General features: G+C 45.2%; 2 protein-coding genes across 2 annotated transcripts in view; both read right to left on the bottom strand.

The window, feature by feature from the left end:
- The window catches only part of LOC137331718 (extracellular calcium-sensing receptor-like), a 6,072-nt gene extending 333 nt beyond the window's left edge, over nucleotides 1-5,739 (bottom strand). The window contains exons 1-5 of the mRNA XM_067995705.1: nucleotides 5,470-5,739; nucleotides 4,205-5,041; nucleotides 3,758-3,991; nucleotides 741-864; nucleotides 1-584 (exon numbers count right to left, since the gene is read on the bottom strand). The exon at nucleotides 1-584 is cut by the window's left edge and continues 333 nt beyond it. Coding sequence (XP_067851806.1) covers nucleotides 1-584; nucleotides 741-864; nucleotides 3,758-3,991; nucleotides 4,205-5,041; nucleotides 5,470-5,727 — 2,037 coding nt within the window. The 5' untranslated portion in view covers nucleotides 5,728-5,739. The remainder of the gene's footprint in view (nucleotides 585-740; nucleotides 865-3,757; nucleotides 3,992-4,204; nucleotides 5,042-5,469) is intronic.
- Nucleotides 5,740-34,584: 28,845 nt separating this feature from the next.
- LOC137331717 (extracellular calcium-sensing receptor-like) lies at nucleotides 34,585-51,628 on the bottom strand. The gene is made up of 6 exons (XM_067995704.1): nucleotides 51,483-51,628; nucleotides 47,346-47,631; nucleotides 45,415-46,245; nucleotides 42,864-43,091; nucleotides 38,248-38,371; nucleotides 34,585-35,483 (listed from the first exon to the last, which is right to left on the bottom strand). Exons 1-6 carry the CDS (start codon nucleotides 51,557-51,559, stop codon nucleotides 34,585-34,587), a joined length of 2,445 nt encoding a protein of 814 aa, XP_067851805.1. The 5' UTR covers nucleotides 51,560-51,628.
- Between the last annotated feature and the right edge of the window lie 20,461 nt (nucleotides 51,629-72,089).

Genomic DNA, 72,089 nt, shown 5'->3' with positions numbered 1-72,089 from the left:
AGCAACTGTGGAACCCACATCACACTCAAGGATAATCTTTGCACTTTGATACTTCGTGTTTTTTGCTGGGAGCGGGGGAGATGTCACCAACCAGATCACACATATTATAATTTGGATCAATGTGCAGAGAAAGACAATTGATCTTTGTTGTGTGGGTCCAAACCATTTCATCACATTACTGGCCGGCAGCGTTGCTTTAAATGCCATCAGGACTACCAGAGTTTTACTAAGAATACAGGAAATGCACAGAACAAAGCTAACTCCGAACACAGTGTGACGCACCATACATGACCACGGTGATGGCTGACCAATGAATGCAATGGAGCACAGAAAGCACAGTATTAGTGAGATTAGCAGAAGGAAACTCAGTTCCGAATTGTTGGCCCTTACAATGGGAGTGTTTATGAAATATAAGAAAACAGTTGCAACAGATCCTGTGATACAAGCTCCAAACAATGAAATCGCCGTGAGGGTTATTCCCATGCCGTCTTGAAAGGAGAGGAACTCAATTTCTTTCAGAATGCATTGATCTCTTCTGTCATTGGACCAATAATCTATCGGGCATTTGATACACTCTATAGAATCTGTAGAGAAACAAAGGAAATAAATAATTCAAATACTGATTTTTGAAATTGTCTGAAGCTGCTATCATTGTTAGTCAAAAATGTGACTTGGTATTACATCTGGCCTCGTCCATATTTACTGCTGAAACATTAGCGAGATTGCTCATACATGCCTACCTGTTTGGTTACTGATCTCGCCATCAGTACATGGTAAACAATCAAAGCAGCAAATAGGCTGGCCGTTACGAGCCCCTCTTCTTGTACCTGCAAGACAACTATCACTACACGTTGAGACTGGCACCTGTGGAGATGGAATGTCTTGTTAAACTTTAACGTTTTGTGGAATTGTAACTCGTTGATCACATTGCTGGATGTACCTTTGCTCAATTGAGAACTTTCGTGTCCTCTTTCACCCTCTGCAACTCTATTGTAATTGAATATAACTAGGTTTTGCGAAGCTAATTAAGACACAAGCAAATTGACCGCTGAGACTTTATACGTCAATAGCATATTGCTAACTACGAAACTAGATTTAAAAATCTTTCCTTTGTAGCAATCAACGGAAATTTAGCATGAATAAGTTGCGGTACATACTGCATATGTTTAACAGGAGAACAGGACTTGGTGAAGCTTAAGGTGAAGCCCATAAACCATAAACCGGTGGCACATGGTAGGTCAGTGGGTAGCTTTGTTCATTGTAAGTTATTCCAGCAAATAAACAGGCAAATTAAAATGACCTGTACAGTATCACAATCGTTATTGAATTCTCTCCTTACATTTTCAGACCAGCGGATTAATTGAATTCTTGGCTCAATTCTCTCTGCTCATCAACTTAATATTAGTTACCAGAACATAGGAAAACGGACGATAAGAAAAGGCCATTCGGCCCGTTGAAGCTCATTCTTCCAGCGCAATAACTCTCCCATCAAGGATTCGAATTGTATTTTTGAATGATCCCAATGATTTTTCCTCTCCTGTCTTGCGTTGTCAATTAATCCGAACATTACTCATTCTTTGGCGAAAAAAGTCTTCCTGATATATAACGGTTTTACGTTTGCATTTCAGTAATTTCCATTAATCTCCTCTGACCCTACATTTCCTGGTGCACTTTGAAATGAACATTGGGGTTTATCTTATACATGATATTTATTATTTTTATATCTCAACCAAGTCCGCCTTCTTTAGAAGAACATAACAAATGATAGATGGGTATCAATAGGATAGTCATTTGCAATGACTGTACTCGTTAAAACTGTTTCCGTTTTGAATAATGATTGACCATAACGTTTGCTTTCCCGGAAGGATTTTTGAATTTGTTCTTAGGATGTGGTTGAACGCATTATTGTTTGCCCAACCTTAGGCACCCTGAGAACATTAAAAGTCAACCCAGCAGCGTGGGACTGGGGTCATGTATAGGTTATAGGAACATAGGAGCAGGAGTAGACCACTCAGCCCCTCGAGCCTGTTCCGCAGAGTAGGGGAGGAGGTTCCCCTCCCTGGAGGAAATGAGTGAACGTGTTGGGTTTTTACAACAATTCAGCAACTTTTGTCCTGGTGATTTCCTGGAACTCCCTACCTAACAGCACTGTGGGAGAACCTTCACCACACGGACTGCATCGGTTCAAGAAGGCGGCTCACCACCACTTTCTCAAGGGCAACTAGGGATGGGCAATAAAAGCCGGCCCCGCCAGCGACGCCCACATCCCATGAACGAATAAAAAAAAAGCACACAGATTGAATTCAGCTTCACAACTTGCCGTGAAGAAGGATTTAAACTTACCACCTTTGGGTCACTATGACGATGCCATAACTGCTACACTACCTTGCCCTATTTTTGATGGGAAATGAAATGTCAGGTTTATACTTGGGTAATAATGCTTATTTGAATATCCAACGAAAGAAAGAAAACCCTGTGATAACCAAATCATGAAATAGTAAAATCAGTAAAGAACTATCTTTTTTTTCAGAATGAAGCTTTTTTTTTGTGTTTTAGCCGCCCCCACCCCCCTGCACCCCCCCACTCACCCCCACACACTTTAATAAGAAGGTGGGGTTAGGGTGTGCTCATGTGCAGAAAAGCAATAAACCCAAAATAAGTGTCAAATTAAAATTTTATTATCTCCGTCCAGGATGCACTCCAGTCCCTGCGGTGCCCACCGGTCGCGAAAAGCCTCAAGTGTACCGGCAGACACCGCGTGCTCCCTCTCCAGGGCCACCCTGGCGTGGAGAGTTCCGCGGAAGAGAGGCAGACAGTGCGACCGCCCCCACGGGCCGCATCTAACCTGGACCTGTGGATATCCACCTTGGACAGGCCCAGGAGCAGGCCCACAAGGACATCCACCGACCTGCCTGCCCCCTCCTCACCGGGTGGCCAAGGATCAGGAGTGTGGGTCTGAAGTGCAGCCAGAACTTGAGGAGCAGCCCCCTTAAATAGTCAAACAGGGGCTGCAGCCTCCCACACCCTGTGAATAAATGAAACACGGACTCGTCCAGGCTGCAGAAATTGCAGGCGGCCTGGGAGTCCGTGAAATGGCGTAACCGCCTGTTGGTCGCGACTGCTCCGTGCAACACTCTCCACCCCAGATCCCCAATGGCACACGGGAGGATCCCCAAGTAGAGAGCCCTCCACTGGGGACCCCCGGTCCGCCAGATAGCAGGATGGTACGCCAGGGGGTGTCCGGGCGAGGGACGAGGGCGAGGAAGTGGAGAGTGTGCAGGAGCAGACCGTACAGGAAATCCCTCCGCGCAAAGTGAAATGGCACAGAGGGAATTTCCGAGAGACGGCTCAAGTTGTGAGGCACAGCCCTGTGAGGGAGGTTTTGGACCCTGACGCCGATGAGGAATTCCGTCCCAACGGGGGTCAGATCGGCCGGGATGGCTCCACACGCTTGAGCCTCCTCCACACCCCGACTTGCAGTCAGGGCCGAGTGCCACTTTCAACGCCCGGATGGCGGCGAGAACGTATCTTAAAACGAAGACACCTAGCTTGAAAAGAAAATGAAATACCTCAGCACTTTGTAAAGTTATAAACACGACATATTCAAAAAAACTCCAGAAAGTGGTGACTGGAGGCAAGAATTGCTCTGGTCACTGCCTATAGAGAAAGATTTAATTTCATCAATGGTTTACGGCATCGCTCCAGACAGGGACTGGAATCATCCTTCCTATTTTTTTTAGATAGAAAATGGGCTTACTTTCTTTTCTAGCGCCGTTCCGTGCCAAACGATTCTCCTTTCATCCAACACGAGTTCTTTCCCTGCCGGCAAGGCTGCATCGTAAAAACCAACTTTAATAAACTCAACCGACCCGTCAGAGCGCTTCTGCCAGTTTATCAGGTCATACGAAGCGATGGGATCTCCATTCTTATCAAAGCTTATTTCCTCTCCAAACTGATTGGTGAAACGCACCTCCCTCAGGTAGTGTAAAAGCTTTAGAAAAGACAAAACAATCAGATCTTCTGCAGCTTTGAGTTTATTTCACATTGTTTGCTGCAAGATCAAGACAGCATTAAATAAATTAGCAATACAAAAACATTGGAACCGGACCCCTGTACTATTATGTGTACTCTTGTCTATTTTTCGAGATGAATAACAGATTACTTTACTTTTTAGGATAAATAGTAACTTGCGACAATTCCTCACCTGCCAGGGTAGAATGTTTGATTTTTGGCCGCACGTTTCGTTGAGAAATGGACCTTTCCCATCTCCACACGATTGTAAATTTTGAAGGGCGTGAGCTACAGCGTATACCGCTTTGTACACATTGTAGGAAACTCTCAACTGTGACACATCGGTATATGTAGTCTCAATGGTCTCCAAGCTCTCTGAACCTGTGCACGGTTTGTAAGGAGACGGTGATGTGTTTTCTTCCAGACTCTGATTTGAGATTTTGACGCTACAGCCAAAAACTTCCCGCCAGAGTTCTTCTACAAACGGATTGTCTGGTGCTATTGAAGGGTGGAGTTTGACTAGAAACTCTCTCAGTCCGGGAATTTCCGCTCTCCTGATTCCAAACCCGATTGATCCAGACAATATTTCCCGAGTTTCCTCTGTCCACAGTTGGAATGATGTGACCCAGGCTTCACTCGCTATCAGCTGGATGTCAGTAATGTTCTGCAGTCTCAATTCTGTCACCAAAGACATCGTATCACTCGCTCCACTAAATATTATGGTCACTTTAGCGGAGGACTTTTTCATGGTCTCTGCAACCTGTTGTATTCTTTCCCTTGTACGACCAGGTGAAAGGAATTCAATGTACGCAATGCAAATTTCAAACTTCGCAACCTCTTCAATAAACGACCTCATCCCGAATCGGCCATAATCGTTGTCTTCAGCCACAGCGCCGACCCAAGTCCATTTAAAATGCTGTATGACCCGGACTAAAGCTTTCATCTGAACGGTGTCACTGGGAATTGTCCTGAAAAAAGTTGGGAACTCACGCTTGTCACTGAGGCACGCGCAGGAAGCGAAGTAGCTGACCTGTGGGAAAGAGAAAGTACAGCGACATTTAGAATCATAGAATCATAGAGTCGTACAGCACAGAAGGAGGCCATTCGGCCCATCGTGCCTTTGCCGGCTCTTTGAAAGAGCTATCCAATTAGTCCCACAGTCCCGCTCTTTCCCTAAAGCCCTGCAATTTTTTCCGTTTCAAATATTTATCCAATTCCAGTTCAAAAGTTGTTATTGAATATAACTGCCTTTCAGGCAGTGCATTTTGGATCATTACAACTCGCTGCGCATAAGAAATGCTCCTCATCTCCCCTCCGGCTCGTTACCCAACTACACTGAACCTGTGTCCTCTGGTTACCGACACTCCTGCCAGTGGAAACAGTTTATTGTAACTGCATGCACGTACTTGTACCTCGCCCATGTAAGCGTTTATCGCAAATGAATCGACACCTTCTTACCATACCGATGCCGAAAGGAGCCACCACTCTCGACACTGCGATAGATTGCGATGATCCTCCATCTCCCACAATCATGGGCACTGGTGGAACTCCAGCACACGTGTAATTGGAAGCGCTTCCGTCTTTCTCCTTCAGTAATTTGAAGGCTCCTTTAAGGCTTTCGGAAGGCACGTCACAGCTGTCGAAAATCTTATAGCCCAGAGTTATGTCAGGAAGCAACTCTGGGTTCCTGTTTATTTCTTCTATTGCAAACACCATGGTTACGGCCCAACGCAGACCACTTTGGCTGAATCTGTCACACAAATGGGAATAATTTGGGTGCCAGACAGCATCATTCCTTCTATACGATCAATCATTACAAAATTAAGAAAAACTTGAAAAACTTTGTCTATTTTTCTTTAGAACAATGCAGATTACGGGGCAATATAATAGACGCTTTTGAAAGGAGAATGGAACCGGGTAGATTGAAGCAGACTGTTTCTAGTAATTGGGCGGGGGGTCCAATGAAGACCATAGACACAAGATTAAAAGTAAGAGATTTAGAACAGAAGCAAGGAGAAAATTCTTTACACTGAGAGTTGTGAAACTGGAATTGATTTCCAGGGTTAGTGGTTGAGATAGAAACTATGTCAACATTCAAGATTACATTTCATATGTTGACGGGGTATTGAGGATAGGGTGGTTAAATGTGATTCGAACTATTTGCTGGTATGGAGGCTAAACTTTGACACGGACTGGTTGGGTCCAGTGGCCTGTTTCAATGAAACGTCTACCTATTTCCATGTATAACTTACACTTAAGCCAGACCAATAGTGGTTGTGTTGAATGGTAAGTGGGTTTCACCCTTTTTTTGTGATTACGTGCTGCCTAGTTATGGTATTAATAGTCTGTAGTCTCACAGGAGGAAGTAAAGACAAAGTCAGGTGTTGCCTTGTTATTGATATATCTATTCACTTGTTTTCTAAAGGTGCCGTCATATTATCTCAATGTGCCGAGGCAGGTGCAGAGTGGCAAACACTGCTCTTCACTCAGTGTTATGCTCTGGCTATAACTGGCACTCTAGCTGCCAAGGGGGAGCTCTGTATATTCACGAAATAGTCTGCTCTGGGCATGTATTGTTTAAGAAGGCATCTCCCCGCTTTGGTTGGGTTATACTGTAATTGACATACTTGGCCTCAGCACCACATTATAGTAGTTCGATCAGTTAGGAGCGGGTCTTATAAAAAATCACAATTTTGAAACAAAAATCTAAAACGTTTCCCTAAGCGGGATTACAATTGCTGCAAAAAGAGTGTTGTTGGAAACCGGTGGGTGCAATGTAACTGGAGTGTTGCTAATTGTGATTATTTTTATGGTGCTGTATCAATGTGTTTTGCTGTCAATAAGAAATGGTCTGGGCTAATGGGATGCTTTTCTACTTCTGTAAATCAATATTTTTCATTAGTTTTTCCTCTGTTTTTAAATGGCCTTAGGTTGTCCTCTGCTGGGTTTATTTATCCAGGTGATTCATATCATAGTAGGTGCAGCAGAGAAGGAGGCCATTCGGCCCATCGTGCCTGTGCCGGCTCTTTGAAAAAGCTATCCAATTAGTCCCATTCCCCTGCTTTTTCCCCATAGCCCTGTAAATGTTTTCCTTCAAATGTTTATCCAATTCCCTTTTAAAAATTACTATTGAATCTGCTTCTACCACCCTTTCAGGCAGCGCATTCTACATCATAACAACTGGCTGTGTAAAAAAATGTTGCCTAATGTCACCTCTGGCTCTTTTGCCACTCGCCTTAAATCTGTGCCCTCTGGTTACTGACCCCTCTGCCACTGGAAACAGTTTGTCAAGTTACTCTGTCAAAGTAGTCCATGATTTTGAACACCTGCTTCAAATCTCCACTTAACCTTCTCTGTTCTAAGGAGAACAACTCCAGCTTCTCCAGTCTCTCCACATAACTGAACTCCAACATCCCTGGCACCATTCTAGTAAATCTCTTCTGCACCCTCTCTAAGGCCTTGACGTCCTTCCTAAAGTGCGGTACCCAGAATTAAACACAATACTCCAGCTGAGGCCTAACCAGTGTTTTATAAAGGTTTAGCATAACTTCCTTGCTTTTGTACTCTATACCCTATTAATAAAGCCCAAAATCCCATTTGCTTTTTTAACAGCCTTCTCACCTTGTCCTGCCACCTTCAAAGATTTGTGTATGTGCACCCCAGGTCTCTCTGTTCCTGCACCCCCTTTAAAATGGTAACATTTAGTTTATTTTGCCTCTCCTCATTCTTCCTACCAAAATGCATCACTTCACACTTCTTTGCGTTAAATTTCATCTGCCATGTGTCTGTCCATTTCACCAGTTTATCTGTGTCCTCCTGAAGTCAGTTAATATCCAGCACATTGTTTACTACATTTCCGAGTTTCATATCATCTGCAAACTTTGAAATTACACCCCCAATACCCAAGTCCAGGTCATTAATATATACCAAAAAGAACAGTGGTCCCATTACTGACCACTGGGGAACATCACTGTATACTTCCCTCCATTCTAAAAAATCAACCGTTCACCACTACGCTCTGCTTTCTGTCCCCTAGTCAATTTTGTATCCACGCTGCCTCTGTCCCTTTAATCCAATGGGATTCGTGGGAGTCCACTTCATCTCATCTAACCCTACAATCTTCTCATTGCACCATCCAGCTGGTCGTCCTGACCTCAATCACCCATTGGGGTAACTCAGCTGTTGATCACCCTCTATATAAAGAAATGCTTCCTGGCGTCTGCTCCCACCTTACCTTTCCTGATAGTGAGTCTGTGCCCTCGTGTCCTGCTGCCGTGGCAACTGGAGATTCGCGGTATTAAAGCTGTTCTGCTGATCTCCACACCTGTTTTTCTGCCATTGCACATAGAATTATAGAAATCTTGCAGCCCAGAAGGAAGCCATTCGGCCCATCTTGCCAGTGTGCGCTCTTTGAAAGAGCGATCCAATGTGTCTCACGCCCCCATAATCCTGCAAAATTCCCCATACCAGCATATTCCGTCTTCAAAGTTACTATTTGAATCTGCTTCCACCACCCTTTTAGGCAATGCATTCCAGATCATAACACCTGGCTGCGTAAAAATATTCTCCACATCACCCCTCTGGTTCTTTTGCCAATTATGTTAAATCTGTGTCCCTTGGTTACCGATGCACCCGCCAGTGGAAACAGTTTCTCCTTATTTACTCTAATAAAACCGCTCATGATGTTGAACATCTCTTGTTAAATCTCCCCTTAACCCTCTCTGCTGTAAGGAGAATAATCCCAGTTTCCCTGGACGCTCCACATTTCCCGAGATTGAAGGACTGGAAAGCGTCAAAAAAAAGGTAGAGGAGGGAAGGGAAACAAAGAGGTACAAAGAATGAAAGCTCAAAAGGAAAGGGCACAACCAAAAATTAATTAAGACGCTATGTTATAGAAATGAAATTATGTTTAACAAACATTGCAACCCAGTCCGGATTATTTTCAAATTTAAATATCAATGAAGGTTGTCACTCACTCCACACAGCGTACCGGTCGAGCCTTAGATTGGAACGAGTTATAGTGCGGAGCTGCTCTTAAATGCATTGCGAATAAACCGCCCAGGACAACGTCTCCATCCTGAAACATTCCAGGCTTGAACTTTTCCCGAAGTTTGCATGTCGGATCAGCTGCGGAGCCCAACATCTGGATTGGGATCAGTAACAAAAAGCTCCAAATGGTCATCAGGAAAACCGAAAGATTTTCTCAGGAGTCACTGGGACCAAAGATTTGAATCAGCGTTTCCGCGCAAACGGCGCGCTACACCGGGATATTTAACCCTTATCTAGTCCCCTGAGGTTCAAAACTCAAACCTCGGTGGTGCTCATTAGTGTCGTGATCCAGAAAGGCTAATGTCGTGTTTTCCAACGCTCGGGGCTATTGTGTACGGGACAGTTTCGTTAGATTAAATATGGGTGCGCAGAATCGTTACCATATTAGAAATATATTGTAAATAGAAGGGAATCCAAAAGTCTTCTATAGGCATATAAACAGTAAACGGATAGTAAGAGGAGGGACCAATTAGTAGATCTGCTCATGGAGGCATAGGGCATGGCTAAAGTTGGCAGAACGCCTCATCGCCAGAGTTCTCAAACGAGCACCAAGACGTAGTTTGGCTGGCAGTGAGAAGGGCCCTTCCTGTCCGATCCTTCATGCACACCCGGTATCTCACTGCCACCGCACACTGTCCCTGAGGGACGAGACCATCACCCATTTCCTTCTGGAATGTGCCTTTCTAAAGAAGGTCTGGAGAGAGATGCAGTGGTATCTGTCCAGGTTCGTTCCTAGCAGTTCCGTAACACAGGACTCTGTGCTCTCTGGAATGTTCCCAGGGACACACACCGAGACGGACACCAACTGCTGCTGGAAGACCATCAACTCGGTGAAAGACGCTCTTTGGTCTGCCTGAAATTTACTGGTCTTCCAGTGCAAGGAGCTGTCCTCGACTGAATGCTGCAGACTAGCACATTCCAAGATCCAGGACTACATATAAGACCGTAAGACCATAAGAGATAGGAGCAGGAGTAGGCCATTCAGCCCCTTGAGCCTGCTCCACCGTTTAGTGAGATCATGGCTGATCTGATTTTTACCTCAACTCCACTTTCCCACCCTTTCCCCATATCTTTTGACTCCCTTGCTGATCAAAAATTTGTCTAACTCAGCCTTGAATGTATTCAATGACTCAGCCTCCACAGCTTTTTGGGGTGAAGAATTCCAAAGATCCACAACCCTCTGGGAGAAGAAATTCCTCCTCATTTCTGTCTTAAATGGATGACGCCTTATTCTGAGACTATGGGCTCGTTATTAGGAGGGAGGCGGGTTGGCAGTGGGGGGTCGACTGGGCACGTGGGTAACGCGCCCAGTGAATTCGGGGTGCTCCACACGCGATCGCAGGCTAATTGAAGTCACTTACCTTGGCTTCCGGGTTTCATGCTGGAAAGCTGCCGCATTGGGCGGACTGTGCACCCGCATCATAGGCTGTCAGCTGGAGGAGGCCTATTTAAAGGGGCAGTCCTCCACTGACTGATGCTGCAGAAAGGAGCCAATATTACAACATGGAGCAGCCCAGGGGGAAGGCTGCTCCCAGGTTGAATGATGCCTCACTCCAGGTCCTACTGGATGGGGTGAGGAGGAGGGGGAGGACAGAGATTTTCTCCCCGGCGGGCGGGAGGAAGTGGCCTGCCTCTGCCACCACGAAGGCCTGGCTCGAGGTGGTGGAGGAGGTCACCAGCACCACCAACATATCACGCACCTGCATCCAGTGCAGGAGGCGCTCCAATGACCTAAGTAGGTCAGCCGAAGTGAGTACACTTACTCATTCCCCTACACTCCGTCTGAACACATCACCGCCCCCACCCCACATCTCCTTCTGCACTGCCAACACTACTCTGTCACATTACCCCTCACACCCACTCAAAGCTCATCCTCATCTTACCTGCACTTACTCACCTCACCAGTATTCATCCCACCACTACCACTCAACCCAATCCTCATACAATCTCATGGCTCTGTCTCATACTCACTCTCTCATGCATCTCTTTCATGGTCAGCCTCACCCAACCTGCCACTACCTGTGCTGCAGCCACAGGGCATGCATCACATATGTGCAGTAGGAAGCGTAAGGCAAACGTGTCGTGAGCATGAAGGGGATGCACAAGGGTGTTTGAGGGTTTGTCATGGTTTTTACTTATATTTGATTTCTGATCAACTCATATTACATATTATATTGTCACCACTACTGCCACGTCTTTGCGAATCTTGTCTGGTTTGTGCAACAGCACCTCGCAAACCCGCGACCTCTACCATCTAGAAGGACAAGAGCAGCAGGCACATGGGAACAACACCACCTGCACGTTCCCCTCCAAGTCACACACCATCCCGACTTGGAAATATATCGCCGTTCCTTCATTGTCGCTGGGTCAAAATCCTGGAACTCCCTTCCTAACAGCACTGTGGGAGAACCGTCACCACACGGACTGCAGCGGTTCAAGAAGGCGGCTCACTACCACCTTCTCAAGGGCAATTAGGGATGGGCAATAAATGCTGGCCTCGCCAGCGACGCCCACATCCTGTGAACGAATAAAAAAAAAAATAATGCCCTTTCCTGAGGATCACCATGAAGACCCACAACTGATGCCACCCATTGTGTCACTGCAGAGTGGGTGTAGGTGTATTTGCAGGGCTCTTTTGTGCAGACGACTGAGAGATGTCGGCGATGTCCCCAGTGGCACCCTGGAAGGATGCAGAGGAGAAGTTGTTGAGGGCAGTGGTGACGTTGACAGCGACAGGTAAGAAGATGGTGCTCAAGCCAGCCGGGAGCAGCTCGGCACGAGGAAGGCTGCAGATGTCCAAGACTACATGTCGAGTGACTCTGAGCCTCAGTGTGCACTGCTGCTCAGAGAGGTCCAGGAAGCTGAGCCTCGGTCTGTGGACCCTGTGGCGAGGGTAGTGCCTTCTGCGATGCATCTCTCTCTTCAGTTGCCCTCCCTCCTGCTGTGCAGGTGGATGTGTCACAGCACTGTGTTGTGGAGCTCCACGTGACAGAGGTGGACGGAGTGGCCAGCGAGGCTGGTGATGCTGTTCGTCCTCCGAGGAGGTCATGACTGCAGCTACGGCAGCCCCCATCCAGAAGATATACATTTGAGGCGGTCCGCAAGGTAGGTAAATGTGTCTGCACACTGCGGTTGAGGTTCCAAGTTGGTGAATTTTATTGTTAGGAGGAGGGTGGTGGAGGCCAAACTTTGTCCAAAGGTCCCCCCCCACCCAACACCTGTCAAATGGACCTTAGCAGCTGTCACAGGCTGGTGGCTGCAACAGGTCCATTTCAACTGGGAGTGTTTCCCTCAATAGGGGAAACACGCTCAGTTGAGATGAAAATCCCATCCCTCCTAAAATATCCTACAAATCAGGTCTGCTAACGACCTGAACTATCACATTAATTGCCTTAAGTGGGATCCCAACGGCTTTAATTGCCAGCGGGAGTCCCGCATGCGGGGGTTGCACACGCATCAAAGCGCGTCACTGGGGAACCCGGAAGTGGGCGGGTTGGAGCCCGGCTCCGGGCCCACCCCGCGAATCCCCGATTTCCGGAGCCCCCCGCCACAAACCCGCCGGCTCGGACGTCCAAAAATCGAGCCCTACGTCTCCTAGTTTTAGATTCCCCCATGAGGGGTAACATCCTCTCAGCATCTACCCTATCGAGTCCCCTCAGAATCTTGTATGTTTCAATAAGATCTCCTCTCATTCTTCTAAACTCCAATGATTATAGACCCAACCTGTTCAATCTTTCCTCGTAAGACAACCCTTCCATACCCGGAATCAACCTAGTGAACCTTCTCTGAACTGCCTCCAATGTAAGTATGTCCTTCCTTAAATAAGGGCACCAGACTACATGCTGAGGGATGCACTGAAGCTGAGTCGCAAAGGCTCTGTGGGGAAAGGCCACCGTTTAGAGCCCTCCTGCCATTGTATACTGAGGGGCTGGAATCAGGGAAAAAAACCCTCGGGCAGAATGTAAAATACAAATTTATGTAATGAAATGTAATGTACCTGAAATCAATCTGTAATCAATAAGCTGTATTGATTGTAATGCAATGAGGCACCCTAGAGTGTCATGAACTGTAATTATCATGTACGATGTGTAACTGTATTGTTTGAATCATACTTGAACTGTACCTTACAGATCTTGCAAACTGTATAATCTGTATTGTCTATGTTTGAAATGTGATATGGCAAATGTATTGCATGTATTGTTACAAATTTTATGAATAATGTATATTTTTTGGGGAAAAAAATGAGTACTTTGCACCTGTCTTTACCAAGGAAGAAGATGCTGCCAGAGTCTCAGTAAAGGAAGAGATAGTTTTTTTTTATTCATTCATGGGATGTGGGCATCGCTGGCGAGGCCAGCATTTATTGCCCATCCCTAATTGCCCTTGAGAAGGTGGTGGTGAGCTGCCTTCTTGAACCGCTGCAGTCCGTGTGGTGAAGGTTCTCCCACAGTGCTGTTAGGAAGGGAGTTCCAGGATTTTAACCCAGCGATGATGAAGGAACGGCGATATATTTCCAAGTCGGGATGGTGTGTGGCTTGGAGGGGAACGTGCAGGTGGTGTTGTTCCCATGTGCCTGCTGCCCTTGTCCTTCTAGGTGGTAGAGGTCGCGGGTTTGGGAGGTGCTGTCGAAGAAGCCTTGGTGAGTTGCTGCAGTGCATCCTGTGGATGGTACACACTGCAGTCACTGTGCACCGGTGGTGAAGGGAGTGAATGTTTAGGATGGTGGATGGGGTGTCAGTCAGTTGAGATACTGGATGGGCTAAAAATTGCTAAAGAAGATGTACTAGAAAGGCTGTACTTAAAGTACATAACTCACCTGGTTTGGATGGGATGCATCCTAGTTTGCTGAGGGAAGTAAGGGTTGAAATTGCAGAGGTACTGGCCATAAACTTCCAAACATCCTTAGATACAGAGTGGTGCTAGAGGACTGGAGAATTGCAAATGTTACACCTTTGTTCAAAAAAGGCTGTAAGGATAAACCCGGCAACTACAGGCCAGTCAGTTTAACCTCAGTGGTGGGGAAACTTTTAGAAATGATAGTCAGGGACAAAATTAATAGTTATTTGGAAAAGTTTGGATTAATTAAGGAAAGCCAGCTCAGATTTGTTAAAGGCAAATCATGTTTAACTGACTTGATTGAGTTTTTTGATGAGGTAACAGAGATGGTTGATGAGGGCAATTCAGTTGAAATAGTGTATATGGACTTTCAAAAGACATTTGATAAAGTGCTGCATAATAGGCTTGTCATCAATGTTGAAGCCCATGGAATAAAAGGGGTAGTGGCAGCATGGATACGAAATTGGCTAAATGACAGAAAACAGAGAGTAGTGGTGAATGATTGCTTTTCGGACTGGAGGGAGGTGTGCAGTGGTGTTCCCCAGAGGTCAGTGATGGGACCACTGCTTTTCTTGATATATATTAATGACTTGGACTTGGGTGTAGAGAGCACAATTTCAAAATTTGCAGATGACACAAAACTTGGAAGTGTAGTGAACAGTGAGGAGGATAGTGATTGACTTCAATAAGACATAGATAGGCTGGTGGAATGGGAGGACACATGGCAGATGAAATTTAATGCAGAAAAGTGCAAAGTGATACATTTTGGTAGGAACAACGAGGAGAGGCAATATAAACTGAAGTGTACAATGCTAAAAGGGGTACAGGAACAGAGAGATCTGAGGGTATATGTGCACAAATTGTTGAAGGTGGCAGGGCAGGTTGAGAAAGTGGTTAAAAGAGCATATGGGTCCTGGGCTTTATAAATAGAGGCATAGAGTACAAAAGTATGGAAGTCATGATAAACCTTTATTAAACACTGGTTCAGCCACAACTGGAGTATTGTATCCAATTCTGGGCACAGCAATTTCGGAAGGATGTGAAGGCCTTAGAGAAGAGATTTACTAGAATAGTTCCAGGGATGAAGGACTTCAGTAACGTGGATAGACTGGAGAAGCTGGGGTTGTTCTCCTTAGAGCAGAGATGGTTGCGAGGAGATTTGATAGAGGTATTCAAAATCATGAAAGTTCCAGACACAGTAGATAGAGAAAAACTGTTCCCATTGGCAGAAAGGTCAAGAACCAGAGGACATAAATTTAAGGTGATTGGCAAAAGAACCAAACGCGACATGAGGGAATACTTTTTTACTCAGCGAGGTGCTAAGATCTGGAATGCACTGCGCGAGGGGGTGGTGGAGGCTGATTCAATTGTGGCTTTCAAAAGGGATTAGAATAAGCACTTGAAGGGAAAAAATTGCAGGGCTACGGGGAAAGGGCAGGGGAGTGGGACTGGCTGGATTGCTCTTGCAGAGAGTTGGCACAGACTCGAGGGGCTGAATGGCCTCCTTCTGTGCTGTAACCATTCTATGATTCTGTGATTCTATTCTATGTAAAGTAAAACGTTCAGTTCAGAGGAAAGGTCGAATTGTTAGTGTCACGGCATCTATTATTCCCAATCTAGATGTTGGGCTCTGTAGTTGCTCCGACATGCAAACTTGGGGAAAAGTTCAACCCGGAATGTTTCAGGGTTAGCATAGGGTCAAACGGATTAGAGATTTAAGTGCATGGCTCAATGTGTGGTGTAGGAGACAGGGGTTTTGATGGGAACCGGTGTGTAGATTCAGATGGGACAGAATCAGAACTGGAGATAAAAGGCAGAAAATTAATAAGTGAGTTTGGAAGGCAGAGGAAACAAAGGTTAGAAAATAAACAGCAATGGAGTTTGGCAGTGCTTAAACGTAAATACCTCAATGCAAGCAGTATAGTGAATAAGGCAGATGAGCTGAGAGCACAGATAGACAAGTGGCAGTACGATATCTTAGCTATTACAGAAACATGGCTTAAAGAGGGGCAGGAATGGCAGCTCACGCTCCTGGTTACAGGGTTTTCAGGCGAGATAGAGAAGGGGATAAAAAAGGAGGGGGGGTGGCAATTTTGGTTCAAGAAACAATTACAGCTGTGAGGAGGGATGAAATGTTAGAAGGATCAACAAATGAGGCCATATGAGTTGAGCTAAGGAACAAAAAAGGGGCAGACCCACTACCGGGAGTGTACTATAGACTCCCAAAAGGGTGGGACTGCCAAATCTAGAGCCCCCTCGGATGTCAAGGAGCATACAGGGTAAGATAAGGCAGAAAAGGAAAGCTTATGTCAGACACTGAGAACTCAATACTACAGAAAGCCTAGAGGAGCATAAAAAGTGCAGGGGTGAAATTAAAAAGGAAATTAGGAAAGCAAAGAGAGGGCATGAAAAAATATTGGCAAGTAAAATCAAGGAAAACCCAAAGATGTTTTATAAATACATTAAGAGCAAGAGGATAACTAAGGAAAGAGTAGTGCCTATTAGAGACCAAAAAGGTAAGCTATGTGTGGAGGTGGAAGATTTTGGTATGGTTCTTAATGAATACTTTGTGTCTGTCTTCACAAAAGAGAGGGACTGTAGTTAAGGAGGAGGAGTGTGAAATATTGGATGGGATAAACTTAGTGAGAGAGGAAGTATTAAGGGGATTAGCATCTTTGAAAGTAGAAAAATCACCAGGGCCAGATGAAATGTATCCCAGGCTGTTAAAAGAAGAAAGGGAGAAATAGTGGAAGCTCTGACCATCATTTTCCAATCCTCACTGGATACAGGCGTGGTGCTGGAGGATTGGAGGGCTGCTAACGTTGTACCATTCTTTAAAAAGGGAGCGAGGGATAGACCGAGTAATTATAGGCCAGTCAGTCTAACCTGGGTGGTGGGCAAATTATTGGAATTAATTCTGAGGGACAGGATAAACCGTCACTTAGAAAGGCAGGGAGTAATCAAGGTCAGTCAACATGGATTGGTTAAGGGAAGGTCGTGTCTGACTAAATTGATTGAATTTTTTGTGGAAGTAACAAGGAGGCTCGATGAGGGTAGTGAATTTGATGTAGTCTACATGGATTTTAGCAAGGCTTTTGACAAGGTCCCACATGGCAGACTGGTCAAAAAAGTACAAGCCCATGGGATCCAAGGGAAAGTGGCTAGTTGGATCCAAAATTGACTCGGTGGCAGGAAGCAAAGGGTAATGGTCGATGGGTGTTTTTGTGACTGGAAAGCTGTTTACAGTGGGGTTCCATAGGACTCAGTACTAGGTCCCTTGCTTTTTGTGATATATATTAATGATTTGGACTTAAGTGTAGGGAGCATGATTAAGAAGTTTGCAGATGATATAAAAATTGACTGTGTGGTTGATAGTGAGGAGGAAAGCTGTAGACTGCAGAAAGATATCAATGGACTGGTCAGGTGGGTAGAAAAGTGGCAAATGGAATTCAATCCGGAGAAGTGTGAGGTAATGTATTTTGGGAAGGCAAACAAGACAAGGGAGTACACAATAAATGGGAGGATACTGAAAGGTGTAGAGGAAGTGAGGGAACTTGGAATGCATGTCCACAGATCCCTGAAGATAACAGGACAGGTAGATAAGGTGGTTAAGAAGGCATATGGAATACTTTCCTTTATTAGCTGAGGCATAGAATATAAAAGCAGGGAGGTTATGCTGGAACTGTATAAAAGATTGGTTAGCTTGAGTACTGTGCACAGTTCTGGTCACCGCATTACAGGAAGGATGTAATTGCACTCGAGAGGGTACAGAGGAGATTTACGAGGATGTTGCCAGGATTGGAGAATTTTAGCTATGAGGAAAGATTGGATAGGAAGGACCTATTTCCCTCAGCAGAGAGGTCAATAACCAGAGTGCATGGATTTAAAGTGATTGGTAGAAGGATTGGAGGGGAGCTGAGGAAAAGCTTTTCACCCAGAGTGGGGTGGGGGTCTGGAACTCACTGCCTGGTAGAAACAGAAACCCTCAACTCATTTAAAAAGTACCAGGATGTGCACCTGAAATGCCGTGACCTACAGGGCAACGGACCAAGTGCTGGAAAGTGGGATTAGGCTGGGTGACTCATTTTCAACCATCGCAGACATAATGGGCTGAATGGCCTCCTTCTGTGCCATAAATTTTCTATGATTCTATTATTCGTCTATGTGCCACTGGCACTAATACTGGGGAAAGGGGGAGCTGTTCCATTGGGATGGTCTGTACTTAAACTGGGCTGGGGCCAGTGTCCAGGCAAATTGAAATACTAGGGAGGTAGATAGGGCTTTAAACTGAAAAGGGGGTGGGGGGATTCAGGTAAAGGGTAAATTTATAAATCTAAAGAGAAAAGTCAAGGCCATAAAACAGTGTAGCGATTTGGGTAAAGATAAACAGACTGTGTCAGGAAGGGACAGAGCATTCAACAGTAATAGTGCATCATTGAACAAGGTCAAATCAGGGTAAAATAGTAAAAAGTTAAAAATAAATGTGGTTTATCTGAATGCAAGAAGCATTCATAACAAGATAGATGAATTAATGGCACAAATAGAATAAATGGGATTGATCTCGCAGACATTACAGAGACATTGCAGGGTGACCAAGTTTGTGAACTAAATATTCAAGGGTACTTGACTTTTCGAAAAGACAGACAAAATGGAAAAGGAGGTGGAGGTAGCGCTCATAATAGAGGATGACATAAGGACAGTGGCGAGAAAGGATTTTGGCTCGGAAGATCAGGAAGTAGAATCAGTCTGGGTGGAGATAAGAAATAACAAGGGGCAGAAAACATTGGTGGGAGTAGTTTATAGGCCCCCTGACAGTAGTTATACTGTTGGACAGTGTATTAATCAAGAAATATGAGGAGCTTGTAACAAAGGTAATGCAATAATCATGGGGGACTTTAATCTTTATAGACTGGGCAAATCAAATTGGCAAAAGTAGTCTGAAGGACGAGTTTATGAAATGCATTTGACACAGTTCTCGAGAACAATATGTCAAGGAACCAACCACGGAACAGGCTATTTTAGATCTTGTCTTGTGTAATGAGACAGGGTTAATTAGTACTCTCATAGTAAGGGATCCTCCAGGGAAGAGTGATCATAATATGATAGAATTTCACATTGAGTTCGAGAGTGGCCTACTTACGTCCAAAACAAGGGTCTTAAATTTAAACAAAACCAATTACATAGGTATGAGGGACGAGTTGCCTAAGGTTGATTGGGAAATTAGATTGAATGATAAGCAACTGCAAACTTTTAAAGAAATATTTCTTAATTCTCAATGAATATACATTCCATTGAGGAGTAAAAATTCCATAGTAAAAGTGATCCATCTGTAGCTAAGTAAAGAAGTTATGTATAGTATTAGGTTAAAATAAGTGGCTTATAATGTTACCAAAAAGAGTAGTAAGCCTGAGGATTGGGAGAGTTTTTGAAACCTGCAAAGGATGACCAAAAGATTGATAAAGAGGGAGAAAATAGAATATGAGAGTAAACTAGCAAGAAATATAAAAACAGATTGTAACTTGCTTCTACAAGTATGTAAAAAGGAAGAGAGTAGCGAAAGTAAACATGGGTCCCTTAGAGGCTGAGACAGGAGAAATTATAACGGGAAATAAGGAAATGACAGAGACATTAAACAAATATTTTGTATCTGTCTTCACAGTAGAGGACAGAAAAAAATACCAGTAAGTGTAGAGAACCAAGGGTCTACAAGAGTGAGGAACTTAAAGTGATTAATATTAGTAAAGAAAAAGTGCTAGAGAAATTAATGGGACTAAAAGCCAACAAATCGCCTGGATCTGATGGCCTACATCCTAGAGTTTTAAAAGAGGTGGTTGCAGAGATAGTGGATTCATTGCTTGTGACCTTCCGAAATTCCCTTAATTCTAGAACGGTCCCAGCGGATTGGAAGGTAGCAAATGGAGCCCCGCTATTCAAGAAAGGAGGGAGAGAGAACACAGGGAACTATAGGCCAGTTAACCCGACATCAGTCGGTGGGAAAAGGCTGGAATCCATTATTAAGAAAGAAGTAACAGGGCACTTAGAAAATCATAATATGATTAGGCAGAATCAACATGGTTTTATGAAAGGGAAATCGTGTTTGACAAATTTCTTAGAGTTCTTTGAGGATGTAACTAGCAGGGTAGATAAGGGGAACCAGTGGATGTAATATATTTGGATTTTCAAAAGGCATTCAATAAGGTGCCACATAAAAGGCTGCTAGGCAAGATAAGGGCTCATATGGTTGGGGGTAATATATTAGCATAGATAGAGGATTGGTTAACGGACAGAAAACAGAGAGTAGGAATAAACGGGTCATTTTCAGTTTGGCAGGCTGTAACTAGTGGGATAATGCAAGGATCAGTGCTTGGGCCTCAGCTATTTACAATCTATATTATTGACTTAGATGAAGGGACTGAGTGTAATGTATCCAGGTTTGCTGATGATACAAAGCTAGGTGGGAAAGTAAGCTGTGAGGAGGACACAAAGAGTCTGCAAAGGGATATAGACTGGTTAAGTGAGTGGGCAAGAAGGTGGCAGATGGAGTATAATGTGGGGGAATGTAGGGTTATTCACTTTGGTAGGCAGAATACAAATGCAGAACATTTTTTAAATGCTGAGAAAATATTAAATGTTGGTGTTCAGAGAGATCTGGACGTCCTTCTACAAAAAACACAGAAAGTTAACATGCAGGTACAGCGAGCAATTAGCAAGTGGCATGTTGGCCTTTATTGCAAGGGGGTCGGAGTATAAGAGCAAAGAAGTCTTGCTACAGTTGTACAGGGGTTTGATGAGACCACTTATGGAGTATTGTGTACAGTTTTGGTCTCCTTATCTAAGGAAGGATATGCTTGCCTTAGAGGTGGTGCAACGGAAGTTCACTAGATTGATTCCTGGGATGAGAGGGTTGTCCTATGAGGAGAGATTGAGTGGAATGGGCCTATACACTCTGGAGTTTAGAAGAATGAGAGGCAATCTCATTGAAACATATGAGATTCTGAGGGGGTTTGACAGATTAGATGCTGAGAGGCTGTTTCCTTTGGCTAGCGAGTCTAGAACCATAGGACATAGTCTCAGGATAAGGGGTCGGCCATTTAAAACTGAGATGAGGAGGAATTTCTTCACTCGGGATTGTGAATCTTTGGAATTATCTACCCTAGGTGGATGTGAATGCTCAGTCGTTGAGTTTATTCAAGGTTGAGATAGGTAGATTTTTGGACTATAGGGGAATCAAGGCATATGGGGATCGGGCAGGAAAGTGGAGTTGAGGCCAAGGTGAGCCATAATCTTATCGAATGGCGGAACAGGCTCGAGGGGCCGTATGGTCTACTCCTGCTCCTATTTCTTATGTTCTTATGTTCTTATATTCTTCGATTAGGTACCGCATAGTGAACTCATGACTAAGGTCAGAGCATGTGGGGTCAGGGGACAAGTAGCAGAATGGATTGCAAGCTGGCTACAAAACAGAAAACAGAGACTAGGGGTTAAAGGTAGTTATTCAGACTGGCAAAAGGTGAAAATGGTGATCCACAGGGATCAGTGCTGGGACCACTGTTGTTCACCATTTACATAAACGATTTGGACTCAAGAATCGGAAGTACAATTTCAAAATTTGCAGACGTCATCAAATTGCAGGGTATAGTTAACAATGAGGAGGTTCATTTCTAGAGTGCTTGGGCCCCAGCAATTCACAATATATATCAATGATTTGGATGAGGAAACTAAATGTAACATTTCCAAGTTTGCAGACGACACAAAGCTGGGGTGGAATGTGAGCTGTGAGGAGGATGCAAAGAGGCTCCAATGTGATTTGGACAAGTTGGGTGAGTGGGCAAGAACATGGCAGTATAACGTGGATAAATGTGAGGTTATCCACTTTGGTTGTAAAAACAGAAAAGCAGATTATTATCTGAATGGTGATAGATTGGGAAAAGGGGAGGTGCAACGAGACCTGGGTGTCCTTGTACACCAGTCGCTGAAAGCGAGCATTCAGGTGCAGCAAGCAGTTAGGAAGGTGAATGGTATGTTGGCCTTCATTGCAAGAGGATTTGAGTACAGGAGCAGGGATGTCTTACTGCAGTTATACAGGGCCTTGGTGAGACCACATCTGGAGTATTGTGTGCAGTTTTGGTCTCCTTATCTGAGGAAGGATGTCCTTGCCATGGAGGCAGTGCAACAAAGGTTTACCAGATTAATTCCTTGGATGGCAGGACTGACTTATGTGGAGAGATTGGGTCGACTAGGCCTATATTCACTTGAATTTAGAAGAATGAGAGGTGATCTCATCGAAACATATAAAATTCTAACAGGACTAGACAGACTAGATGCAGGGAGGATGTTCCCGATGGCTGGGGAGTCCAGAACCAGGGGTCACAGTCTCAGGATACGGGATACGCCATTTAGAACCAAGATGAGGAGAAATTTCTTCACTCAGAGGGTGGTGAATCTGTGGAATTCTCTACCACAGAAGGCAGTGGAGGCCAAGTCATTAGATGTATTCAAGAAGGAGATAGATTTATTTCTTAATGCTAAAGGGATTAAAGGTTATGGGGAAAAAGCGGGAACAGGGTACTGAGTTAGACAATCAACCATGATCATTTTGAATGGTGGAGCAGGCCCGAAGGGCCGAATGGCCTACTCTTGCTCCTATTTTCTATTTTCTATGAAAGAATTGAAACGCAGAGAGGTTATGATAAATTTGTGTACAACTTTGGTTGGACCACACTTGGAGTACTGTGAACAGTTCTGATCTCCATATTATAAGAAGGATATAGAGGCACTGGAGAAGGCGCAAAAAAGATTTGTTAGGATGATACCAGAACTGAGAGATTATAACTATCAGGTAAGATTGAGCAGGCTGGGGCACTTTTCTTTAGAAAAGGGAAGACTGAGGGGTGACCTAATAGAGGTCTTTAAGATTATGAAAGGGTTTGATGGGGTAGATGTAGAGAAGATGTTTCCACTTGTGGGGGACGCCATAAATATAAAATAGTCACTAATAAATCCAATAGGGAAGTCAGGATAAACTTCTTAACAACAACAACAACAACAACAACACCTCGCAATTATATAGCGCCTTTTACGTCATAACCTCAAGGCGCTTCACAGGAGCGATTTTTCAAACAAAATTTGACACCGAGTCACATAAGGAGATATTAGGACAGGTGACCAAAAGCTTGGTCAAAGACGTAGGTTTTAAGGAGCATCTCAAAGGAAGAGAGAGAGGAAGAGAGGCGGAGAGGTTTAGGGAGGAAATTCCAGAGCTTAGGGCCTAGGCAGCTGAAGGCACGGCTGCCAATTGTGAAGTGATTAAAATTGGGGATGGACAAGTGTCAAGAATTGGAGGGGCACAGAGAACTCGGAGGGTTGTAGGGCTGGAGGAGGTTACTGAGATAGGGAGGGGCGAGACCATGGAGGGATTTAAAAACATGAATAAGAATTTTAAAATTCCTGGACTGGGAGCCAGTGTAGCACAGGGGGTGATGGGTGAATGGGACTTGGTGAGAGTTAGGATATGGGCAGCAGAGGTTTGGATGAGCTCAAGTTTATGGAGGGTGCAAAGTGGGATGCCGACCAGAAGACCATTGGAATACTTGAGCATGGATGAGAGTTTCAGCAGTAGATGAGCTGAAGCAGGGGCGGAGATGGGCGATGTTATGGAGGTGGAAGTTGGTGGTCTTGGCGATAGAGCGGATATGCGGTCGGATGTTCACCTCAGAGTCAAATATGATGCCAAGGTTGCGAACGCTCTGGTTCAGCCTCAAACAGCGGCCAGGGAGAGGGATGGAGTCGGTGGCTGGGGAACAGAGTTTGTTGCCGGGACCGAAGACAATGGCTTCAGTCTTCCCAATATTTAGTTGGAGGAAATTTTTACTCATCAAATACTGGATGTTGGATAAGCAGTGTGACAAATCAGAGACAGTGGAGAAGTTGAGGGTGGTGGTTGTGGGGTAGAGCTGGGTGTCGTCAGCGTACATGTGGAACCTGATTGTATTTTCGGATGATGTCACCGAGGGTCAGCATGTAGATGAGAAATAGGAGGGGGGCAAGGATAGATCCTTGCGGGACTCCAGATGTTACAGTGCAGGAGCGGGAAGAGAAGCCATTGCAGGTGATTCTCTGGCCACGACTGGATAGATAAGAATGGTACAAGACAAGTGCAGTCCCGCCCAGCTGGATGATGGAGGAGAGGCATTGGAGGAGGATGGTGTGGTCAACCGTGTCAAAGGCTGTAGACAGGTCAAGAAGCATGAGGAGGGATAGTTTTCCACGGTCACGTCACATAGGATGTCATTTGTGTCTTTGATAAGGGCTGTTTCAGTACTGTGCAGGGACGGAAACCTGATTGGAGGGATTCAAATATGGAGTTGAGGGTAAGGTGGGCATGGATTTGGGAGATGACAACATGTTGAAGGACTTTGGAGAGGAAAGGGAGGTTGGAGATGGGATGGTAGTTTGCAAGGACAGTGGGGTCAAAGGTGGGTTTTTTGAGGAGGGGGTAATGAGGGCAGATTTAAAGGGGAGGGGGACAATACCTGAGGAGAGGGAAATGTTAGCAATATCAGCTAACATGGAGGCTGGGATGGCAAGTTTGATGGTCAGCAGTTTGGTAGGACTAGGGTCGAGGGAGCAGAAGTTGGGTCTCATGGTCAAGATGAGATTAGTTAGAATGTGGAATTCACTACCACAAGGAATAGTTGAGGTTAATAGCATAGATGCATTTAAGGTGAAGCTAAATAAACACATGAGAGAGAAAGGAATAGAAGGATATGCTGATAAGGTCAGATGAAATAGGGAGGGAGGAGGTTCATATGGAGCGTAAACTGAGCATAGACAAGTTGGGCTAAATGTCCTGTTTCTGTGCAGTGCATACTATGTAAACCTATGTATTTCTCCACTCTTCTGACTCAGGCCTCCATTGCACTCTTTCTCTCTGCTTCACCTTCAACGGGAAGCCTCTGCCCTCTGGGCCCACATTCTGGAACACTCTCCCAAAAATCCCTCCACCTTTCCACTTCAATCTCCTCCTTCACAAGCTTCCTTAAAACTGATCCTAGTAATCTTGTCTTCAATCACCACCCTTTCTCCCACCACCACTTGATGTCTGGTTATTTTCATGTGAAATGCAAATTGTTGTCTTTGCTCCTTTTCTTGTAAAAGCTAGAAGCTCTGCTGGGTCAGGTGGCCTATAACCTAAATTAATGAAGCAAACCAGGAAGAAAACTTTATGGGCAATGGATATCATCATTGAAGAATCACCAAGGAATCGAGAATGTCCACAGGACCAGAAATAAGCAAACACAGAGGTAGAATTTTGACTTCACTGCCTGAGTGGTAATCACGGCCTGTATAGAACCTGCCTGATTTCCATTCCATGCTGAAAGACTGGGATAGATGTTGATTGGAATCCTGCAAGGATGGGTATTCGGACACCTTGGCACTTTGGATACAAAACTGGCTTAGTGGCAGAAGGCAGAGGGTGATGGTCGAAGGTTGTTTTTGTGACTGGAAGCCTGTGGCCAGTGGGGTACCACAGGGATCGGTGCTGGGTCCCTTGCTGTTTGTGGTCTACATTAATGACTTGGATATGAATGTAAAAGGTATGATCAGTAAGTTCGCTGATGATACAAAAATTGGTAGGGTGGTAAATAGCGAGGAGGATAGCCTCAGTCTGCAGGACGATATAGATGGGTTGGTCAGATGGGCGGAACAGTGGCAAATGGAATTTAACCCGGAAAAGTGCGAGGTGATGCACTTTGGAGGGACTAACAAGGCAAGGGAATACACAATGAATGGGAGGACCCTAGGCAAGACAGAGGGTCAGAGGGATCTTGGTGTGCAAGTTCACAGATCCCTGAAGGCGGCGGAACAGGTAGATAAGGTGGTAAAGAAGGCATATGGGATACTTGCCTTTATTAGCCGAGGCATAGAATACAAGAGCAAGGAGGTTATGATGGAGCTGTATAAAACACTGGTTAGGCCACAGCTGGAGTACTGTGTGCAGTTCTGGTCGCCACACTACAGGAAGGATGTGATCGCTTTGGAGAGGGTGCAGAGGAGATTCACCAGGATGTTACCAGGGCTGGAGCGCTTCAGCTATGAAGAGAGACTGGGAAGATTGGGTTTGTTTTCCTTGGAGCAGAGGAGGCTGAGGGGGGACATGATTGAGGTGTACAAAATTATGAGGGGCACAGATAGGATGGATACTAAGGAGCTTTTTCCCTTCGTTGAGGGTTCTATAACAAGGGGACATAGATTCAAGGTAAAAGGCGGGAGGTTTAGAGGGGATTTGAGAAAGAACTTTTTCACCCAGAGGGTGGTTGGAGTCTGGAACTCACTGCCTGAAAGGGTTGTGGAGGCAGGAACCCTCACAACATTCAAGAAGCATTTGGATGAGCACTTGAAATGCCATAGCATACAAGGCTACGGACCAAATGCTGGAATATGGGATTAGAGTAGACAGGGCTGATGGCCGGCACGGACACGATGGACCGAAGGGCCTCTATCCGTGCTGTATAACTCTATGACTCTATGACTCTATATTTCTAATGCCCAGAAATGACAACAGTAAAACAACGGTAAGGTGGTGTAAATGGTGATGGCACAGAAGTGGGTATGACAACCTAGGTTATGTTACTGGATTAGCAATCCAAAGCCTTTGCCTAATATTCTGCAGAACGGATGTTCAAAACCCACCATAACACATTGAGAATTCGAATTCATTTTTTCTTAAATCTGGAAATAAAAGGCTGGTATCAGTGACCGTGAAGCTGTCGGGTTGTGGTAAAAACCCAACTGGTTCAATAATGTCCTTTAGGGAAGGAAACCTGCCGTCCTTACCCGGCCTGGGCCTATATGTGACTCCAGTCCCACACCAACATGGTTGACTCTTAACTGCCCTCTGAAGTGGCCTAGCAAGACACTCAGTTTTACCAAACTACTGTCAGGGGTTTAAGTAGAAGGCCCACCACTACCTTCTCAGGGCAACTGGGGATGGGCAATAAATGCCGGCCTTTCCAGTGATGCGCACATCCCGAGAATGAAAAGGAAAAAAAAACTTATTGTGATCGCCTGATAAGCATAAAATCAGAACAATATTATTTTAATATAAATATTAGACAATATATCAAGGGTGTGATTTGATTGTGATTCATCGTGTATTATATTACATCGTTCTGTTCTGAATTTCACTTCCATTGTTCTAGAATATAAGAACATGTACATTTTTAAGAAAAGCCCATTAGGCCCAAAAGCCTGACCCCTTTATGATTGATTTCAACTCCATCTATCCACGTGTATATCACATCCCTCAAACCCTTCTCTTTCTAGAGAAACATGTACTTGCCTCCTGGACCCATTTATACTTTTTGATTCACTGTACTTCCCTTGTAACTTATTCATTAAGTCTATAACCTTTGGTTAAAAAGGTGGACATGACTTTCTTCCTTACTCCTAACTTCCTAATGTTTTAATTGATATTGGCATGGGTATGGTCGCATCAGGATTGTGTTACTGGACTAATAATCCAGAGATCATGGGCCCGATATTAGGAGAACGGCAGGTTCGCAGCGGGGGGTCGACTGGGCGCATGGGTAAGGGGCCCAGTGAATTCTGGGTGCTCAGCACGCGATTGCAGCTTGATTGAAGGCTCTTACCTTTGCTTTCGGGTTTCACGCTGGAAAGCTGCGCAGCGGGCGGACTGCGCATGTGCAGCATAGGCTGTCAGCTGGAGGAGCCCTATTTAAAGGGGCAGTCCTCCACTGACTGATGCTGCAGAAAATAGGAAAAATTACAGCATGGAGCAGCCCAGGGGGAAGGCTGCTCCCAGGTTTAATGATGCCTCACTCCAGGTCTTATTGGATGGGGTGAGGAGGAGGGGGAACCAGAGATCTTCCCCCTGGTGGGCAGGAGGAAGTGGCCTGCCTCTGCCACCAAAAGGCCAAGCTCGAGGTGGCAGAGGAGGTCACCAGCACCACCAACATATCACGCACCTGCATACAGAGCAGGAGGCGCTTCAATGACCTAAGTAGGTCAGCCAAAGTGAGTACACGTAGTCTTTCCCCTACACTCCGTCTGAACACATCACCGCCCCCACCCCACATCTCCTTCTGCACTGCCAACACTACTCTGTCACATCACCCCTCACACCCACTCAAAGCTCATCCTCATCTTACCTGCACTTACTCACCTCGCCAGTATTCATCCCACCACTACCACTCAACCCAATCCACATACAATCTCATGGCTCCATCTCATACTCACCCACTCATGCATCTCTTTCAAAGTCAGCCTCACTCAACCTGCCACTACCTGTGCTGCAGCCACAGGGCATGCATCACATATGTGCAGTAGGCAGCGTAAGGTAAACGTGTCGTGAGCATGAAGGGGATGCACAAGGGTGTTTGAGGGTTTGTCATGCTTTTTACTTATATTTAATTTCTGATCAACTCACATCACATATTATATTGGCACCACTACTGCCACGTCTTTGCGAATCTTCTCTGGTTTGTGCAATAATGCCCTTTCCTGAGGATCACCATGAAGACCCACAACTGATGCCACCCACTGTGTCACTGCAGAGTGGGTGTAGGTGTATTTGCAGGGCTCCTATGTGCAGACGACTGAGAGACGTCGGCGATGTCCCCGGTGGCACCCTGGAAGGATGCGGAGGAGAAGTTGTTGAGGGCAGTGGTGACTTTGACAGTGACAGGTAAGAAGATGGTGCTCGGGCCAGCCGGGAGCAGCTCGGCATGAAGGAGGCTGCAGATGTCCACGACTACATGTCGAGTGACTCTGAACCTCCATGTGCACTGCTGCTCAGAGAGGTCCAGGAAGCTGAGCCTCGGTCTGTAGACCCTGTGGCGAGGGTAGTGCCTTCTGCGATGCATCTCTCTCTGCCGTTGCCTTCCCTCCTGCTGTGCAGATGGATGTGTCACAGCACTGTGTTGTGGAGCTCCACGTGTCAGAGGTGGACGGCGTGGCTGGTGAGGCTGGTGATGCTGTTCATCCTCCGAGGAGGTCATGACTGCAGCTACGGCGACCCCCATCTGGAAGATGTACATTTGAAGGGGGTCCGCAAGGTAGGTAAATGTGTCTGGACCCAGGGGTAAGTGTGCAAGTTGGTGAATTTTATTGTTAGGAGGAGGGTGGTGGAGGCCAAACTTTGTCCAAAGAGACAGAGTGGCCTCCTGCAATGAGTGAGGGTCTCCCCCACCCCACGTGTCAAATGGACCTTTGCAGCTGCCACAGGCTGATAGCTGCAACACGTCCATTTCAACTGGGAGTGTCTCCCCCAGTACAGGAAACAGTCCCAGTTGACTTGAAAATCCCACCCCTCCTAAAATATCAGGTCAATCAGGTCTGTAGATGACCTGAAGTACCTGGTTAATTACTTTAAGTGGCACCCTGCCGGCTTTAATTGCCGGCGGGAGTCCCGCATGCGGGGGCTGTGTGCGCATGTCAGCGCGTCACTGGGGAACCCGGAAGTGGGCGGGTTGGAGCCGGGCTCCGGACCCGCCCCGGGAATCCCCGATTTTCGCAGCCCCCCCCGCCACAAACGCACCCGCTCGGGGGTGCGAAAATCGAGTCCCATGAGTTCAAATCCCACCACGGCAGTTTGAGAACTCAATTTAACAATAAAATCTGGAAATAAAAAGCTGGCACCAGTAAAAGTGACCGTGAAGCTATCGGATTGTCATTAATAAAAATCCAACTTGTTCACTAATGTTCTTTAGGAAAGGAAACCTGCATTTGTGTAACGCCCTTAATAACCCCAGGGTATCCCAAAGTACTTCACAGCCAATGAAGAACTTTTGAAGTGTGGTCACAGTTTCAATGTGGGAAACGCAGCAGCTGATTTGCGCACAGCAAGGTCCCATAAACAGCAATGAGATAAATGACCAGATAATCTGTTTTCTTGAATTTGTTTGAGGGATAAATATTGGCCAGGACACCAGGAGAACTCCCCTGCTCTTCTTCGAATAGTGCAATGGGATCATTAACGCCCACCTGAGAGGGCAGACGGGGCCTCGGTTTAACGTCTCATCCGAAAGATGGCGCCTCTGACAGTCGCATCCTAGATTATGGTTTAAGTGTCTAGAATGGGACTTGAACCTACAGCTTTCTAATTCAAAGGTAAGAGTGCTAGCACTGAACCAAGACTGACACCTATAATCGAATAACAGTGTTTTTTATTTTGATTAAATTAAAATTGATATTCAACATTACATTAACTTCTTCCAGTCGTTCTGTCAGTACCATTGAACCATGTTTCAGAATTGTAAGAGTATTCTTTTTTAAGTGAACTGGTTTGAGAGGAAACACATCATGCTGAATATTTAACAACATTATATTAGAGTTTACAACAGCGGCAAGAGTAGTAAGTATGACAGTGCTTCGAAATGCTTAAAAAAATGTAAGATACCGAGAGGAGGAAGACTGGTTACATAGGGTGTAATTGTCAACTTCTCCATTGGGGCAATAACCTAGCAGAGCAGATCACCCACCCTTTATAGAACCAGCCTGATTTTCATTCCATTGATTTTAACCGAACGAAGATTGGGCGACCATATGACCATAAAACCATAAGAGATAGCAGCAGGAGTAGGCCATTCGGCCCCTTGAGCCTGCTCCGCCAATCATGGCTGATCTGATTTTTACCTCAACTCCACTTTTCCACCTTTTCCCCATATCCTTTGACTCCCTTGCTGATCAAAAAATTGTCTAACTCAGCCTTGAGTGTATTCAATGACTCAGCCTCCACAGCTTTTTGGGGTAAAGAATTCCAAAGATTCACGACCCTCTGGGAGAAGAAATTCCTCCTCATTTCCGTCTTAAATGGGCGACCCCTTATTCTGAGACTATGCCCCCTAGTTTTAGATTCCCCCATGAGGGGTAACATCCTCTCAGCATCTACCCTATCAAGTCCCCTCAGAATCTTTTATGTTTCAATAAGATCTCCTCTCATTCTTCTAAACTCCAATGAGTATAGACCCAACCTGTTCAATCTTTCCTCATAAGACAACACTTCCATACCCGGAATCAACCTAGTGAACCTTCTCTGAACTGCCTCCAATGCAAGTATGTCCTTCCTTAAATAAGGGCACCAGAACTGTACGTAGTACTCCAGGTGTGGTCTCACCAGCACCTTGTACAGTAGTAGCATGACTTCCCTGCTTTTATACATCATCCCCCTAGAAATAAAGGCCAATGTTCCGTTTGCCTTCCGGATTACCTGCTGCACCTGTATGTTGACTTTTTGTGTTTCATGTACGAGGACACCCAGATCCCTCTGTACCGCAGCATTTTGTAGTATTTCTCCATTCAAATAATATTTTGCTTTTTTATTTTTCCTCCCAAAGTGGATGACTTCACATTTTCCCTCATTATATTCCATCTGCCAAATTTTTGCCCATTCACTTAACCTGTCAATATCCCTTTGCACACACTTTGTGTCCTCATCGCAACTTGCTTTTACACCTATCTTTGTATCATCAGCAAATTTGGCCACAAGACACTCTGTTCCTTCATCCAAGTCATTGATATATATTGTAAATAGTTGAGGCCCCAGCACTGATCCCTGTGGCACCCCACTAGTTACAGATTGCCATTTTGAAAATGACCCTTTTATCCCAACTCTTTGTTTTCTATTAGTTAGCCAATCCTCTATCCATGCCAGTATATTACCCCCAACACCATGAGCTCTTATCTTGTGCAGTAATCTTTTATGTGGCACTTTATCGAATGCCTTTTGGAAATCCAAATATACTGCATCCATTGGTTCCCCTTTATCCACCCTGCTCGTTACTTCCTCAAAGAACTCTAATAAATTTGTCAGAAATGATTTCCCCTTCATAAAACCATGTTGACTCTCCTTGATTGTATTATGAGTCTCCAAATGTCCTGCTACTACTTCCTTAAGAATGGATTCTAGCATTTTCCCAATGACAGATGTTAGGCTAACTGGTCTATAGTTACCTGCTTTCTGTCTCACTCCCTTCTTGAATAGGGGTGTTACGTTTGCGGTTTTCCAATCCGTTGGGACCTTTCCAGAATCTAGTGAATTCTGGAAGATTACAACCAATGCATCCACTATCTTTGTAGCCACTTCCTTTAAGACCCTCGGATGCAAGCCATCAGGTCCAGGGGATTTGTCAGCCTTTAGACCCATTAGTTTACCTAGTACTTTTTTTCTAGTGATAGTGATTGTTTTTAGTTCCTCCCTCCCCTTTGACCCTTGATTTTCTACTGTTATTGGTATTTTATTAGTGTCTTCTACTGTGAAGACAGATACAAAATATCTGTTCAATTCCTCTGCCATTTCCTTGTTTTCCATTATTTCCCCAGTTTCATCCTCTAAGGGACCAATGTTTACTTTAGCTACCCTCCTCCTTTTCAAATACTTGTAGAAGCTTTTACTGTCAGTGTTTATATTTCTTGCTAGTTTACTCTCATAATTTATTTTCTCCCTCTTTATTATTCTTTTAGTCATCCTTTGCTGGTTTTTAAAGTTTTCCCAATCTTCGGGCTTACCAGTAATCTTTGCCATGTTGTATGCTTTTTCTTTTAACCTGATACCATCCTTTACTTCCTTAGCCAGCCACGGTTGGTTCACCCTTTTAGTGGAGTCTTTCCTCCTCACAGGGATATATTTTTGTTGCGAGTCATAAAATATCTCTTTAAATGTTTGCCACTGCTTATCCACCATCATACCATCTAATCTGTTTACCCAGTCCACTTTAGCCAATTCCGCCCTCATTCCTTTATAATTGCCCTTATTTAAGTTTAATACAGTATGTTCAGACCCAAGATCCTCGCGGGTTCTACAATGGCCGTTGGATCCACTCACTATGTTACTGCCCAGGTGGTGCAGTTGAAAATTACCACCATAGACGTTAACAAGCTGATTACAAACCGTCATGTTCATCAATTTACATTACGCTCTTGTTAACCAGAGATATCTTGAGTTTCAAAAGTCTTCGACCCACCCGGCCCTTTGGAACATGCTCTTCCATCTGTTTTTTTTTAAAACTTTTTCTGGTGAATTTTGTGGTCATTGAGCAGAAGGATGTTATGTTTGGGAAATGGAACACGTTATTTCCAGGACCGCTGTCAGCATCAAGCACTCCCGGGTCAGATATACTAAGGGCTGCATGCAGCCTCCTGGCTCCCATCACTCATAGAATCATACAATTATACAGCACAGATGGAGGCCATTCAGCCAACCATGACTGTGCCAGCTCTTTAAAAGAGATATCCAATCAGTCCCACTCCCCCTGCTCTTTCCCCATAGCCCAGCAAATTTCTCCTTTTCAAGTATTTATCCTTTTGAAAGTTACTATTGAATTTGCTTCCACCGCCCTTTCAAGCAGCACATTCCAGATCGTAACAACTCGCTGCGTAAACAAAATTCTCCTCATCTTAACTCTGGTTCTTTTGCCAATTATCTTAAATCTGTGTTTTCTGGTTATCGACCCTCTTGCCAGTGGAAACAATTTCTTTCCAGCTACTCTATCAAAAACTTTCATAATTTTTCACACCTCTATCTAATCTCTCCTTGACTTTCTCTGCTCTAAGGAAAACAATCCCAGCTTTTCTTGTCTCTCCACATAACTGAAGTCCCTCATCCCTAGTACCATTCTGGTAAATCTCCACTGCACCTTCTCCAAGGCTTTGACATCCTTCCTAAAGTGTGGTGCCAGAACTAGACACAATACCCCAGCTGAGTCCTAACCAATGATTTATGTTGGTATCATAAATCCCTTCGCACACATTTCCTCTACTTAGTTTTTCCAGCAAAATCATAAACAAGTGATTTCACTGGAAACATTGGTCAGAGGAAACCTTCATGAATGCATTTACAGCACCTGGTCACAGAGGGTGACATTTTCCAAGACCCAATGCTATTGGTTGGACCTCACACACAAGGGGGTAGATGTTGACTTTGTACGATGGTGTAAAATGAGTCTGCAATCCGTTTTACCTCTCTCCCCATTTTTATTTCAGCTGACTTCAATGATAATGAAAACCAGGAGAGATATTAAACAGACTGCCAACTCGTTTGACACAATCGCACAAAGTTAAGATCTACCCCAAGGGACAGCTTATCGGAAAATCACTGCTTGCGATTTTCCATCTATTGATTGCAAATTGCAAGCAATGCACCCACGGCTTTCTGCTGGTTCAAGGTCCCGGAAAATGTTGCCCATTCTGACCAGAGCAACCCTTCCCCAAAGTGCCTCAACCCTAACCTCAGAAGACCGCCCTTTGCTCCACCAGTGTGACACTTCTGCATCTTCCTCTCTGAAGAGATTTGCCAAATTATTGCTGATCATTGGCTAATTCGGCAATCTTTGGCTGTTGAACCAAATCCATTGGGAACTAGAACTCCTTTCCTTGCAGCCAACAGCGAGTAGAGACTTTTATCCCTTCAGTCTGGATTTAAACCCACATTCTAGAGTTAAGAATCTATGTTCCTTGTGGTAAATGCAATACAGTCTATTCAAAATCATTTCCATATGAAGCCAGTCTAGAAGAAAGAAAACAGAGAAGGGTCATACTTTATAAAGAGTAATTTTAACTTAACTTGCCCGGTGGGAGATTGACGCCTTTAGATTGGCCGCCCGCTTTACACGCCGTCTGACTTCCACCGGGCGGATGAGGTTAAAATGAGCATATTTTAACGTGCGAGTGCTAACGTTTACCCATGAGTACTTTCTTCGTATTCTTCTCTGGTTTGAGCAGTATTATGTAGCACTTAGGGGCAAAAATACACAGAAGGAGCCCAAAGCTTGATGACAAAATGGCAAAGATCTCCACCGCTACCGTGTATTTGCCGGGTGAGCTGATGTAGGCAGGTATAAAGGCCACCCACACTGCAAAAAATATCAACATGCTGAAGGTTATGAATTTAGCCTCATTGAATTTGTCGGGCAATTTCCTTGCCAGAAAAGCCAACACAAAACAGATACAAGACAAGAAGCTAATGTACCCTAACACGGTATAGAAGGCCACCGCCGAGCCAACGTTACATTCTAGGATGGTTTTAGCACTTTGGTAGGTGGTATTTTTAAATGGGAACGGGGGTGACCTGGCTAGCCATGTGGCACAGATCCCAATCTGGACACAGGTGCAGAGAAAGATCACAGCCCGCTGTTGGGTGGCTCCAAACCATCTCATCATGTTGCTTTGGGGAAGCGTCGCCCTGAATGCCATCAGCACCACCACAGTTTTGGCGAGTAGGCAAGAGATGCAAAGCACGAAGATTACCCCAAAAGCAGTGTGCCTCAGCATACATGACCAGGCCGTTGGCCGGCCAATAAATGTCATGGAACACAGGAAGCACAGGACTAAGGAGCTCAGGAGAAGAAAGCTCAGCTCGGAATTGTTGGCTTTTACAATGGGGGTATTCCTGTATTGAAAGAAAATGGCCATAACTGCGACTGTTAGACAGGCTCCCAACAATGCAATTATCGTCAATGTAATGCCTGTTCCATCTTCAAAGGAAAGGTACTCGATTTCCCTTGGGATGCACGTGGTCCTTTCATCATCTGACCAGTCATCTGAAGAGCATTTCGTGCACCCCACTGAATCTGTGGATGGAAAAACCATGCTGGTCAGAGGTGGATTAACAATCTTTAGCACAACCTCAAAACTACAGAACCCATCACTTCCCTTAATCTTCATTTCCTCCAGGAACAAAATATTCTAGGCTCCTTTAAGAAACAGCTATTTGCTGCAATGAGAAGATGGTAGGGTTGGTATTTTGGAAGGAATGGGCCAAAGATCTTTCTTCGTCCAAATCCGTCTTGTGATCCTAAAATCTGAAGGCTTTCATGATCCAAGCTTGGTGTCACAAATCACTGCTTCCTAATCTTTTCCCTTACTCTTTGCGAATCTGGTGGTGTTTTTTACTATGGGCCTTTACGCAGCGAGTTGTTATGATCTGGAATGCACTGTCTGAAAGGGTGGTGGAAGCAAATTTAATAGTAACTTTCAAAAGGGAATTGGGTATATACTTGAAAAGGAAAAGAATTGCAGGGCTATGGGGAAAGAGCAGAGGAGTGGGATTAATTGCATAGGTATTTCAAAGAGCCAGCACAGATTAAATGGGCCGAATGGCCTCCTTCTGAGCTGTAAGGTTCTATGATTCTTTACACAGGTCTTTCAAAAATAAACTTTGAATGGGCGGCCTTTAAGGAAAAGATGGTTCAGGTTCAGTCTCGGTATATTCCCATGAGGGAGAAAGGTAGGGCAATTAAAGCCAGAGCTCCCTGGATGACAAAAGAGATAGTGAGTAAGATGAAGCAGAAAAAAGGGGCATATGACAGATGTCAGGTTGATAACACAAGTGAGAATCAGGCTGAATATAGAAAGTTCAGAGGGGAAGTGAAAAAGGAAATAAGAGGGGCAAAGAGAAAGTATGAGAATAGACTGGAGGCCAACATAAAAGGGAATCCAAACATCTTCTATAGGCATATAAAGAGTAAACGGGTAGTAAGAGGAGCAGTGGGTCCAATCAGGGACCAAAAAGGAGATCTACTCATGGAGGCAGAGGGCAAGGCCAAGGTACTAAATGAGGACTTTGCATCTGTCTTTACCAAGGAAGAAGATGCTGCCAGAGTCTCAGTAAAGGAAGATGTAGTTGAGATACTAGATGGGCTAATAATTGATAAAGAGGAGGGACTAGAAAGACTAGCTGTACTTAAAGTAGATAAGTCACCCGGTCTGGATGGGATGCATCCTAGGTTGCTGAGGGAAGTAAGGATGGGAATTGCGGAGATTCTGGCTACAATCTTCCAAACATCATTACATACGGGGATGGATCCAGAGGACTGGAGAATTGCAAATGTTACACCCTTGTTCAAAAAAGGGTGTAAGGGTAAACCCAGCAACGATAGGCCAGTCAGTTTAACCTCGGTGGTGGGGAAACTTTTAGAAACGATAATCCGGGACAGAATTAGCAGTCACTTGGATGAGTGTGGATTGATTAGGGAAAACCAGAACGGATTTGTTAAAGGCCAATCATGTTTAACTAACTTGATAGAGTTTTTTGATGAGGTAACGGAGAGGGTAGATGAAGGCAATGCATTTGATGTGGTGTATATGGACTTTCAAAAGGCGTTTGATAAAGTGCCACATAATAGGCTTCTCATCAAGACTGAAGCCCATGGAATAAAGGGGGTAGTAGCAGCAATGGATACAAAATTGGCTAAGTAACAGGAAGCAGAGTAGTGGTGAACAGTTGATTTTCGGATTGGAGGGAGGTGCACAGTGGTGTTCCCCAGGGGTCGATGCTGGGACCACTGCTTTTCTTGATAAATATTAGTGACTTGGACTTGGGTGTACAGGGCACAATTTCAAAATTTGCAGATGAAACAAAACTTGGAAATGCAGTGAACAGTGAGGAGGATAGTGATAGACTTCAAGAGGAAATAGACAGTCTGGTGGAATGAACAGACACTTGGCAGGTGAAATTTAACGCAGAAAAATGCCAAGTGGTACATTTTGGTAGGAAGAACAGGGAGAGACAATATAAACTAGAGGGCACAATTCTAAAAGGGGTACAGGAACAGAGAGATCTGCGGGTACAAGTGCACAAATCGTTGAAAGTGGCAGGGCAGGTTGAGAAAGCGTTTAAAAAAGCATACGGGATCCTGGGCTTTATAAATAGAGGCAGAGAGGACAAAAGCAAAGAAGTCATGATGAACCTTTATAAAGCTCTGGTTCGACCATAACTGGAGTATTGTGTCCAGTTCTGGGCACTTTAGGAAAGATGTGATGGCCTTAGAGACGGTGCAGAAAAGAATTACTAGAATGATTCCAGGGATGAGGGACTTTAGTTACGTGGATAGACAGGAGAAACTGGGGTTGATCTCCTTGGAACAAAGAAGGTTGAGAGGAGATTTGATAGAGGTATTTAAAATCATGAAGGGTCTAGACAGAATAGATAGAGAGAAACTGTTCCCATTGGCGGAAGGGTCAAGAACCAGAGGACATGGATTAAAGGTGACTGGCAAAAGAACCAAAGGTGACATGAGGGAAAACTTTTTAAGCAGCGAGTGATTAGGATCTGGAATGCACTGCCCGAGGGGATGGTGGTGGCAGATTCAATCATGGCTTTCAAAAGGGAACTGGATAAGTACCTGAAAGGAAAAAAATGTGCAGGGCTACGGGGAAAGGGCGGGGGAGTGGGACTAGCTGGATTGCTCTTGCATAGAGCCTGCATGGACTCGATGGACCGAATGGCCTCCTTCCGCACTGTAACCTTTCTATGATTCTGGTGTTCATATTTGTATTATTACAACAACGGTGAAAGCAAGCATTTCACATCAAACTTGCATGAGTGAGCATTACCTGTTTCATTACTAATCTCCCCATCGGCACATGGCACACAGTCAAAGCAACAAAGAGGTTCACCATTACGAGATGCTTTCCTCATCCCAGGGGGGCAGCTTTCACTGCACGTTGACCGAGGAGGCTATGCACAAGAACACAAGACAAAATAGCCCAGTGATGCAATCAGCCCTCAATGTTTAACATGAAAAAGCCAATAATAATGGACAGACAAAAATAAAGGGTGATAAACTTAGCCTTGAGTCTTTCTAACTGGCTGATATTTAAGTTCTGATGATAGGCCTTCGACCTGAAACGTTAACTCTGTTTCTTTCTCCACAGATGCTGCCTCACTTGCTGAGCTTTTCCAGCATTTTCTGTTTTTATTTCAGTTTTCCAGCATCCACAGTATTTTGCTTTTGATATTTAAGAGGGTTCCCTCTTTCTAATCCCCTCCACCAATTCTCTATCAGTCTCTCCAGAATGATGGGATACGGTTCCAGAACCATGGCTGCCCTCTCATACCTCACCCAACTGCCCATTCTTCATGTGTAAACGTTGACTATTGAACAGTTATTTGATCGCAGAGGGCATCAAAGCTGAACACAACCCTAGCCTCAACCAACGTCCAATCACATTTGCTTTCCAGCGGGAGATAGTCCACTGGAAACACATGGACTGAAAATGGTGGTGTGTCCAGCAGTAATCAAATTAACTATTGAGCATATGGTAATTAATTAACCATTCAGCACATTGTGACTGATTAAGAATTGAGCATATTGTGACTAACTATTGATCACATTGTGACCAATTAACCATTGAGCACATCGTGACTAATTAACTACTGAGTACATAGTGTCTGATTAACCATTGAGCACATAGACTATAAGAACATAGTTATATCACATCAGAAATAGGAGCAGGAGTAGGCCATACGGCCCCTCGACCCTGCTCCACCATTCAATAAGATCATGGCTGATCTTTGACCTCAAATCCACTTTCTTGACTGATCCCTATATCCCTTGATTCCTCAGTCTTGAATATACTCAATGATTGAGCATCCACAGCCCTCTGGGGTAGAGAATTCCAAATATTCACAAGCCTCTGAGTGAAGAAATTCCTCCTCATCTCAGTCCTAAATGTCTGATCCCTTATCCTGAGACTGTCTCCAAGTTCTAGACTCTGCAGCCAAGGGAAACATCCTCTCAGAATCTACCCCCTCTTAGAATCTTATATGTTTCAATGAGATCACCTCTCATTCTTCTAAACTACAGAGAGTATTGGCCAATTTCACTCAATCTCTCCTCATAGTACAACCCTCTCATCCCAGGAATTAATCTAGTGAACCTTTGTTGCACCGCCTCTAAGGCAAGCATATCCTTCCTTAGGTGAGGAGATCAAAACAGTACACAGTACTCCAGGTGTGGAGTCCACCAAAGACCTGTACAAATGCAGCAAGATTTCCTTACTCTTGTACTCCAACCCCCTTGCCATAAAGGCCAACATATCATTTGCCTTCCTAATTGCTCGCTGTACATTCATGTTAACTTGTTGTGTTTCATGTACAAGGATGCCCAAATCCCTCTGAACACCAACATTTAAAAGTTTTTCACCATTTAAAAAATATTCTGTTTTTCTATTCTTCCTACCAAAGTGAATAACCTCACATTTCCCCACATTATACTCCATCTGACACCTTCTTGCCCATTCACTTAACCTGCCTACATCCCTTTGCAGACTCTTTGTGTCCTCCTCACAGCTTACTTTCCCACCTAGCTTTTTATCATCAGCAAACTTGCATACACTACACTCAGTCCCTTCATCTAATTCATTAATATAGATTGTAAATAGCTGAGGCCCAAGCACTGATCCTTGTGGCACCCCACTAGTTACAGCCTGCCAACCTGAAAATGACCCGTTTAATCCTACTCTCTGTTTTCTGTCTGTTAAACAATCCTCAATCCATGCTAATATATTACCCCAAATCTCATGAGCCCTTACCTGGTGTAACAACGTCTTTTGTGCCACCGTATCGAATGCCTTTTGAAAATCGAAATATACTATATCCACTGGTTTCCCCCTTAACTATCCTGCTAGTTATACCCCCAAAAAAGCTCTAATAGATTTGTCAAACATGATTCCCTTCTTAAAACCATGTTGACTCTGCCTAATCATATTATGATTTTCTAAGTGGCATGTTACTAGGTCCTTAATAATAGATTCTAGCATATTCCCTACTACTGATGTCAGGCTGCATGGCCTATAGTTCCCTGTTTTCTCATCCCTCCTTTCTTGAATAGTGGGGTTACATTTTCTACCTTCCAATCCACAGGGTCCATTCTAGAATCTAGGGAATTCTGGAAGATCAAAACCAATGCATCCACTATCTCTGCAGCCACCTCTTAAAACCCTAGGGTGTAGGGGATTTGTCGGCTTTTAGTCCCTTTAATTTTTCTAAAACATTTTCTTTACTAATCTTAATTACTTTAACTTCCTCCATCTCATTGGATCCTTGGTTCCCCAATATTTCCGATATGTTTTTTGTGTCTTCTACCGTGAAGACAGATAGAAAATGTTTGTTTAACGTTGCTGCCATTTCCTTATTCCCTTTTATAATTTCTCCTGTCTCAGCCTCGAAGGGACCCAAATTTTCTTTCGCTAATCTCTTCCTTTTTATATACTTGTAGAAGCTCTTACAATCTGTTTTTACATTTCTTGTTGGTTTACTCTCATATTCAATTTTCTCCTTCTTTACCAATTTCTTGGTTATCCTTTGCTGATTTGTAAAACCCTCCCAATCCTCAAGCTTTCTACTCTTTTTGGCAACATTGTAAGCCTCTTCTTTTAATCTAATACTATGCTTAACTTCTCTAGTTAGCCATGGTTGGATCACTTTTCCAGTGGAGTTTTTATTCCTCAAGGGTATGTATATTCGCTGGGAATTATAAATTATTTCTTTACATGTTCGCCATTGCTTATCTACCGTCGTATCTTTTAATCTAATTTCCCATTCTACCTTAGCCAACCCGCCCCTCATACCTATATAATTGGCCTTGCTAAATTTAACATGCTAGTTTCGGACTTAACTATATCACTCTCAAACTCAATATAAAATTCTTTTTTTTTTATATTCGTTCACGGGATGTGGGCGTCGCTGGCAAGGCCGGCATTTATTGCCCATCCCTAATTGCCCTCGAGAAGGTGGTGGTGAGCCGCCTTCTTGAACCGCTGCAGTCCGTGTGGTGACGGTTCTCCCACAGTGCTGTTAGGAAGGGAGTTCCAGGATTTTGACCCAGCGACAATGAAGGAACGGCGATATATTTCCAAGTCGGGATGGTGTGTGACTTGGAGGGGAACGTGCAGGTGGTGTTGTTCCCATGCGCCTGCTGCCCTTGTCCTTCTAGGTGGTAGAGGTCGCGGGTTTGGGAGGTGCTGTCGAAGAAGCCTTGGCGAGTTGCTGCAGTGCATCCTGTGGATGGTTCACACTGCAGCCACAGTGCGCCGGTGGTGAAGGGAGTGAATGTTTAGGGTGGTGGATGGGGTGCCAATCAAGCGGGCTGCTTTATCTTGGATGGTGTCGAGCTTCTTGAGTGTTGTTGGAGCTGCACTCATCCAGGCAAGTGGAGAGTATTCCATCACACTCCTGACTTGTGCCTTGTAGATGGTGGAAAGGCTTTGGGGAGTCAGGAGGTGAGTCACTCGCCGCAGAATACCCAGCCTCTGACCTGCTCTCGTAGCCACAGTATTTATATGGCTGGTCCAGTTAAGTTTCTGGTCAATGGTGACCCCCAGGATGTTGATGGTGGGGGTTTTGGCGATGGTAATGCCGTTGAATGTCAAGGGGAGGTGGTTAGACTCTCTCTTGTTGGAGATGGTCATTGCCTGGCACTTATCTGGCGCAAATGTTACTTGCCACTTATGAGCCCAAGCCTGGATGTTGTCCAGGTCTTGCTGCATGCAGGCTCGGACTGCTTCATTATTTGAGGGGTTGCGAATGGAACTCGGTCAAATGCTGCCTTGATGTCAAGGGCAGTCACTCTCACCTCACCTCTGGAATTCAGCTCTTTTGTCCATGTTTGGACCAAGGCTGTAATGAGGTCTGGAGCCGAGTGGTCCTGGCGGAACCCAAACTGAGCATCGGTGAGCAGGTTATTGGTGAGTAAGTGCCGCTTGATAGCACTGTCGACGACACCTTCCATCACTTTGCTGATGATTGAGAGTAGACTGATGGGGCGGTAATTGGCCGGATTGGATTTGTCCTGCTTTTTGTGGACAGTACATACCTGGGCAATTTTCCACATTGTCGGGTGGATGCCAGTGTTGTAGCTGTACTGGAACAGCTTGGCTAGAGGCGCAGCTAGTTCTGGAGCACAAGTCTTCAGCACTACAGCTGGGATGTTGTCAGGGCCCATAGCCTTTGCTATATTCTATCATATTATGATCACTCTTCCCCAGAGGATCCTAATTAACTATTTAAACACATGGTGACTAATTAACTTTTGAGCACATTATAACCAATTAACCATTGAGCACTCCATGACCAATTAAACAATTAGCACATTGTGACCAATTAACTATTGAGTTCATTGTGGTTCTTTTAGATATTGGACAAAAGGTTTCCACTGTCCTCCTCACACCTGAATTTTGCCACCAGTCCAAACAATGGAATGTTCCTCCAGAGAAAGTTCCTGTCCTGGGGGTGCGAACGCATCAAAACGACCAACTTGGACATACTCAACATTACCACTGGCACCTCTCTGACAGTTAATCATGTCATATGATGCAATAGCATCTCCATTTTCATCAAAACCTACTTCTCCTCCAAACTGGTCGGTGAATCTGACTTCTTTCAGATAATGCAGGAGCTGAATGAGCAGAACAGGATAATGTGTCAAAAATGCAGAAAACAAGGCCATTTTAATACATATGACTCCATACTTTATTTTTATTATTTGCTCATATCCATCCTCTTTCTTTCATCATCACTCTCAATCTATCTCTTTCTTCTCCATCTGACCAAGCCATTTTTAAATTAATCCTCAAGATGTGAGTGTTACTGGCAAGGCCAGCATTTATTGCCCGTCCCTAGTTGTCCTGAAAAGGCGGTGGGCCTTCTTCTTGAACCACTGGGTAGTGGTTTGATGCAACTGATTGACTTGCCAGGCCACTTCAGAGTGCTGTTAAGGCACAACCACATTGGTATGGGACTAGGAGTCACATATAGGCCCAGACTGGGTAAAGATGGCAGATTTCCTTCCCTGAAGGATATTAGTAAATTAGTTGTTTTTTTTATGACAATCCAATAACTTCATGGTCACTTTTACTGATATCAGATTTTTATTTCCAGAATTCTCAAACTGCTACGGTGGGATTTCAACTCATGTTCTCTGGATTACTAGTCCAGTAACATAACTATTATACTACCATACCCATGAAAGCTAGGAAGCAGATTGAAACGTCCTGAACTTCTGATGCTGTTGGTCCCTCAAGACCAGTCATTCCTTCCTTCCTTCAGTCTTCCCTTCATCCTACAGCCTAATGGCATTTAAAACCCCTAAGCTGGTGTCCATTATCCATTCCCTCTTGATAATAAGATAATTGTGGATGAGGGAGGCCATTCCGTCCATCTTAATTTATCCACCTGGAGAGGTTTCAACGTTCCTGATTCCCATTGCAATCTATAATTTATTCTTACATGATTCCAGGATCTTTACCTCACTATCTATCTATCAGTAAATGTACTGCACACATTGATCACTCTTTGTGTGAAGAAAAATGTTACAATAAACCAAAAATTATCTTTTATCAGCTTGAATCTGCATCCCTTAGTTCTAATCTCACAAATTAATTTAAAGTAATATTCCAGGTTAACTTTTTCCATATCCTTAACAATCTTAGACAGCTTTATAAATCACTTCTCAGACGCTTCCTTTCCAGGCTGAAAAGCCCAATTCTATCCAATCTTTGCTCATTTTTCCTTTCAAGTACTTATCCAGTTCCCTTTTGAAGGCTACGATTGAATCTGCCTCCACCACCCCCTCGGGCAGTGCATTCCAGATCATAACCACTCGCTGTGTAAAAAAGTTTTTCCTCATGTCACCTTTGGTTCTTTTGCCAATCACCTTAAATCTATGTCCTCTGGTTCTTGACCCTTCTGCCAATGGGAACAGTTTCTCTCCATCTACTCTGTCTAGACCCTTCATGATTTTAAATACCTCTATCAAATTTCCTCTAAATCTTCTCTGTTCCAAGGAGAATAACCCCAGCTTCTCCAGTCTATCCATGTAACTAAAGTCCCTCATCCCTGCAATCATTCTAGTAAATCTTTTCTGCACTCTCTCTAAGGCCTTTGCATCTTTCCTAAAGTGCGGTGCCCAGAACTGGACACAATAATCCAGTTGTGGTCGAACCAGTGTTTTGTAAAGGTTCATTATGACTTCCTTGCTTTTGTACTCTATGCCTCTATTTATAAAGCCCAGGATCCCGTATGCTTTTTTAACTGCTTTCACAACCTGCCCTGCCACTTTCATCGATTTGTGCACTTATACCCGCAGATCTCTCTGTTCCTGCACCCCTTTTAGAATTGTACCCTCTAGTTTATATTGCCTCTCCTGATTCTTCCGACTGAAATGTGACACTTGGTATTTTTCTGTGTTAAATTTCATCAGCCTCGTGTCAGCCCATTCCACCAGCCTGCCTATATCCTCCTCACTGTTCACTACACTTCCAAGTTTTGTGTCACTTGTTCGATCACAACCCCTCATTTGGTCCATAACCCCTCCATTAGGTCTCCCCTTAACCGTCTCCACTCTAAGGGAGACCAGAGAAGCCTACTGGAACTTCGGGGCCCAGTCTTTGAGCACTAGGGAGCAGGAAAAGTCCCATTGAGCGAACATGCTCTTTTTTTGATAGATTTACATAAGAACATAAGAAATAGGAGCAGGAGTAGGCCAATCGGCCCCTCGAGCCTGCTCCGCCATTCAATAAGATCATGGCTGATCTGATCCTAACCTCAAATCTAAATTCATGTCCAATTTCCTGCCCGCTCCCCGTAACCCCTAATTCCCTTTACTTCTAGGAAACTGTCTATTTCTGTTTTAAATTTATTTAATGATGTCGACTCATCTTCTCAGCCAATGTCCAATAAAAAAGGAGCTTTTCTCGAGGCATTTTACATAAGATGCTCACCTGCCACGGTTCAAAGTTGTGTATACTTGCACAACTGTTGTTCACGAAAGGTCCCTTACCACTCTCACATAAGTTTAAACGACTCAGTGCGTGGGCAATGGCATATATTCCTTTGTACACGTTGTACGAGACCCTCAGTTGTGAGGTATCAGAATATATGGTATTCACTCCTTCCAGACTCTCTGATCCTGTGCATAAACGGGCTCCTAAAGTTTCACCTTCGGTGATATTTTCCGGCCCTTTAAACTTACAGTCAAACAGCTCCTCCCAGAACACGTTAACATAGTTGTCGCTTTCATGCGGGGAAGGTTTCACTCGGAGAAGGAATTCTCGGAGCCCAGGAATTTCCGCTCTGCGAAACGAAAAGCCAATCGCTCCTTCCAAGTATGGTAGGAACTGGTCGGTAAAAAGCACAGCTCCAGTGACCCACGCTTCACTGGCGAGCCACTGGATTCCAGTGACATTCTGCCGGGCGATCTCTTCTATCAACTGAAGCATTTCCCTCTCGGGGGTGAACACGACAATGACCTTAGCAGATGATCTTTTTATAGCATTCACCATTTGGGATATCTTCTCCGCGTTGTAAATCTTGGGCACAATGTATGAGAAAGCGATACAAGCGCCAAAGTTAGTGACTTGTTGGATGAATTGCTGAATTCCAAATCTCCCGTAGTCATCGTCATTACCAAGAGCTCCAATCCAGGTCCAGCCAAAGTGTTTCACAAGTTGCGCCAAGGCCTTGGTCTGAAAGTAATCGCTGGGCGCTGTTCGGAAAAATGCCGGATATTTACGCTTGTCGCTCAAACAGGTACAAGTAGAGAAGTAACTGATCTGGGAGAAAGGAAAGGATGTGACTTTATTTTTCATTGAGAGGCCACGGTGAAGACCCATGCGCATAGTCTAGGAGTGGAGTAAGAGTCCAGGACTGGGGTCAATCGTCCAGGACACCGGCCCATCGTCCAGGACCATGGTCCATAGTTGAGGAGTGGGGCCAATCATGCAGAACCCAGCCAGACCCATGGTGCGGAATTGAGGTTCACTAATGCAGGGCCGATCAATGATCAATGGAAATAACATTGGGGAAATGTGAAACGGGCTGCCGATTCGCTATCACCCGTTTTACACTATCGCACGAAGTCAACATCTACCCCAGTCTGTTTCTCTCTATTCTGTCCCATCCCTTTATATTTTTAAATAATTCTACCAAATAAATCTGCTCTGTCCTAATGAAAACTGCTGCTTTCCTATATCCTTATTATTCAGCCCTGGTCCGTTACTATCCACAAACAGTTCACCCAGCCTCCCCCAAACCCAACAGTACAGGAGCTCCCCTTTCCCCTAGAGTATTTGGTTATCTCGGCATATAACCACCAACCTGATACCCAATCAGACATTTATCAAGTTCCCTTTTGGTGGAGTTATTGTGTGTGTGTGTTGACATCAGGTGAGGAGGAGGCCAGGCTTGACTGTGACACCTACCATAGTTAAATAGTCTAAAACACACAGTTGAATAACTATCACTTGGGTGACATATAGGAAGGTCACCAGTGCCTAAGGAATCATGCCCAATTCTGGCCTCTTGTGCATCTCCGATTTTCATCCCTCATTATTGGCAGCCATGTTTTCAGCAGCCTAGGCCCTAAGCTCAGGAATTCCCTCTCTAAACCTCTTTACCTTTCTCGCTTCCTTTAAGACCCTCCTTAAAACCTACCTCTTTAATATCTCTTTATGCGGTTTGGTGCCAATGTTTTGTCTGATAATCGCACCTGTGAAGCGCCTTGGGACGGTTTAACCACCTTAAAGGAGCTCTATAAATGCACGTTGCTGCCACAACAATGCGTTAATACACACAGTAGAGCAAGAGAGAAAATTGGCATAGAAAAAAAAGAAAAAGATAAAGGGGAAAGAGATGAAAAGCGGGAAAAGCTTACAATGGGAATCTGGAACGGTCCTGTTGTGCTCGCAATGATACTGGACTGAAGAGATCCGGCTTCACCGATTATTGCTGGAACAGATTCCGCTCCACGGCAGGTGCTCGTGGAAATTTCCTCTTCACCGCCACTGAGAAATGTCATAGCTGCTCTCAGGGAGTAGATATCACAAGTGTCGTATACCTTATAGCCCAGAGTGATATTGGGCAAAATCGTCGGCTCTTTGTTTATTTCCTCAATGGTAAAGATCATCGTCTGTAACCAGCGAAAGGCTCTGAAATCAAACCTGTCCGACAAACATTAATCCCGGTATCACAGGCACAGATATCCATCCGTTGATTGATTTTTAAGCATTTGTTGTTTGATTAATGATTTGAAACCAGAAATTGCCAATATTTTAAGCAACTACACAGCAATAATTTTTTACAATGTTCCTGTAGTCCTTTTGAAGCGTGGAGCTAATTGTCTATTATATATTTGAGAACGCCTTAAATACAATGGAATGATTTGAATGAATTGGTACTCGCGGTGGCCAACCTTGTTTGATGGGACAACCGGGCGATTAATTATTAATCGGAAAATCGGACGCACAGCAAATCAGCCCCCTGACCTCCGATCCGATCAGCGTCAGAAGCAGTGACTCCGATAATTTACCCCAATATGTTTCTGCGTAAATCAACCGTAGGACAAATGTCAGTGACGTATCACTGGGAGTTACATAATTGAAGCAAACGCCTTATTTGGAACCTTCAACCTAGTCAGTAAAATGAGGTGTCTCACTCTGTGACCGTGTCTGTGCTCTTGTCTGACTCTTTTTATGTAATTCATTTTCGGAATGTGAGCGTCAACTGCAAGTTTGTCTTTTATTCCCTACCTGTAGTTGCCCTGAGTTTGATACAATTGAGTGACATTCTAGGCCACTTCAGAGGCACTGAGTGGGATAAAGTCAACCTCACCCAATAACTTTAAATACTCCAGGGCAACGGGAGAAGGGAGCAGAGGCTCGGAGTGGGAAGGGTAGATTTAGGACAGAGAAGAAGTATTTATCTACACAAAGGTTTATCGATCGCTGGAACAGATGGGATTGAGTTGGTCAAAGGGTCTTCTTCATGCCAAAACTATCCTACGATCTCATTGTTTCTGTGCCTCGCTGTCTGTCTCTATGGTTGTGTGTACCTCTCTCACTCTTTGTTTTACTCTCTCATTGCCTCTCACTCTCTCCGACTGTGTGTGTCATTCTCTTTTTTGTCTCTTTTTCTGTGTCTCTTCATTCATCTCACTGACGCTGTGTGATTTTATCTCTCAATCTCTCTCTTCTCGTTTTCTCTATCTCTCTATCTCTCCCTTTTTCTTCTATTTGTCTCTCTCTCTCTGGCTGTTTCTGTCTCTGTTTCTATTCTCTCCCTTCAATCTGATTAGAGGAGATCTGGCAGAACAAAGTAAACATTAGCTTCTGCCATCAACACAATGAAAATAACCTTCAGCTCCTTCAGACAGTCCATCGATGAGTAGCTTCCTGCTGACTTTCACAACTTTAATTTTCTGCTTTTAACTCTTGAATATTTTAATGTTGTAACTTCCAAATGAAGTGCTTTATCTAACTTAGATCACCTGATACATGGGCTTCCCATGCATTCTCATACTGATCATCAGAAAGCACAAAGTGTAAGGGACCACAGCACATCTCATTTGGGAGGTTTTTCTGAATAACTTGAATATGTTTGTTTATCAAGGAGTTCGGCCTCCAAATCTGGGCAGATTATAGATCATGGCCTTGGATATTTATTTTCAATTTCTGTTAGTGACTATCCACTCTGTTGGCTAGGGGCTGCGGTAACCTGAGACGTCGGCTGCTGATACACACAAGCAGGAACGACTTTTGAGCTAAAGTAACCTGAGTTCAGTCCTGGCCTCAGCTGCCTGGAACCGGTTTGAATTAACCAAGTTTTGTGAAAGACAAAGGAAATGTGATAAGACACAAGTCCTTATTTAGAAAAGGAGTAATGAGGTAATGCTACCTAAGTCCTTGGGACAGAGCCAATGAGGAGAAGACCCAGGCAAAAGCGAGCAGGCCTAAACCAAAGGGAGAGAGACAGCACAGCCTGAAGAGATAAGATTCGGAATAAGAATGAAGGATCTGGGGCATGGAGCCAGAGCGAAGACTCTGGAGACCAACCATCGCAGAAGTGGAAGACCCTTCGTCAGGGATGTAGAGACGACGTCGAGAGAGAGAGAAAACAGTACGCCTGGCCAGTGTCAGCTCTCCTTCTCGGGTATTATCCTTTATATTCTGTGACCACTCAGGGAGTGTCAGAGAAACCTAGTGGGTGTGCGTTTAGATCTTAGTTTGGGTATAAGACTGTATAACCTGGTGTAAACTGTATGCCTATATCTAACCAGATGTATAAGCTATATGTATATGATCTAAAGGTGTGAATAAAGTGAATTGAGAGTTAAGAGAGAATTGACTCTTCTCCTCTGTGTACTAAGCCAGTAACCGTAACCGGTGACCTCCGGTCAACAACTCTGTTTTTCTTAGGTTTCTCCCGTTGTCTCTCCAAAGTGCTAACTGTTGCTTGGACATCAGTTCACTTGTCTCCACTACACCATTGAAATGATCATTCTTCACGTACGAAGCTGAACAGGGAAGTGGAGCTGGTGGATTGGTTGTAGGGGAGGAAATTCAAGCCCCGGTTTTAACCTAACATGCCCGGTGGGAACAGGATGGGTTCGGGTCGGATGCCCATTTTACACCCCATGTAAAATCAGGCGGGACTTAAAATGACCATCTGTCCAGCACCCATCTCATTCCCGCTGGGTGGGTTAGATTAAAATTGCAGCTTGGGACACAGCTATCCACTGCCGCCCTCACACACCACCGAACACCCGGGCGCTAGAGAGTCGAGAGGAGGTCACCCACCTGTCAGATGGGTGTATTATGCAGGTTGATAAAGCAAGGGGAGACAAAGGGGGTAAAATTAAAGCTTACGTAGGGTGTAAAACGACCAGTAGTGGATTGGCCGCCAGTTATACACCGCCTGGTTTCCCTTTCTATTGAAGTCAACAGAAAGAAATAATGAGCGGGCGTGTAACGGGCAATTGTGCGGACGAGTAGGTGTGTAACAGACGATCGTGCGGTCGAGTAGGTGTGTAACAGACGATCGTGCAGGCGAGTAGGTGTGTAACAGACGATCGTGCAGGCGAGTGGGTGTGTAACAGACGATCGTGCGGGCGAGTAGGTGTGTAACAGACGATCGTGCAGGCGAGTAGGTGTGTAACAGACGATCGTGCGGGCGAGTAGGTGTGTAACAGACGATCGTGCGGGCGAGTAGGTGTGTAACAGACGATCGTGCGGGCGAGTAGGTGTGTAACGAGTGATTGGTACTTTACCATTTGATTTGCGCCCCACTGATGCTGAATTTTACCCCCGCAATCTCACTATCAATAATCACACAGATTAAATATACTACCCCTGAGTTAGGGAATAGTTTACACACTCTTCCCGATATATTCTTCCAGACAGCCAATCACTGTATCTCTGTCCTCTGGACTTTGAAAGAAAAAGCAACAATATTAATACATTACAAATATATAACAGAAAATAATTAATAGCCGATTTTTGTCAGAAAAGAAAATTTACGTAATTGTGACTGAAACTGAAAATCACATTTTTCAGAGAATGAATTGAAACTCATTCATTAAATATTAGTATCTTCTCTCTCCCTATTTTATCAGTACCATTATGCTCATCACTCCTCAGAAGTTTCCTCCCATGTCCGTCCTAGGCTCCAAATATCTTGTCCCATACTCTTCCTTCTCCCTGTATCCTCACATGTAAAAATCAAATCTCCTCACACAGTCTCTTACTCTAACTCATTCCCAGGATCCTAAAGCTGGAGAACTCCTTGCCTGTCCCAATTTTCGCTTCCGTCCAAATACTATGGGGGTAAAATTCAACTTCCGATCCACGCCACTTCTCCTGATTTATTTAGTCTTCTCTCCTACTCTTCCCAACCCTGGTGCTGCCCTGCATTGTGGATCTTGTCCCTTCATCAATAATAAAAAATGTGTTGTTTCCCAGGTGAGCCAGTGAAGAAACTATAAAGTATATGCACCATCAAACGTACATTGACTCACCCTGTGCAGCGTAGCTGGTCAGGCTTTGTCGTGTAGTGAAGATTTGGCACATTAACATACAAACTAACAGGGAACATTCCTCCAATTGTTATGTCGCTGTCCTGTGCTATCCCCGGCGAAACAAAGTGTTCTTGTAGCTTGCATACTCCAGTTGCTTTGGATCGGGGCACGAGTATAGCGTGCAGAATGACTAAAGAGAATTGCCAATACATTGCATGACCCATAAAGGCAAGCAACCTGTTAAAATGGATACATTATCTTATATATCTGGCGCTTATACAGACCCAATAGATAGATGAGACAGTGGGGATTTCAAAGTACAGTTTGGTTCAATCCCAAATGATCTACTTCTAGCCCCTGAGACAGAAATACATAAAAATATATTTTCCCCTCTCTCATCGATCTTCTTGTGTACCATACTAGGGAGTTTGTGAGATGATTACCATAAAGTATTATTTCTACCTGAGTAATTCCAGGTAAATATTTTTGTCCAATGGGTATAGGATGTTCTTCTGGGTTTTTGGACACAGCAAACTGAAGGGATTTCCACCTGACCACATTCAGATGACAATAAACAGCTTCTGTAAACTGGGAGGTACCAGATTCAATCCAGGTTAAAGTGCTCTCATTGAATAGTTTCCTACATAAGGTACAGTAGTAAATCTCTGAATTGGTTCTCAGTCTGTAAATTTACTGGTGGTCTCAATCTTTCAAATGCATTTGTATCTTTTGGGGTGAAATTGGTCTTGGGCAGTAGAGCAAAATGGGTGATAGCGAATCAAATTCCCGTGTTATACCCCAACAGATTTTCTTTTCCACTGACTTCAATGCAGAACAAGATTGGGAAAGGGGTAAAACGGGCAGGGTGTAAAACGGGCAGGGTGTAAAACGGGCAGGGTGTAAAACGGGTGGTGTAAATAGGGCGGGGTGTAAAATGGGCAACTGATTCGTTATTGTCCATTTTGTGCCACCGCCCGAGATCAGTTTCAGTCCATCGACTCCCACACCTACCTTGATAACACTTCCTCCCACCCCATTTGCTGTAAGGACTCGATTCCATTCTCCCAGTTTCTCCATCTCTGTCGCATCTGTTCTGACAATGCCACTTTCCACACCTAATATGTTTTCCTTTTTCCTCAACCGAGGATTCCCCTCCACACTAGTTGACAGGGCCCTCAACCACATCCGTCCCATTTCCCACATTTCTGACCTCAGCCCTTCTCCTCCCTCATAGAACCATGATAGGGTCCCACTTGTCCGCACCTTCCACCCCACCAGCCTCCACATTCAACGTATCATCCTCTGCCATTTCCGCCACCTCCAGCGCGATCCCACCACTAAACACATCTTCCCCTCCCCTTTCAGCATTCTGAAGGGGCCGCTCCCTCTGCAACACCCTGGTCCACTCTTCCATCATCGTCAACACCCACCCTCCTCCCCACGGCACCTTCCCATACAAGCACTGGAGATGCTACACCTGCTTTTTCACCTCTTTCCTTTCCACCATCCAGAACCCCAAACACTCCTTCTAGGTGAAACAGCAATTTACTTGTACTTCTTTCAATTTAGTTATACTCTATTCGCTGCTCACGATCCTCTACATTGGAGAAACCAAATGCCGAATGGGTGATCGCTTTGCTGAACACCTCCATTCAGTCCACAAGCGTGACCCTGAGCTTCTGGTCACTTGCCAGTTTAATTCTCCATCCCAGTCCCACTCCGACCTCCCTGTTCTCGGCCTCCTACACTGTTTCAATGTAAGCTCGAGGAACAGCACCTCATCTTTCGATTAGACACTTTACAACCTTCTGGACTCAACATTGATTTCAATAACTTCAGATCATAACCATTGCTCCCATTTTTTTGAACAGCAGGTGCTGGTAATGGTTCTGTTGTTGCCATTTACAGCTCCTCTAGACCCATCTTTTGTTTCTTTACTTAGACTCATAGAATCATAGAATTGTTACAGCACAGGAGGCCATTCGGCCCATCGAACCTGTGCCGGCTCTTCATAAGAGCAATCCAGTTAGTCGCATTCCCCTGCTCTTTACCCGTAGCCCTCCAAATTTTTTCCCTTCAAGTATTTATCCAATTCCGTTTTGAAAGCCACAATGGAATCTGCTTCCACCATCCTTTCAGTCAGTGCTTTCCAGATCATAAAGAAGTTTTTCCTCATGTACCACCCTCCTTGCCTTGAACCATCATCCCTTTTGTCATTTAATCACTCCTGTCCTCCATTCTATCACAGACCTTCCCTTTTGCTCTTTCCTCCCCTTCCTCTAACACCACCCCGTTAACTCCCCCCGCCCACAACCCCCTTTCCCTGGCTCTGTACTCACTTAAAAATTATTAAATCTTTAACTTCTTCCAGTTCTGACGAAAGGTCATCGACCTGGAACATTAACTCTGTTTCTTTCTTTCTCCACAGATGCTGCCTGACTTACTGAGTATTTCCAGCATTTTTTGTTTTTATTACCAATATCACCCCGTTTCTTCTTTTTAGGTCGCGCAGTTGTTAGATATGTGTCCAATGGCCCTGCGGGTAACTGGGTGGTGGTGTAGTGCCAAGTCACAAAGGCCACAAGATGCCAGGCTTGATCCCTGGTCCATGCCGAGTTAGCTGATCTCAACTGAGGCCGTACTTGGGGTAATACAGTTTGCCTCAGTGGCCCTGGGCCTAAGGAGAGAAAAAATTAACCGGCCTTCCCACTCCTAATCACTGTCCAATGACGTCACCTGGAATCTGCATGTGTGGGGAAGTCCAGTTGTGTAATGACAGGTTCATCTGCGATTACCCCCACAGTCGAATATCAACATTCACTCTCTAGACTCACTCAACACACACTGCCTCGGCTCACTGAACACTTACCGTCTAAAGTTCACTCAACTCTCTGGGATAGAATTTCCGCAGGGGTTACATAGGTACATAGGAACAAGAGGAGGCCATTCAGCCCCTCGAGCCTATTCCACTATTCAATTAGATCATGGCTGATCTCTACCTCAACTCCATACCCTTGATAGTCTTACCCAACAAATATCTATTGATCTCAGTCTTGAAAATTTCTATTGACCCCCAGCGTCCACAACCTTTTGAGGGAGAGAGTTCCATATTTCCACCACTCTTTGTGTGGAAAAGTGCTTCCTGATTTCACTCCTGAATGGCCTGGTTCTAATTTTAAGATTGTGCCCCCTTGTTCTGGATTCCACCACCAGTGGAAATAGTTTCTCTGTACCTACCCTGTCGAATCCCGTTATCATTTTAAAGACCTTGATTAGATCACCCCTCAACCTTTTAAATTCTTTAAGGGATGCAAAGCAAGTTTATGCAACCTGTCCTTAGAATTTAGCTCTTTAAGCTCTGGTGTAATTCTGAGGAATCTGTATTGTAAGCTCTCCGAGGCTAATAGAACGGGTAAATTGTTTTCTGGTAAGTTCAGCAATCCCTGCAGAAATAGTTGGTGTTAGCATGGCAGGTGGGCAATCAGGCTACACTGGCTATCGATCATCCTGACATGGTTCTTTCATGCTGCTCCATTTCAAGCATGACATATCCTGATTGGGAAACTTCTGAGGAAGGATCCAATATTATGGTTCAACAGACATAGATGTATCTTCACGGGTCTGGCATCACAGCCTCCTTTAGGAATGAAAATTTCCACATGCACTAATTGCCAGCCATAGTGGGGTCTGTAGAGGCAGGTGTGCAGGTATCTGATAACGGGCACAGAACACCTCTCATTTAGTCTGACCTGTCTGACATTAATCCATTGTTACTTTCTTCTTCTTTTTCTTCTTCTGTTGATGTTGGAGGTCAATTGAAAAATTCAAAACTGAGATCGCTAGATTTTTGTTGGGTAAGGGTATTAAGGGATATGGAGCAAAGGTGGGTAAATGGAGCTGAGCTACAGATCAGCCATGATCTCGTTGAATGATGGAACTGGCTCAATGGCTGAATGGCCTCCTCCTTTCCTATTTTCTTCTTCCAAACACTTCAGATAAGGGGATTCCTGTTGGAAAGCCCATTGGTAGCAGTTGCAAGAAGCGACTGAAGGACACTTAGCTTAACATGGCTTTGTCCTCTGCATGACTTTCTGTATATTTACCATTACCTAGCAACCCTGATGCCCATCTCACATGGGCATGATTACTTGTCCTACATGCCCAACCATAGAATAATGGTGTGAATGAAACTGCCACCTGTTTGAGGCCGGCACATCCAATGCCAGTGTTCCCCACTCACAGGAAATTTCATGTGATGTAAAGTAGGTTGAGATCCAACATTACAAGCTTCCATCCACCTTTCCTAAGAGCATTGCCCAATTTATGCCTGTAAATCAGACAGACCTGATCATAAAATCCAGGCCATTGAATAGTTTATCTACTTAAAGCCCTAAGATCTCTTCCCACTTCATCCTCTGCTATTTTAACTCCGTTTATGGAGTACACATGTCACCCATTTTTTTCTCCCAATGTGCGGTACTTTACGCTTGCCCATACTAAATTTTACTCCCATTTTTCTGCACACCTAGATTATTTTTTATTCTCGGGTTATGGGCATCACTGGCAAGGCTTGCATTAATTGTCCATCCCAAGTTGCCCTGAGAGGTGGTGGTGGGCCTTCTTCTTGAACTGCTGGTACAACTGAATGTCTTGCTAAGCCACTTCATAGAATAATTAAGAGTCAACCACGTTGGTGTGGGACTGGAGTCACAAATGGGTAAGGACTGACGCATTTTAAAGTTCTCAGGCTGGCTCCTCAGATTCAACTGCCCCTCCAAATGGATAAAGAATCACAACAAAAAGTGAGCTCTTCCAATGGCTCGACCAGTTCATAGACTGAGTAGTTGAGCCATACTTGACCAGGAAGGCCCCCGGTTTAATCCTGCATGTGTGCTGGTTTCAGCTACAATGGGTGCTATAATTGGCCTCATCACCTCTGCATCAGGAAATAGCATATCGGCCAAGGCTCCTGTCTTGTTCACTATACAGCAGATCCTGTTAGAAGTGTACAGGTGACCATCAGCAATTGTGGAGATCCCAGCCCTGATCACTGGGGTTCTTCAATTAGTACTCCCCCCACCCCCCACCCCCAAACCCTGAAAGAACTTTCCTAATAAGTACTTTCATTTGGCCAATTTCTTAACCACACCTGAACGCCCACTGTTTTCAGTTTGAGTAGCAGGCCTTTTATGAGGGGCCTAGATAAAGTGGATAGGGAGGACCTATTACCCTTAGCAGAGAAGTCAATAACCAGGAGGCATAGATTTAAAGTGATTGGTAGAAGGATTAGAGGGGAGTTGAGGAGAATTTTTTTCACCCAGAGGTTGGTGGGAGTCTGGAACTCACTGCCTGAAAGGGTGGTAGAGGCAGAAACCCTCAACTCATTTAAAAAGTACTTGGATGTGCATTTGAAGTGCCGTGACCTAAAAGGCTACAACCAAGAGCTGGAAAGTGGGATTAGGCTGGATAGCTCTTTTTCAGCTGGCCCATACACGATGGGCCAAATGGCCTCCTTCTGTGCCGTAAATTTCTATGATTCTGTGATTCTATGAGATGTCACTTCGACAGCACCTCCCTCCCCTGCGGCCTCTATCACTATGATGGACAAGAGCAGCAATATCGTGGGAACACCATCATCTCCAAGTTCCCCTCCAGCTCACATGCCACCCTGACTGGGACCGATGTTGCCATTCTATCATTGTTGGTGAGTCAATACACGAATAGTGGAAGCACTATCATGACATTGAACAGTAGCACCACTGAAGCTGTGCCTTGCACCAGTAGGCCACAAAGAGTGGCCATAGATGTTGCTGTCTCTCATGATAGTGAGGATGTGCTTACTTCTCCAAGGCCACCTCCAATGCCAGCACCTGAGGGAACGTCAGACCTGGGTCAAACCTCCTTTCACAATGCAAGAGAATGGCCATCAGTAGCTGGTTCTTCCCGGACAACAGCTTCACTGAGATGGCAGACATCTCAGTCCTCGAAGGCTCCAAAGGAATCTTCCCAGCCACTCACAGTTTGGCAGGCTATAACTATTGGGATGCCATAAGGATCAGTGCTTGGGCCTCAGCTATTTACAACCTATATTAATGACTTAGATGAAGGGACCGAATGTAATGCATCCAAGTTTGCTGACAATACAGAGCTAGGTGGGAAAGTAAGCTGTGAGGAGGACACAAAGAGTCTGCAAAGGGATATAGACAGGTTAAGTGAGTGGGCAAGAAGGTGACAGATGAAGTATAATGTGGGGAAATGTGAGGTTATACACTTTGGTTGGAAGAATAGAAAAACAATATATTTGTTAAATGGTGAAAAACTTTTAAACGTTGGTGTTCAGAGGGATTTAGGTGTCCTTGTACTTGAAACATGGAATGTTAACATACAACTACAGCAGGAAATTAGGAAAGCAAATGGCATGTTGGCGTTTATTGCAAGGGGGTTGGAGTACAAGAGTAAGGAAGTCTTTCTACGATTGTACAGGGCTTTGGTGAGACCACAGCTGGAGTACTGTGTACAGTATTGATCTCCTTACCTAAAGAAGGATATACTTGCCTTAGAGGCGGAGCAATGAATGTTCACCAGATTGATTTGTGGGATGAGAGGGTTGTCCTATGAGGAGAGATTGAGTAGAATGGGTCAATATTCTCTGGAATTTAAAAGAATGAGAGGTGATCTCATTAAAATATATAAGATTCTTAGAGAGCTTGACAGGGAAGATGCTGAGAGTCTGTTTCCCCTGGCTGGAGAGTTTAGAACTAAGGGGCATAGTGTCAGGATAGGGGGTCGGCCATTTAGGACTGAAACAAGGAGGAATTTCTTCACTCAGAGGGTGGTGAATCTTTGGAATTCTCTACCCCAGAGGGCTGAGGATGTTCTGTCGTTCAGTATATTCAAGGCTGAGATCGATAGGTTTTTGGACTTTAACAGAATCAAGTGATATGGGGATTGGGCGGGAAAGTCGAGTTGAGGTAGAAGATCAGCCATGATCATTTTTATTTTATTGGTTCATGGGATGTGGGCGTCGCTGGCGAGGCCGGCATTTATTGCCGATCCCTAATAGCCCTTGAGAAGGTGGTGGTGAGCCGCCTTCTTGAACCGTTGCAGTCTGTGTGGTGAAGGTTCTCCCACAGTGCTGTTAGGAAGGGAGTTCCAGGATTTTGACCCAGCGACGATGAAGGAACGGCGATATATTTCCAAGTCAGGATGGTGTGTGACTTGAAGGGGAATGTGCAGGTGGTGTTGTTCCCATGTGCCTGCTGCTCTTGTCCTTCTAGGTGGTAGAGGTCACGGGTTTGGGAGGTGCTGTCGAAGAAGCCTTGGCGAGTTGCTGCAGTGCATCCTGCGGATGGTACACACTGCAGCCACTGTGCGCCGGTGGTGAAGGGAGTGAATGTTTAGGGTGGTGGATGGGGTGCCAATCAAGCAAGCTGCTTTGTCCTGGATAGTGTCGAGCTTCTTGAGTGTTGTTGGAGCTGCACTCATCCAGGCAAGTGGAGAGTATTCCATCACACTCCTGACTTGAGCCTTGTAGATGGTGGAAAGGCTTTGGGGAGTCAGGAGGTGAGTCACTCGCCGCAGAATACCCAGCCTCTGACCTGCTCTTGTAGCCACAGTATTTATATGGCTGGTCCAGTTAAGTTTCTGGTCAATGGTGACCCCCAGGATGTTGATGGTGGGGGATTTGGCGATGGTAGTACCGTTGAATGTCAAGGGGAGGTGGTTAGACTCTCTCTTGTTGGAGATGGTCATTGCCTGGCACTTGTGTGGCATGAATGTTACTTGCCACTTATCAGTCCAAGCCTGGATGTTGTCCAGGTCTTGCTGCATGTGGGCTCGGACTGCTTCATTATCTGAGAGGTTGCGAATGGAACTGAACACTGTGCAATCATCAGTGAACATCCCCGTTTCTGACCTTATGATGAAGGGAAGATCATTGATGAAGCAGCTGGAGATGGTTGGGCCTAGGACACTGCTCTGAGGAACTCCTGCAGCTGAGATGATTGGCCTCCAACAACCACTACCATCTTCCTTTGTGCTAGGTATGACTCCAGCCACTGGAGAGTTTTCCACCTGATTCCCATTGACTTCAATTTTACTAGGGCTCCTTGGTGCCACACTCGGTCAAATGCTGCCTTGATGTCAAGGGCAGTCACTCTCACCTCACCTCTGGAATTCAGCTCTTTTGTCCATGTTTGGACCAAGGCTGTAATGAGGTCTGGAGCCGAGTGGTCCTGGCGGAATCCAAACTGAGCATCGGTGAGCAGGTTATTGGTGAGTAAGTGCCGCTTGATAGCACTGTTGACGACACCTTCCATCACTTTGTTGATGATTGAGAGTAGACTGATGGGACGGTAATTGGCCGGATTGGATTTGTCCTGCTTTTTGTGGACAGGACATATCTGGGCAATTTTCCATATTGTCGGGTAGATGCCAGTGTTGTAGCTGTAGGGGAACAGCTTGGCTAGAGGCGCAGCTAGTTCTGGAGCACAAATCTTCAGCACTACAGCCGGGATGTTGTCGGGGCCCATCGCCTTTGCTGCATCCAGTGCACTCAGCCATTTCTTGAATCAAATTGGCTGAAGACTGGCTTCTGTGATGGTGGGGATATCGGGAGGAGGCCAAGATGGATCATCCAGCCGGCACTTCTGGCTGAAGATGGTTGCAAACGCTTCAGCCTTGTCTTTTGCACTCACGTGCTGGACTCCGCCATCATTGAGGATGGGGATGTTCACAGAGCCTCCTCCTCTCATTCGTGGTTTAATTGTCCACCACCATTCACGACTGGACGTGGCAGGACTGCATAGCTTTGATCTGATCCGTTGGTTGTGGAATCGCTTAGCTCTGTCTATAGCATGTTGCTTCCGCTGTTTAGCATGCATGTATTCCTGAGTTGTAGCTTCACCAGGTTGACATCTCATTTTTTGGTATGCCTGGTGCTGCTCCTGGCATGCTCTTCTACATTCCTCATTGAACAGGGGTTGATCCCCTGGCTTGTTGGTAATGGTAGAGTGAGGAATATGTCGGGCCATGAGGTTACAGATTGTGGTGGAATACAATTCTGCTGCTGCTGATGGCCCACAGCGCCTCATGGATGCCCGGTTTTGAGCTGCTAGATCTGTTCTGAATCTATCCCATTTAGCATGGTGGTAGTGCCACACAACACGTTGGATGGTGTCCTCAGTGCGAAGACGGGGCTTCATCTCCGTGAGGACTGTGCGGTGGTCACTCCTACCAATACTGTCATGGACAGATGCATCTGCGACAGGTAGATTGGTGAGGACGAGGTCAAGTAAGTTTTTCCCTCGTGTTGGTTCGCAGTTATGTCCTTTAGGACTCGGTCAGCTCAGTCAGTAGATCATATTGAATGGCGGAACAGGCCCGTGGGGCCGTATGGCCTACTCCTGCTCCTGTTTCTTTTATTCTTATGTTCACCTCTCAACCTCCAATCACTCATGGAGTGCCTCATAGAAGCAGGAGATTAGGAGCTAGCGCAAGGAAAGTAACTAAAAGGGCTAAATTATGAGGACAGGTTGCATAGACTAGAATCATAGAATCATAGAAACGTTACAGCACGGAAGGAGGCCATTCAGCCTATCGAGTCCGCACTGGCTCTATGCAAGGCTAGGCTTGTATTCCCTCGCGTATGGAAGATTAATGGATGATCTAATTGAGGAGTTTAAGATGATTAAAGGATTTGATGGGGTAGATAGAGAGAAAATATTTCCTCTGGTGGTGGGGGGGGAGGTCCACAACAAGTGGGCATAACCTTAAAATTAGAGCTCGGCCATTCAGGGGTGATGTCATGAAGCATTTCTTCACACAAAGGGGAGTGGAAATCTGGAACTCTCTCCCCCAAAAAGCAGTTGATGCTGGGAGTCAATTGAAAATGTCAAAACTGACATTGATAGATTTTTGTTGGGTATTAGGAGTTATGGAAACAAGGCAGGTAGATGAAGTTAAGGTACAGACCAACCATGATCTGATTGAATGGCGGAACAGACTCGAGGGGCTGAATGGCCAAGTCCTGATCCTATGTTCTCAGAAAGCACAAAGGGCAGACAAAGTGTAAGAAATAGCTATGGTTCGAGTGCGTAAATTTATTGGAAGTTTTTGTTGAATTTTGCTGTGGAAAGTAAAAATTATTTGACTGCATAGAGTTCAGAGTTCATTTCTCTGGATGTTTAGAACACAATGCATATGTAAAAGTGTGACTTCTGTATTATGGAGGCACCGCTCAGAAGCCTTTGGGAATGCAAGTCTTTGTGAGACATTTGGGGCTGGGAGGGAAGATCAGTTGGGGTGGGAATTTTATTCAGTTTCATAACTTTTATTTACTGAAAGCACTGGGCGATAAGTTGCTTCCTCCTATCTCTGGCTGCAGCCTGATGGCTCTCCAGCTACACCTCCTTATTCTGGACCATTCTTCTGATGTGTCTCTCTGTATCTTCATCTTCATCATCCCCTTCAGGATGTCCTAACCCTTTCTGCAAGGCAGTGTTATGCTGAAAGTAACAAGCAACAATGATTCCCGAGTCTCTCACTGGGCTGTACTAGACCTCCACCAGATTTATGTAGGCACCTAAAACAAGACTTCAAAATGCCCACTGTCTGCTCTATGACCATTCTTGTGATCCCATGGGCCTCATTATACTTGTTCTCCCCTCTGCCTGCAGATGTCTAACTGGAGTCATTAGCCATGGCTGCAGGGGATATCCCTGTTATCCAATCAATCATCTGGCTACATAGAATCATAGAGAATCATACAGCACAGAAGGAGGCCATTCAGCCCCAGCTCTCTGAAAGACTTATCCAATCAGTCCCACTCCCCTGCACTTTTCACATAGTCCTGCAAATTTTTCCTTTTTAAGTAAATATCCAATTCACTTTTGAAAGTTACTATTGAATCTGCTTCCTCCACCCTTTCAAGCAATGCATTCCTCGTCCTCACCAATCTACCAGTTGCGGATGCATCTGCCCATGCCAGCATTGGTAGGAGTGACCACCACGCAGTCCTTGTGGAGACAAAGTCCCATCTTCACACTGAGGATACCATCCAACGTGTTGTGTGGCACTACCACCGTGCTAAATGGGATAGATTCAGAATAGATCTGGCATCTCAAAACTGGGCATCCATGAGGCAATGTGGACCATCAGCTGCAGCAGAATTGTATTCCACCACAATCTGTAACCTCATGGTGCAGGATATCCCTCACTCTACCATTGCCATCAAGCCAGGGGATCAACCCTGGTTCAATGAGGAGTGTAGAAAAGCATGCCAGGAGCAGCACCAGGCGTACCTAAAAATGAGGTGCCAACCTGTTGAAGCTACAACTCAGGACGACATGCATGCTAAACAGTGGAAGCAGCATGCTATAGACAGAGCTAAGTGATTCCACAACCAACAGATCAGATCAAAGCTCTGCAGTCCTGCCACATCCAGTCATGAACGCTGGTGGACAATTAAACCACTAATGAGAGGAGGAGGCTCCGTGAACATCCCCATCCTCAATGATGGCGGAGTCCAGCACGTGAGTGCAAAAGACAAGGCTGAAGCGTTTGCAACCATCTTCAGCCAGAAGTGCCGAGTGGATGATCCATCTTGGCCTCCTCCCGATATCCCCACCATCACAGAAGCCAGTCTTCAGCCAATTCAACTCACTCCACGTGATGTCAAGAAACAGCTGAGTGCACTAGATACAGCAAAGGCTGTGGGCCCCGACAACATCCCGGCTGTAGTGCTGAAGACATGTGCTCCAGAACTAGCCGTGCCTCTGGCCCAACTGTTCGAGTACAGCTACAACACTGGCATCTACCTGACAATGTGGAAAATTGCCCAGGTATGTGCTGTCCGCAAAAAGCAGGACAAATCCAATCCGGCCAATTACCGCCCCATCAGTCTACTCTCAATCATCAGCAAAGTGATGGAAGGTGTCGTCGACAGTGCTATCAAGCGGCACTTACTCACCAATAACCTGCTCACCGATGCTCAGTTTGGGTTCCGCCAGGATCACTCGGCTCCAGACCTCATTACAGCCTTGGTCCAAACATGGACAAAAGAGCTGAATTCCAGAGGTGAGGTGAGAGCGACTGCCCTTGACATCAAGGCAGCATTTGACCGAGTGTGGCACCAAGGAGCCCTAGTAAAATTGAAGTCAATGGGAATCATGGGGAAAACTCTCCAGTGGCTGGTGTCATACCTGACAAACAGGAAGATGTCATGATGTGGAGATGCCGGTGATGGACTGGGGTTGATAAATGTAAGGAATCTTACAACACCAGGTTATAGTCCAACTGTTTTATTTGAAAATCACAAGCTTTCGGAGGCTTTCTCCTTCGTCAGGTGAAGTGTGGGATTCCCTGAAGGTTACCGTATTTATAGTCAGAGAACAATACCTGATGATTACAGATAATCTTTCCAACTGCCCGTTGTCAAGGCAATCAAAGTGTTCAGACAGAGAGATGTTACATACAGGACCACCGAATATACAAACGGCCAGAACAAAAGACAGAGAGAGAGAGAGAGAAACATCCAAAAGGAAGAGAAAGAGAGAGAATGAACCATTGTATTAAAAACAGATAACTTTTTTTCGCTGGTGGGGTTACGTGTAGCATGACATGAACCCAAGATCCCGGTTGAGGCCGTCCTCATGGGTGTGGAACTTGGCTATCAATTTCTGCTCGACGATTTTGCGTTGTCGTGTGTCTCGAAGGCCGCCTTGGAGAACGCTTACCCGAAGATCGGTGGCTGAATGTCCTTGACTGCTGAAGTGTTCCCCGACTGGGAGGGAACCCTCCTGTCTGGCGATTGTTGCGCGGTGTCCGTTCATCCGTTGTCGCAGTGTCTGCATGTTCTCGCCAATGTACCATGCTCCGGGGCGTCCTTTCCTGCAATGTATGAGGTAGACAACGTTGGCCGAGTCACAGGAGTATGAACCATGCACCTGGTGGGTGGTGTCCTCTCGTGTGATGGTGGTATCTGTGTCGATGATCTGGCATGTCTTGCAGAGGTTGCTGTGGCAGGGTTGTGTGGTGTCGTGGGCGCTGTTCTCCTGAAAGCTGGGTAATTTGCTGCGAACGATGGTCTGTTTGGAGTTGGGTGGCTGTTTGAAGGCGAGTAGTGGAGGTGTGGGAATGGCCTTAGCGAGGTGTTCGTCGTCATCGATGACATGTTGAAGGCTGCGGAGAACATGGCGTAGTTTCTCCGCTCCGGGGAAGCACTGTACGGTGAAGGGTACTCTGTTGGTTGCGTCCCGTGTTAGTCTTCTGAGGAGGTCTATGCGATTTTTCGCTGTGGGCACGTCGAAACTGTCGATCGCCGAGTCGAGCGTCATATCCCGTTCTTACGAGGGCGTCTTTCAGCATCTGTAGGTGTTCATCGCGTTCCTCCTCGTCTGAGCAGATCCTGTGTATTCGCAGGGCCTGTCCATAGGGGATGGCCTCTTTGACGTGGTTAGGGTGGAAGCTGGAAAAGTGGAGCATCGTGAGGTTGGCCGTGGGCTTGCGGTAGAGTGAGGTGCAGAGGTGCCCGTCTTTGATGGAGATTCGTGTGTCCAAGAAAGAAACCGATTCTGAGGAGTAGTTCATGGTGAGCTTGATGGTGGGATGGAACTTGTTGATGTTATCGTGTAGTCTCTTCAGTGATTCTTCGCCGTGGGTCCATAGGAAGAAAATGTCGTCGATGTATCTGGTGTATAGTGTTGGTTGGAGGTCTTGTGCAGTGAAGAAGTCCTGCTCGAATTTGTGCATGAAAATGTTGGCCTATTGGGGTGCGAATTTGGTCCCCATGGCTGTTCTGTGTGTTTGGGTAAAGAACTGGTTATCGAAGGTGAAGACATTGTGATCCAGGATGAAGCGGATGAAGGTATTGTTCTCTGACTATAAACGCGGTAACCTTCAGGGAATCCCACACTTCACCTGACGAAGGAGAAAGCCTCCGAAAGCTTGTGATTTTCAAATAAAACTGTTGGACTATAACCTGGTGTTGTAAGATTCCTTACATAAAGGAAGATGGTAGTGGTTGTTGGAGGCCAATCATCTCAGCCCCAGGACATTGCTGCAGGAGTTCCTCAGGGCAGTGTCCTAGGCCCAACCATCTTCAGCTGCTTCATCAATGACCTTCCCTCCATCATAAGGTCCAAAATGGGGATGTTCGCTGATGATTGCACAGTGCTCAGTTCCATTCGCAATCCCTCAGATAATGAAGCAGTCCGAGCCCGCATGCAGCAAGACCTGGACAACATCCAGGCTTGGACTGATAAGTGGCAAGTAACATTCGCACCAGACAAGTACCAGGCAATGACCATCTCCAAAAAGAGAGAGTCTAACCACCTCCCCTTGACATTTAATGGCACTACCTTGCCGAATCTCCCATCATCAACATCCTGGGGGTCACCATTGACCAGAAACTTAACCGGACGAGCCACATAAATACTGTGGCTACAAGAGCAGGTCAGAGGCTGGGTATTCTGCAGCGAGTGACTCACCTCCTGACTCCCCAAAGCCTTTCCACCATCTACAAGGCACAAGTCAGGAGTGTGATGGAATACTCTCCACTTGCCTGGATGAGTGCAGCTCCAACAACACTCAAGAAGCTTGACACCATCCAGGTCAAAGCAGCCCACTTGATTGGCACCCCATCCACCACCCTAAACATTTACTCCCTTCATCACTGGCGCACCGTGGCTGCAGTGTGTACCATCCACAGGATGCACTGCAGCAACTCGCCAAGGCTTCTTCAGCAACACCTCCGAAACCTCCAACCTCTACCACCTAGAAGGGCAAGGGCAGCAGGTGCATGGGAACACCACCACCTGCACATTCCCCTCCATGTCACACATCATCCTGACATGGAAATATATCGCCATTCCTTCATCGTCACTGGGTCAAAATCCCGGAACTTCCTACCGAACAGCACTGTGGGAGCACCTTCGCCACACGGACTTTTTTTTCATTCGTTCATGGGATGTGGCGTCATTGGCAAGGCCACCATTTATTGCCCATCCCTAATTGCCCTTGAGAAGGTGGTGGTGAGCCGCCTTCTTGAACCGTTGCAGTCCGTGTGGTGAAGTTTCTCCCACGGTGATGTTAGGAAGGGAGTTCCAGGATTTTGACCCAGTGATGATGAAGGAACAGTGATATAATTCCAAGTCGGGATGGTGTGTGACTTGGAGGGGAACGTGCAGGTGGTGTTGTTCCCATGTGCCTGCTGCCCATGTTCTTCTAAGTGGTAGAGGTCGCGGGTTTGGGAGGTGCTGTCGAAGAAGCCTTGGCGAGTTGCTGCAGTGCATCCTGTGGATGGTACACACTGCAGCCACAGTGCGCCGGTGGTGAAGGGAGTGAATGTTTGTGGTGGTGGATGGGGTGTCAATCAAGTGGGCTGCTTTGTCTTGGATGTTGTCGAACTTCTTGAGTGTTGTTAGAGCTGCACTCATCCAGGCAAGTGGAGAGTATTCCATCACACTCCTGACTTGTGCCTTGTAGATGGTGGCAAGGCTTTGGGGAGTCAGCAGGTGAGTCACTCGCCGCAGAATACCCAGCCTCTGACCTGCTCTTGTAGCCACAGTATTTATGTGGCTGGTCCAGTTAAGTTTCTGGCCAATAGTGACCCCTAGGATGTTGCTGTTGGGAGATTTGGCAAGATAGTGCCATTAAATGTCAAGGGGAGGTGGTTAGACTCTCTCTTGTTGGAGATGGTCACTGCCTGGCACTTGTCTGGCGTGAATGTTACTTGCCACTTATCAGCCCATGTCTGGATGTTGTCCAGGTCCTGCTGCATGCGGGCACAGACTGCTTCATTATCTGAGGGGTTGTGAATGGAATTGAACACTGTGCAATCATCAGTGAAAATCCCCATTTGTGAAGTTCTGATGGAGGGAAGGTCATTGATGAAGCAGCTGAAGATGGTTGGGCCTAGGACACTGCCCTGAGGAACTCCTGCAGCAATGTCCTGGGGCTGAGATGATTGGCCTCCAACAACCACTACCATCTTCCTTTTTGCTGGGTGTGACTCCAGCCACTGGAGAGTTTACCCCCTGATTCCCATTAACTTCAATTTTACTAGGGCTCCTTGGTGCCACACTCGGTCAAATGCTGCCTTGATGTCAAGGGCAGTCACTCTCACCTCACCTCTGGAATTCAGCTCTTTTGTCCATGTTTGGACCAAGGCTGTAGTGAGATCTGGAGCCGAGTGGTCCTGGCTGAACCCAAACTGAGCATCGGTGAGCAGGTTATTGGTGAGTAAGTGCTGCTTGATAGCACTGTCGACAACACCTTCCATCACTTTGCTGATGATTGAGTGTAGACTGATGGGGCAGTAATTGGCCGGATTGGATTTGTCCTGCTTTTTGGGGACAGGACATACCTGGGCAATTTTCCACATTGTCGGGTAGATGCCAGTGTTGTAGCTGTACTGGAACCGTTTGGCTAGAGGCACAGCTAGTTCTGGAGCACAAGCCTTCAGCCCTACAGCCAGGATGTTGTCGGGGACCATAGCCTTTGTTGTATCCAGCGCACTCAGCCGTGATATCACTGCAGTGGTTCAAGAAGGCGGCTGACCACCACCTTCTCAAAGGCAATTAGGGATGGGCAATAAATACTGATCTTGCCAGCGAAACCCACATCCCATGAATGAATTTTTAAAAATTCCAGATCATAACAACTCATTGCGTAACAAAAATTCTCCTCACCAACCTTCACCAATTATTTTAAATCTGTGTCCTTTGGTTACTGACCCTATTGCCAGTGGAAACAGTTTCTCCCTATATACTCTATCAAAACCCCTCTTAATTTTGAACACCTCTATTAAATCTCCCCTTAACCTTCTCTGCTCAAAAGAGAACAATCCCAGCTTCTCTCGTTTCTTCAGATAACTGAAACCCCTCATCCCTGGCAACATTCCGGTGAATACATGGTTCTGAGTAATCAAGGTAAAATGATTAGCATCACATCCTAGCTGGACATTTATTAACTGAAAGTCTTTTCTGTTAATGAAAATACTCATCCTTGTTTTCAAATCTCCCCATGGCCTCGCCCCTCCCTATCTCTGGAACCTTCTCCAGCCCTACAACCCTCCGACATCTCTGCGTTCCTTCAATTCTGGCCTCTTGCGCATTCCTGAATTTAATCAATCCACCATTGGCGGTCGTGCCTTCAGTTGCCTCGGCCCTAAGCTCTGGAATTTCCTCCCTAAACCTCTCCACCTCTCTACCTCTCTCTCCACCTTTAAGACGCTCCTTAAAACCTACTTCTTTGACCAAGCTTTTAGTCACCTGTCCTAATATTTCCTTATGTGACTTGGTTTGACAATGCTCCATGGGACGTTTTTCTACATTAAAGGCTCTGTATAAATGCAAGTTGTTGTTGTTGTTGGTTGCGGTATGGGGTTTTCAATGTTCTGTCAATTTCTTGTTACGCCCCTGGGATCCCTGCCAATCTATAGATTGAAAGACCCACTCTCTTTGTTTCACATGTTCCATTGAGAACATCTTTCGGATGTCGTTAAACCGAGGCCCCGTCTGCCCTCTCGGTTGGATATAAAAGATTCCATGGCACTATTTCAAAGAAGAGCAGGGGAATTCTCCCCAGAGTCCTGGGGCCAATAATTATCCCTCAAACAACATTACTAAACAGATTATCAGATCATTATCACATTGCTGTTTGTGGAACCTTGCTGTGCGCAAATTGGCTGCCACGTTTGCCTACGCTATATTTGAATGGTACTTCATTGGCTGTGAAATGCTTTGGGACATCCCAAGGTTGTGAAAGATGCTATATAACTGCAAGTTCCTTCTTTCTTTCTTTCTTTAAACTGCAAGGCCCACCTGAACAGAGTATCAGCGACCTTCTTTATACAATGGTGTGCTGCTGCTTGACTAATGTGACAAAGGTCACCCAAGGCTGTCTGCAAAGACCCAGTGGAAAAACAATTCACTGCTACTGACAATGCTGTTCTCCTGGCTGATGTGCATTGCAAGTCTTCAGCCAGTATTTGGTTTATCTTCCCAGAGCCTCTGGAGGAGCGGCGGGGTGGTAGTGGGGGGACTGCTCCACAGCCTTGTGAGGCACTAATGGACGGAGAAATCTGAATAAGGCCTTGTGGAGTAGACGCTGACGTGTAGAAAACAAACTGTCTTCTGATGCCTCACAGTCGAAGAGCCTCCAGTCCAGCCTCTTCCTCCTCCTCTTCCTCTTCATAGCGCAGGAATAGAAAGATTCCTATCGGTAAACCCATGACTCCAGTCCAGGGATTTCCTTTCTCAAGTACGTTCAGGAGAAATTCTTAAGAGAAGGTCCAGCACAGGAACCAACAGAAATCATGGTATAGGAAAAGTTCCTGAAAGCTTGAGTCAGGAAATCCAAGCTGTCTTCCGCCACACGGTATGTATCTCCGGGATACATGGTTCATACAGTGACGGTAAAAGTTAGGTTTGGGTTAGAAGATGGGGGAAATGTCATGGGAACGTTAGTTGCACCCACCTATCCCCATTCACACAAGGTGGGGTGAGCCAGTTAACAATCTTGTTAGTTGAAACTTTTGGTGGCTGTTTTTTTGTGGCGGTAATCCACCCAATTGTCAGTTTTCATAGAGAAATACAGGCCGTTAATTTCCCAGCTGTGTCCAAATCTAAAACCACCTCTATTATAGCTGCTGCATCTTATTTATTAATGCTTCTAAATTTCCAATTTTGTTTTGAATACTTTGTACATTCCAATTGTTTTGCAACCTTACCCTTTTTAATTCTTCCTCCTTTACCTATGAACTAAATGGTACAATTTTAAAGGGAGTGTAGGAACAGAGAGACCTGGAGTGCATAAACACAAATCTTTGAAGGTGGCAGGCCAAGTTGAGAAGGCTGTTAAAAAAGTATACGGGATCCGGGGCTTTATTAATAGAGGCATAGAGTACAAAAACAAGGAAGTTATGTTGAATCTTTATAAAACACTGGTTAGGCCTCAGCTGGAGTATTGTGTTCAATACTGGGCACCGCACTTTAGGAAAGATGTTAAGGCCTGAGAGAGGGTGCAGAAGAGATTTACTAGAATGGTACCAGGGATGAGGGACTTCAGTTATGTGGAGAGACTGGAGAAGCTGGGTTGTTCTCCTTAGAGCAAAGAAAGTTAAGGGAGGTTTGATAGAGGTGTTCAAAATCATGGACGGTTTTGATAGAGTGACTAGGTCAACTGTTTCCAGTGGCAGAAGAGTCAGTAACCTGAGGACACAGATTTAAGGAGATCGGCAAAAGAGCCAGAGGCGACATGAGGAAACATTTTTTTATGCAGCGAGTTGTAATAATCTGAAATGCGCTGCCTGAAAGGGCGGTGGAAGCAGATTCAGTAGTAATTTTCAAAAAGGGAATTAGATATATACTCGAAGGGAAAAAATTATCGGGTTACGGGGAAGAGGAGGGGTGTGTGACTAATTGGATACCTCTTTCAAAGAGCCGACACAGGCATGATGGGCCGAATGGCCTCCTCCTGTGCTGTACTTACTATGATACTATGATGATACCTGTCCTTTATTTTTCCTCTCCCTCGCCCCTTGTGCTCTCCTTTCTGCTCCCTCATCGTGTTTTTTTTCCTTTCTCCTGCCATATTAGTTTAACTCCTCCCTTACAGCTCTAGTCACTCTCCCAGTGAGTACATTGTTCAAGTGAAGCCCATGGACAGGTCACTTCCAGCCCAGAACTGATCCCAGTATCCCTGGAATCTGAACCCTTCCCTCAGCCAACAGCTCTCTAGCACACATTTAACTCCGTTAGCTTATTCCTCCCACACTGTGTGTCAGCCATGGCTCAGTGGGTAGCCCTCTTACCTCTGATTGATAGAAGGATTGTGGGTTCAAACCCCACTCTACGATACTTTCAGCACCAAATCTAGGCAGCGCTCCCAATGTAGTACTGAGGGAGTGCTGCACTGTCAGAGATGCTGTCTTTTGGATGAGGCATTAAACCACAGCCCTCATCTGCCCTCTCAGCTGGATGTAAAAGACCCCATGGTACTATTCTGAAGAAGAGCATGGGAGTTCTCCCCAGTGTCCTGATCAATATTTATCCCTCAACCAACCTCATGAAAATAGATTAGCTGGTCATTTATCTCAATGCTGTTTGTGGGATCTTGCTGTACATAAATTGGCTGCTGTGTTTCTTACATTACAACAGTGACCACACTTCAAAAAAAAGTACTTTATTGGCTGTAAAGTGCTTTGGGACGTCCTGAGGTTGTGAAAGGTGCGATATAAATGCAAGTCCTCCCTTCCTAACTCTGTAAATAAACATGGCATCAGCAAAATTAAAAAATAGTTTCACAAAAACATCTATGTAAACATTTCTCTGGTCATCAAGGAGGCGGGAAGCTCCTCTGAGAGTTGTATTAATTTAAAAATGTACAGTAATTAATTTTCCACATCACATTTAGCAATGGAACATTGAACAACCAATCTTCTGAGGATCTGGTGTCTTCCGATGTTTCTCAGAGAAACAGCTCCCAAGCTCATTTGTTATTTAATAAATCAATAAGAAGTACTGATTTCCTTATACACTCCCAATCGGTTAACTCTCGGCTACACCTAGTCCCCAGGCTCTTTACAGCTGTTTCTGGTGCACAGTT

The sequence above is a fragment of the Heptranchias perlo genome, chromosome 13 (genome assembly GCF_035084215.1).
Source record: "Heptranchias perlo isolate sHepPer1 chromosome 13, sHepPer1.hap1, whole genome shotgun sequence".
Taxonomy (NCBI): domain Eukaryota; kingdom Metazoa; phylum Chordata; class Chondrichthyes; order Hexanchiformes; family Hexanchidae; genus Heptranchias; species Heptranchias perlo.
Note: the sequence above shows the minus strand (reverse complement) of the source record. Positions and strands in the feature narration are given on the sequence as shown.

Coding starts and splice junctions, on each gene's coding strand:
- LOC137331717 (XM_067995704.1), bottom strand. CDS start 51,559: ATGTTCCCTGTTAGTTTGTATGTTAATGTGCCAAATCTTCACTACACG. Junction 43,092..45,414: donor ACAACTTTGAACCGTGGCAG/GTGAGCATCTTA, acceptor CTGCTCATTCAG/CTCCTGCATTATCTGAAAGA. Junction 38,372..42,863: donor GGACTGGTGGCAAAATTCAG/GTGTGAGGAGGA, acceptor TCTTGTGCATAG/CCTCCTCGGTCAACGTGCAG.